At 45.1% G+C, this 71,287-nt stretch overlaps 2 protein-coding genes across 3 annotated transcripts; one reads left to right on the top strand and one right to left on the bottom strand.

Annotated features, from left to right (window-relative positions):
- Window positions 1–2,476: 2,476 nt before the first annotated feature.
- DNAJC25 (DnaJ heat shock protein family (Hsp40) member C25) lies at window positions 2,477–22,965 on the bottom strand. Its single transcript, XM_037035725.1, has 4 exons — window positions 22,541–22,965; window positions 7,850–8,002; window positions 5,394–5,864; window positions 2,477–3,467 (listed from the first exon to the last, which is right to left on the bottom strand). Exons 1-4 carry the CDS (start codon window positions 22,871–22,873, stop codon window positions 3,345–3,347), a joined length of 1,080 nt encoding a protein of 359 aa, XP_036891620.1. The 5' UTR covers window positions 22,874–22,965; the 3' UTR covers window positions 2,477–3,344.
- A 16,905-nt stretch (window positions 22,966–39,870) lies between these two features.
- PTGR1 (prostaglandin reductase 1) lies at window positions 39,871–63,478 on the top strand. Of its 2 annotated transcripts, none has more exons than XM_037035833.1 (10): window positions 39,871–39,976; window positions 42,109–42,224; window positions 43,561–43,606; window positions 45,324–45,380; window positions 48,624–48,791; window positions 52,648–52,765; window positions 54,912–55,067; window positions 56,962–57,070; window positions 60,436–60,554; window positions 63,208–63,478. In XM_037035833.1, the coding sequence occupies exons 2-10, from the start codon at window positions 42,119–42,121 to the stop codon at window positions 63,316–63,318; spliced, it is 990 nt and encodes a 329-aa protein (XP_036891728.1). In that variant the 5' UTR covers window positions 39,871–39,976; window positions 42,109–42,118; the 3' UTR covers window positions 63,319–63,478. The 2 variants fall into 2 exon arrangements, with proteins under 2 accessions (XP_036891728.1, XP_036891729.1); XM_037035834.1 differs by lacking the exon at window positions 39,871–39,976 and adding an exon at window positions 40,854–40,872.
- Window positions 63,479–71,287: the final 7,809 nt, after the last annotated feature.

The following is a 71,287-nucleotide window of genomic DNA, read 5'->3' as shown; positions in this document are numbered from 1 at the left end:
CTTCCATGGGATCTTGCTCCATCTTCCCGAGGTTATACTAGGAGAGACCGTTGAATGAAACTTCTCCCTCCCCTGTGGAAACCGGGGAGGAGTCTGTAAGAAACCTTACGTCACTGACCTGAGACCAAGTGATTCATTCCGCAAACAATTATCAAGGACACTCTGAACCTTTGCAGTACTGAGAAGCTGATTAAAGTTCACCACTGATTATGTAGGCTTTTAAAGTAATTACCTATAACATTTCCCAATTTCAGGCCATCTAATCTACTTCGGACCCTAAACCTATGTGAACTTGCAGACTTACAGAATTTTATATCCTAATTAGCTAAAAAGGTCCTCGAATTTCAGCTGAGGGAACTAGCAAGGGTAATTTGTTTAGCAAATTTTATTTAGTTATTAGGTTCCAGATTTGGCCTTAGCTCATATTCAAATGTGAAGAGTATCATTTTGCCAATAAGATTAATTATATTTCATCCACACACAATAGTTTGTATGAATAACATTTATCTGCCTCAAATGCACAATCATAACCTACCAGAAACCATGTCTGATTTACTATCTTAAAGTAGCTAGATTTACTTATACTAATGTCTAAGAAAAGCTGTATTTCTCCAATTTCCACAGAACTTTCCGTCTGGGTTCGGCAGAGAGGCTCATAACACTAGCTGAGTGTCGGCTTGGCACTGGCTTCCACGTAACCAAAATTAGCACCAGGGTCTGGGGGGGTTCAAGTTTACTGCCTGTCAGTCCAACCAAACCAAACAAAGAACCTCAAAGGAGATGAACTATGATTTTTCTAAACATAAAATCCATGGTACTAAAATATTTAATTCTTCAATTTCAACTGTTTCTTTCCTGTAACATTTCAAAATCATGTATGCCGACTGTAGTGTTTAAGATTCAGGCACAGTACCTAACAGATGTGTAATGAAACAGCACCCTATGATCTGTGGAACCTGGGGATTCATAAAGAAGTACGGCCAGTGAGGAAAGGGTTAGTAGTGAAATCGGGTGCGAAGATGTTAGAGATGAACGTACCCCCGAGTAATCTGAGCCCAGACCCCAGTTACATGAGGTGACAGTAAACACCCATGTGCTAACACTCCTGCGTACCAAGTGCGAAAAGGAAACGGTGACGGCCCTAAAACTTCAGCACAAGAAAAATTTTCCAACTGGAGGGGCTGCAGATCCTCTACCCAGGATTCTTCTCCAGATGTTTCTGAAATGGAGAGGTTTGGGCATTTCGGTGGGTGATGAGCAGAGGGCCCGATGGTACTTGGGCCAACTCATGGCCCTCCCTTCTCGCTTGGATTTTGAAACATGTTTTGTGGAGGGAAGAGGAGAGAAGAACCACAGCCCTTCCCCTAAGGAGAGTCCATTCATCTCGACCCAGGCAATGACCGTGGCTCCAAAAGACTGACCGCATTTTTACCAAGTGAGCAGACTGCTGGGACAATGCCAGAAATGAAACTTCTAGAAAGTCAGGAAGAAATACAACTATCTAGCAGATAAGCAAAATAATATCCAAAGATACATTTTTTTAATATTAGCTAAACCAGATGAAGGCTAACATAGCCAGTTCTCTTATTTTTCCATGTTAGTAGGTAAAAGATGCCTGGAATATCAGAAATCTCCTTAAAATGTTAAGGGGCAAGTACCCATGTTCCTCTCTGGTCCGTGTTACACTCGGCACGTACATCTATTCTTAGATAAACACCACTATGCGCCAGATAATGAATTATACGGGGCCCCTGCTGCCTCTGCAGACCACGGCACCCTGAGAGACGCTTAAAAGCTGCGCATTGGAGGTTTGATGGGCATCCGTCATCCCCCCACCCTCCTACAAAAGAACAGAGGTGTACAACACTTTTACCTAAAACTTATAAAATACAAAATTGTAAATTTTAAATTTTATAAATATTGTACTATTTCAGACTTTTAGCTCTGTAAAAGGGCCCTAATGATAACACTCGCAGGTTTCTAATGAGGCAATCCATGAAAGCGCTCGCAGACCAAACTCCTCACTTCACATCTCTCATCTCCATTGGCAAGGACAGGACTCCGCCCTCCGGCTCCTCTGTGCGGGCCACGTATTTGGGCTCAGCTCCCGAAAGGGCTGGTTTACTTTGGCTAGAAACAGACTCTGCATACCTACTACCTACACTAATCTTTTAAAATTATATAACACAAAAGCAATATGTTAATCTTTGATTTAAAATGTCATACCAACAAACTTGATATATTGCAACCATTTTATTAATATGAAGCAATGGGATAAATCCTTTAACAGGAGTCTAAAAAAAAACCAAACAAAAAACAGGAGTTCCGATTCACTACCATGAATATGTATCGATACTTTGGTGCAGTGTCATACTTGTTTCAAATTACGTGTGAGTTACTTTCACTCCCACACGTATGAGACACTCACATTTCACTGTCTGAACAACAGCACATGGCCAGTCGGTTCTTTTTTCCAGTTTAAATGCATGTAAATGCATTCACATACAACGGAGTTTTCTCACCACTCAAGGACTTCCTAATCTATGAACAGCTTTTCAGTACACTATTTCTGCTTCATCATTTTTTAAAAAAAATTTGAAGTGGTACAAAAGACCTTTCACAAGGTCTCTTCTGGAAGAATGTTTGGGAACAGGTGTAGTCCTAAAATGACTGTCGTCAAGACCGTCCTACAAGGACGTGAGCGCAGATTCACTCTCCTGGAGAGCTTCCATCGGTCGCGTGAAGAACACGGTGACCAGGGAGGAGGCGGCAAAAAGCGTTCTGGCAGGAGACTCTCTTAGAGAGCCATTTTGAATGTATTTCAATCCTAGAATGACTGTGATGAAGATGATGTGATATTGAAATCATCTTGTTGAAGTCTGTGAGTCTGTGTCTAGAAAGACACTCAATACTATGAGTAAATGCTGTTAGAATTTTTTATGTTTTGTGAAAATATCAGAGGCCATGAAAGCAGAAAAATGTAGCCCTATAACAAGGAACAAGGAAACACGTTTGAAGAATAAACATTTAACACGTAAAAATTTTTCAGTGGTATCTAATAAATTTTCATGTCAACTCTTTTAACATATAAAATTCTTATATGGCAACTAATAAATCTTCATGTCAAATCTTTTAACAAAATTCACAAATAGATTGTAAAAAATTGAAGACTCATAAATGTCTCGTGTATAAAGTATTAAGATAAAGTTTAAATTTCTTATTGTTTAATCAAACACTTGAGGAATTTTAGCTCCTGCAGATGAGCAGTTGACACATCTCGAAAATGATCCAGTTGTGACAATAGCATCGTGACTAAGGTGCGGCAGGGCAGCGTCCTGTGGCCTCTAGTCGTCCACGAACGTCAGCCGCCCAGGCCCTTCGTTCTTCATCCACCTCCTGTATCTCTTCCATCTGGGGTCACTGGCCAGTTTCTTCTTTAGTTCTTCTTCCTGTTCCTGTTTGTAGACCTGTGCGTACAAAGGACACTGACTGACTTTGTAATCCAAGGGGAAACATTTGTGATCCGCTTTATAGCAGCATATTTACGTTTTTCAAATACAAGTTTCGGTGAAAGTGACCAGTGAAGGCATCGGTCTGTCGTCTCCAGACCACACACTCGAAACAGTGAGCAATTATGCACCTTCGCATTCGGTATTAAATACGAAAGAACAACCCGAACAAGGAATAGTCATTTTGGTCACCGATTTCTGTGACCTGGGAATACATGCTTTCCCTCACTGAAATCGTACATGAGCTGAGTTTAAAGGGTTTAAATACTTCCTCTCAACAATGAATGTCCAGTATTAAAGAATCACTATTTTTCTTAAATAGTACTCGATAAATTTAAATGGTGGTTTTCAGTATTTGTGGATCCTAACCAAGGAACAAAAAGACCTGATAATACACATTTGTCTCCAAACTGAACTTACGTCTATTTTTATCTTCAAAGATAATTATTGGTTTTTCAAAATATTTTATTAAAGTTACCAAGGGAGGTTAAATAAACCTCATGGTTAAGAACAAAACATATGCATTTCTGGAAATTGTAGTGGATGTCAGCTGAAGCTAAATGGACAAGTTTTCATGACCAGTTTCACAGCCACATCAAATTTTAGAACGAAATTATTTTACTTCCAAATTTTAGGAAGTTGTGACTATGATAACCTTACAGAATAACATAATTCAGCCCAGAATAGTACTCTGTGAAAGAGTTTTGTGGATCAGGCTGCCTAACCTAGTTTTGTTTTTAAATTTTTTATTTTTAGAGAAAGGGGAAGGGAGAGAGAAAGAAAGGGAGAGAAACATCAATGTGTGGTTGTCTCTCACATGTCCTATAGTGGGGACCTGACTGGGAATCCAACTGGTGACCCTTTGGTTTGCAGGGCTGCACTCAGTCCCCTGAGCCACACCCCCCAGGGCTGCTTAACTTACTTTAAAAAGGAAACTTTTCAAATCATTTAGGAGCAAGAGAGTATGTTACAGTTCCATTTTTATCTTACTGATAAGCAGGCTGAATAGATTTACTTCCCAAAACATTCTGGCAGTTCATAGTGAGTGAAGCTACTTAAATATAATTCAAACTGAAAGTGGACTTTCAGTAAAATCTATTTAGGATACTACATATAAAAAGAAATGTGTATGAAGCTAAAAAAAAAAAACAAATGCAGCTCAGTCTTCTTAGGAAGGGTTCGCTGTTCTTTATTCTTACATTTAATATATTAACCAATTAATTTTACCCCAAACCTAAAATAGTGTTATGGTGAGATGACTGGGTCCTTTAGATTTAGCTAGACAGCCAACCACCTCAGAGTAACCATTGTAGCTGACGACTGTAAAATACCGCATTTATTAAACTGCCCAAGTTTAGAGGCATTATAGTAAGTCAATTTAACTCAAAAATAAAAGCAACCTTTCATACATATGTTAGTTACTACACAGAAGATTCTGTGCTCATTTTATTTTGAAATGAAGTTATTCAACAAAATTTCCATCTCTTATTACCTCTGTTTTGTTTTGTTTTTTAATCTCCGTGGCTAAATTTACGTGACGGGAAGGAACTGTGGGAAAGTCCAAATTTTAGTGTGTGCAATTAACAGGAAGCTGTTGGGACCCCCTTGCAAACGCACACTGTCCCTCACTGCACTTCAACACGACAAGTCAGGCCACTCTTAACATTTTCAGCAGCAGGCACTTAAAGTGATTACAACTCGACTTTTAAAAAGACGAATTACAGGTTAAAAACCCGCTGTCCCACTACCAAATACAGCCATACTTGCCAGAAAAGTAAGATCTTTATTCGTTGTTTAGCTCTCGGATTTCAGGAATTTGAGCATGCGCCTCATCTCACCTTGGTCAGGAAGATGACCCCCAGCCATGGCAGACTAATGGCTCACCTCGTAGTTCTCCTTTTTCCAGAGCTCCCGTTTGAGAAAAGCTTCCTTCTGGTGATCTTCCAGACTCTCAAACTGAGACTGCGACATCTTCATAGACTTCCGTATAAGATAGAGTCTTTCTTCTTCCCCGTATTCTTTGCCTTTGATGTTGAAATTATAGACCCACCGGCAATACCAGACTAGGTATGAGCCCAGGTGAACAGGCGCTAAGAGGATCTGAAAGAGAAGAAGATCCCGGATCTGGGGCTTCTGATAGCCTCCCTTTATGTCTATCTTACTTTTGATAATGTTCTTTATAATGTTCTCCTCCTCATCCCGAATTTCCTCTTTGGATTTTTTGTGTCTGCCCTTCTCTTTGGCTTTTCGGAGCAGCCCCTGCTGCTTAGCAATCTCCATGGCTTGGATTCGGTACTTGGGCACTGTGGCCAGGTAGCTGATGGCCTTGTCGTAGCTATTCCACCAGCTGAAAAACTAGAATAGGTAACAGAGAAAAATGGGTCATTTGTACCACCAAAACCCACCTGGGTGAGCACCGCCCCCTCCCAACCCGTTCTCGTTGAAAACAGGAACCTCAGTCATCTCAGTCCATAAAAGACACAACTGAGTGACCTTTGTGTGTACAAGGATGGATAGGTCAGGGGAGCCCTGGGCAGAGCCGAAAAGTGATTAAGTCAAACAGAAGATGCCCAAGATGAGAGGACAGACGGATGGAATCACACCCCAGGGCTTCCACGCCTTTCCTATTTGGCTCTTCCCGAGATCACTATCGAGACATTTCTTTCGCCCTGGCTGGTGTGGCTCGGCTGGAGCGTCACCCCGTAGCCGAAGGGGCCCCTCCGACTCCCACTCGGTGGAGCACATACCTAGGTTTCGGGCTCCATCCCCAGTCGGGGTGCATATGGGAGGCGAACAATGGATGTTTCCCTCCCTCCCTCCCCCTCTCTGAAATCAATAAGCATGTCCTCAGGTGGGGATTAGAAGCAGAAGAGAAGAAACCACAGGATGCAGACTCGGGCAACTACATTCACCCCATCTCTTCCCTAAACTGTCTACGGGCTCCATAGTTAATGTTCATCGTATTCTGTACTGACAGATTCAACTATGTTTAAACTCTTTACTGATTTGGACGGGAAAACATCTAACTTGTTTTATAAATATAGGCAACCACAAAGAGTTTTATTAATTATCAGAAAAAGCCCTATTCTTCACATTTCCACACATTTCATTTGCTGTTTTATTGAATGAAAAGAACAGTTACACCAATACTATGCTGAAATATTTTAGTATCAATCTATTAGGATTGATATATAGTATCAATGTATATATAGTATCTATATATCTATCTATCTATATAGATAGATAGATATATATAACTAGGGGATTGTATTATTTAAAACAGAAAAGCAAAATTATCCCTCTTCTCCCCCCTTTGAAAGAATAAAACTTCTACAGAATGTAATACATTTAAAATATACAATCTATATAAGTTTTCAATAGGAATTCTTTTCTTTTTTTTTTAATAATTTTTCCTTACTTCAAGTACATTTATTTATTTATTTTATTTATTTATTTATCTTTAGAGGGGAAGGAGAGAGGGAGAGAAACATCAATGTATGGTTGCCTTTTGTGCATCCCCTGCTGGTAGTTAGCCTGCAAGGAACCGGCCTGCAACCCAGGCATGTGCCCTGACTGGGAATGGAACCGTGATCGTCTGGTTCGCAGGCCCGAGCTCAATCCACTGAGCTATGCCAGCCAGGAGGAATTCTTTTCGTCGTATAAAGTAAATCTCGTTTCCGGAAATCAAACTCAAGAAGCACCTTTCAAACTAGCAAACTGCTTTACTCTAGTCCCTTGATAGGTCCTGTTCTTCCAAAGGCCTGCATGATGAGTACGGTTAGTTTAAGACCAGTCATAGGGATGACTCATTTCAGGTGGAAGTGAAATTTTGGTGACATTCCAAAAACGACGTGAAGAGTTAAGCTGTTTTGCATGACTGCAGTCGGCCAGGCCAGGCAGGGACATGCCTAGCAGGCGCGTGCACGGCGGGGGCAGCTCTGGCGGCCACGTCAGCGTCAAGCACTACCAGCCCCCGGGGGCCAGGTGCCAGGACCTGTTAGGTCCTGCTCAGCTGCTCAGACTTTTCTCAAGTTTAATGGGAAATTATCGAGCCAGTTGTCCCAGGGAAACTGCGCTGGAGGCAGGCGGCTGTGAGAGGAAGACCCTCTGCTGTGTCCTCTCGGTAATTATGCAGCGACAGTCAGCAGTTTCTTGGATTTCCCAGGGATGGAGATTCCAGTATTATCATTGAAAAAAATGGATATCTTTCTAATGTAAAAATACATCCACTGGATGAAAAATTTCATGAAAAGGTACTTCCAGTTCAGTTTTAACGACTAGCCCCAGGCACTGTAAACCCGAGCACATGCAGGCAGACACACACAGCCGCTAATACACACCTGAAACACGGACACGGCACACACACTGACCAAAACCACAACTCTGACGTCCACTTTAGGGGCCAAGCGCCGGCTGTAGTAGTGGTAGTAATGGCGGTAGTACTCCTCCGGGTGGTCCAGCATGTAGTCATAGTCCTTCCGCGCTTCCTCATCCTGCGGGGCAACAAGACACCCAATTTTGCGGACACTCCCTAAAAAGGCCTCGGTTTATGACCTGCTAAGGCAGAGCTAGGGTTTTATAAGTACGTAAGGTCACTCTGAGTGAGACCGCTGGAACTATGGAAACAAAGAAACTTCCCACCCCTCTTCAGAGGCACACGTTAATTTGTTTCCAGAACGTTAATGTTAGCTATAAAGCATAATAAAAAAAACATGTCCCTGTGTTCTTGAGTACTGCTGGGCCTCCTGGAAAAATAAAAATGCTTTAATAACAATCAGTGATGCCTTTGTAGCCGGTGCTGGGCTAACACACATGCCTTCACGCCCTTATAACGTGGGAGCACGTGGACACCTACACTCAGTGACAGCTGACGGGAGAAAATGTTCATGTCCACTGTACATATTCACAATGACTCTCTGGCCTCAGGTAGACAGTTTTCTGCTGAAAGCAGCAATGAAGACAACAAATTGCCGACAGAGCCAGCCGGGCCCGCAGACGGAGCCGTGCTCACCCCAAAGAGGTGTCCCCGCCGGGCAGTGGTCAGCGGCTGGCTTTGGGACTTTGGGTGAAATGTTTAGCCTCTCTGAGTCTCCCCCCCTTTTTTTTTCTAAAATAGAGATCATAATACCTGCTCTGCTAAGTTTACAGAGTTGTTTGGAGTATCAAATGATATACATTAAACAAAAACATGTTACAAATGCTTGGTACCTTGCTATTAAAATACCTTGTCACAGCCCAATTCATAAATATGGTAACATATAAATCTTTCTCCATCATATAGGCATGTTGAAAAAATCATAACACACAGAAATGCCGCTGTTTACAAATGCTCACAAATAAAACATTCCCTAAAAACTTCTCTGGTTGTAATCCATTTCTAACAGGAATAAATGTCCATCTTTTATTGAGCTCTATGAGCTGAAGAGCTACTACAATAGCTGATGAATTGCTTTTAGTCACACAGGAAACCGATTTTGTCTTTGCACCTCCAAAACCTTAAAGACTAAAAGCACAGCAAATTCTTTCCTCTCTGTGGGAACACAGGAACCACCACGAAAACTAAACTCTTTTCTCACCTGGAGAATGTCTTTTTGTTAGGAAGAATTCCTTAACGTCCACAGAATTGCGGATTCTCGGGCAAAGGCATTTCCACAGGCGAAATCTACAGCCAGAGCTCTGCGGCCACGCACAGCGGTTCTGGGGGCTGTCCGGGACCTCCTCCGGGGTCCCCCAGAAGGCGGTGTGCCGCAGCCTTCAAGTAAGAAGCCTGCTAATGGCGAAAATCTTCCCTGTGCCCATTCAAATCATTACGTGCTTTCTATTAAGAATTCTGAATTTGAGTGAGCACATTTTCAGTGACAAATCTCTTCCATTATGTGAAAGATATTTTTAGCTTCTGACTAGAGCTTGACACTAGATAGGAACTAGTATCCAGCGCAGTTAGATGTGAATACATGCACCCAACTCCCCAGTACGAGAGCTGTCTGTTATATAAGGGCTAAGCTCAGCTGATACTGTTTTCAAATTCACTCCTTGTATGTTCATTTCTGTCAAACAAAAAATGACTTTCTGGTGGCAATTGCCACACTCCCCGGTGTCAATCAATCGTTCCGTCTACAAGCCATTATTATACCGTACAGCTTCTAGCCTAAAGAGGGTGGAACATCAGCGCTCATAGAGATAGCTCTGAAGACTAAAACCCACGTGTCCTGGTGAATTGCATTTTGCGTACTTCAAGACAGCCTTTGAGAATTTGCCCACTATCCCTCCATTTTTTTGCTATTGGGGCTAATTTTACAGAAATGCTCTGCTTTTGGCCAGAAATCCTTGGCTTTTAACTCAGCCCCTGAATGTTGGCAGATGCCTCATTTCTTCACACCCGATTCTTCTTATTGCAACTGGACTGCAGGGCGTTCTGAGCCCTACCGCCGCCCTGGTAGCTGACTCCTCCAACCTGCAGCGCCAATCTTGGGGTGGGGGGGCACCCGTGTGTCGGGGTGGGGTCCACAGCAGGACCTCGGAGGTGACTGAACTCTGCCATGTCAGGGCTGCGCATCCCAGGTCAGCCCTTCCTTCTCTGTTCTCTTGTCTTAGTGAAGGTCCCAGTCCACAGAAGGCAGATACCCCTCCTCAAACACGTCACCCGCTCTTCCCCGGGGGCTACCCTCTTCACACTGGTCCCTGGATTTGTGACATCACCAAGTCCTGTGCTCCTCTAACAGGATGGCCAACTCATGCTCCAGCAACCAGCAACTCCAAAACCTGTACCTCAAGTCTGGCCTCTCCACCGCAACCAGAGCCTAGAGAGTCTGACCAGAGCCCGCTCGCACCCCCCACGCTACCTAATCCCCGCACACAGCTCCAGGGCCGGGTCTGGCTACCCTTGGGACGGTTTTCTTTTCCTTGGAGTCACCATGAATGTACGAACTTGTTCTGGTCGTGATTAGAGCTGAGAAGGCTGGAATCCCGACTCAGTCTACAGCTGCGCCTCCAGAATGAAGGCAGTGATTTTAGGCTGAGGCATGTGCGTAATGGACTTTAGAAGGCGTTCAAGGTTGGCACAAAGTGGAGCGTCAGGAGCTCTCACAATCTAAGTCCAAAGCCTACTCTCTAGTAGCCCACAAGTTTCAGAACCAGCCTAGTAAGAACACAAGGACACCAGGAATATTAGCAGAAGAAGAGAAGACAGAGGCTGGGGCCGGATGAGACAGCTTCAGGTAGATACGTGTTTAGTTGTTTCCTCCTGTGCATCTTGGAACTAAGGTAGTCCGATATTTTTTAATTTTATTTTTTAACCGCCATGGCTAATCAGGTAAGTTAAAATTTCCTCGGCAACCAACAAGGCCTCCGTAACTGGCCTATCTTACCCAGCAACACCTCGTCCCTCCCCCATCTTCTGTCTGCAGCGAACAGTGAGACAGTAGTTTCTAGAACTTTGTGTGTCCTTCCAACACGGCATGCTCTTCCATGCCTATCTTTGACCGAAGAACTCATTCTAACTCAAATGCCACCCCTTTCTTCCAAACTCGAGAGCTCCCATTAAGCCTTTAGGACAAAAGCTACTGCTTCAGACAGAGTTACACTACCCTCTGACACGTGTTACCTGTTTGTTATAGCACTTATCACATGGTAATCACCAGGTTTTTTATTTTTCTGGAATGAGAACGTCTAGAAGACAGGTAGGGTGACTCACGAATCTCTGCAAATCCAAGACCTAGCACAATGCCTGGCACTCCGTGAATGTCACTTTAAAAAGGAGAGAAACGTGGGAAAAGCTCCGCCTCCCTAGAGAGGTCTCTCCAGCCAGCCAATCAGGCCTCGTCCCCCAGGAAGGCTGGGCAGGCGATGATGTCACCGCAACTTGGGTTTAGCGGGCACAGCTGCTTTTGCTGTCCAGTCTATGGACGCGCGCTGCTACTGTGGCTTAAACAGCTGAAACCTGAAAACAGTTTAGTGTCTTACCTTTCAACAAGCAGTACTTTTTTCTTTCAGCAATTTTGTGGATCTTAAAGTCCCAGGGTCAGGAAGATGCCAACTTCTTTTCAAAACCAAAACCTTTATACTTGTTTCTTCCTCCTCTCTGTCCTGAGCCTTGACAAGCTGGGCAATAAGCTCCTTGTCTCTACTCTCTACCGGAAAAAATGGCGCTTCTGCTGGCGTGCACTCCACTGCCACTCCTCTCGGGCATACGCAGCAGGGCTGGGACACAGCCACCATATCTAGATCAAAGGTGAACAAGAGGAAACCCACAGAGACAGCACTGAGTCCTTCCTTTCCCCAGGAGCGTGATCATCCCCCCGCCCCAGAGGCAACGATAGGTTATGTTCTTGCCCTTGAAAAGAACAGTGAATTATTTACTCTTAACAAACATCAATTGCAATAATCTGATATTGCAGCCAGTTTCACAGTAAAAAGTTTCCATTACACAGATAGTGAAAACCATTTTAGGATGGTAAAGGCCAGGAATAGATAATACATGAAAACACAGGGATATTTTGTTTGGTCTTAAAAATATGCATTAATCTTCTTTTTTTTTTTAAAGAAATACACACATACAAATGATCTTTAAAAAAAAAAACCATCTGTTCCCCTGAATTTCCTTCCAGACTACTGCATCCTACTACAGGACAAATGAACCACTATGAGTTCCACAGCCTTTCTTGTTCCCTGCCCACCGGCCACTGGTGTGCAACTAACTACCGTCTCAGACACCTTCTCGGCCTGCAGGGGATCTCGGCAACTCCCGTGACATGCAGTGTCACGTCTACACGAGTGACACTCAGACCTGTTCTTCCTGTGTCCACCTATTTTCAAACATCTCCCCCACGTGTCCTAAAATGTAACAAAAACAGCTCAAGTTCAACACGCTCCAAATCAAAATCCGCTCCTCTGTGTTTCCGTTAACAGGATAATAATATCATCAGCTTGGTTACCTGAGCTTTAAACACCTTATTTTCAACTTGGCAAATAAGCATGCAGGGCCTTAAGTCTTGTGCTGAACTCAAAAGAGGATAAGGAGGAAAATAAGCTAAGGTCCTAGCCTCAGGAACTGGCCCAGCTAGAAGGATCTGGCAAGCCAGAGAAGTGCCATTTGACACACAGAGGAATCCAGGACTGACTCACTCTGCCTGAGACCACTGGTAATGGGATTCACAGGAGAGACGAAATGAGTGCTGGATTTTGAAAAGCAAGTAAGACGTGGAAAAACTTGTTCCAGGCACGAGAATAGCAAGGGTTAGGGTACACGAGAATCCATGAATATAATGGATTCAGGGAAGCTTGAGCACTGGATTTAGAGAGAGGAGCAGTAAAACTGGCCAGGAAGGTGGGTTTGGATGAGAACTGGCAGATCTTACACGCCAGGCCAAAGTGTAGGCTGTTATTGTCTGGACTGGTCAAAAATAGAGAGCAATGGCATTGAGTAGAAGTGTGTATTTTGGAAAAATAATTATGGTAGTACTGTAAAGAATGGAATGAGAAACAGATTTGAGAGACTATGAGGTAGAATGAAGAGGGCTGAGTGATTAAAGTACAAAAATCAATCACGTTGACCATGGCGGTGGAGTTTTAATTACAGTTACTGTGTGGACCGTGTTGCTGTAAGATAAGGCACAGAGGACGAAGATAGCAAATTTGGACAAGATGCAAGGGAAGACTGGAACTTTCTGAAATGGGAGGAAAAAGTAACTACGGGCCTCCGTGGACTATCTGCTCCTGCAGGAGGGATATGCCTCTGTCTTTGGAAAGCCTATTTTACCTTTGTAGAGACGGAAGTAACTTGTAGAAGACTGGAAGTGACACAAATGATTCTTGGTCGCAGAAAGACCAATTGTGTCGTGTAACATAGCTGCTTCTTGCCTTCTCACACTGGCCCATTTACAGGCAGGTCAGCGTTCCTCGTCTGACTATAACTGGGTGGCTTTTTTTCTCTTTTGAACCAGTTTTAATATCTTACTGGTCCCCACATTAATTCATGAGTTAAATAAAATCTCTGATACTTGTTCATTTTGTATTTGTTTGAGAGTCATGATTATATCTGATGTGGACTCCAACCAGTGGTATCCATGGTGTTGTGGATGCGACGAACAAAAAATCACACGCACTGCAGAAGTCCTGTGGAGAAAAGGGACAGCACAGCCACTCTCTGAGTGAGAGCACCCTGACCCTTGCCTGGACAGGCTTTTATTGCTTTTCTGGGAGCATTACCTCAAGGAAGGTCTTCATTCATCATGGTCAGGCAGTAAGGATCAAAGAATGGATAAAATTCAAAGAACTATGAGGGCTTATTCTGAGTCACGGTCAGATAGCTAAAAGGCCTTGAAACTTTGGGAAACAAACTCATTCCATGCTTGGACCCTTATCAGAAAATTGAGGACATTCTTAGCAAAGCAGGTTTCACAGGATTTTATGCATTCTTTTTAAGGCCTGATTGCCCTGGGGAACTCCCCATTCCTGCCCAGGGCCGCACCCACCTCTGGCATTGTTTCAGACTTAAGTCAGGCAGGGGAAGTAAGGGCAGCTAAGAGATTAGGAGACTTCTCACAGGCAGAAAGAGGACTCAGGCTATGTGAAAGCCGAGGGGTGAGGGTCCATCACCCCCTTTTTCTGTAGTCCCCCAAGTCCTTCCCTGAGGGCCCATTGTGACTGTGCCTGTCTTAGGTCGTCCCTCCCTTGAGGAATCTTACCCACCATTGGCTAACTGCCCCAGTCATCTGCCCTGGGGCCAAGCAGGGTGAAGTAAAGGGGACTGAGGCAGCACTCCTGCCAGGGAGATAAGCTTTGTCTCCTTAGTGACTTACGGTCCCAAGGTCTCTTACTCAGCCTTAGCCATGGGCAGCGAGGTTACAGCTTCTGGAACGAGGCAGGGCAGTTCCCAACACCATCTGCTTTTAAAATTTATGCTTTAACAAAGATTCAAGAGATGGTTTCAGACATACTTAATTTTGGGTGCCTGTGCTACAGATGAAAGGCTATTGAAAATATGAACTTAGAGAACACACAGATTTTAGTGTTGTCAAGGATTTAGTTGAGTTTCATCAGGAAAAGCTTAGAAACTAAAAAAACCAACAACAACAACAAAAGAGTACCAAAAGAACAAAACGCTAAGGCAAAGCAATGTTTAAGGTACAGGCACAGGAAAAGAGGACTCTGAAGCCTGAAAAGAAATGACTAGAAAGATAGGAGAAATGGGAAAGAATTACAGCAAGAAGTCAAGGGAGAACATCTTTAAAAACTACATGGTCAACACTATCAAATGCCACACAAAGTTCCAGGAAGAATAATGAAGAGCCCTCAGATCTGAAGCGTAGAATGCCAAGTTCACCTAAGAACAGTCCTGGTATGTGTGCTGATGTCCACACCAGTCTCTGACAGCATGAATGAAAGGGGGATGAAGACAGACAGTCAACGGCAAAAAAAGAGGGATGTTAGAACCACAGCTTTAACAGAAAAAGAAAAATTAATTGAAGGAAACGTGAAACAACCAACCAAGAGATTCTTAAGTTACCAAAGAGGAGTGATGTGATTCCAGAAGACGACGGTGGAGATAAAATCTTTGGTTTAGTTGCCAATACCTTTCTGCCTTCCCCAACCATCCTCAATATTGTTCTAGAATGTTCCTTCTGAATCAAACAGCAGATTTGTGTTACTCCTCTACTTTGAAACCTCTGGTAACTATTCAATACATAAAGTTCATACTCTTGAACGCAGCTTAGAGGGTAGTTCATCAGGGGTTCCCGAACCAAGTTTCAGCCTCCTGAACATTCTCCCTACGAAGCACCAGACGTGGTAGAAGTGGTAGATCCCTAAAGTCCATGAAAAAAGGGTATAGCCTACTCCGAACCCCAAAGAAGAAATAATTATGTCCTCTCCTGCTCTCGCTGCTGCAATATCATCTATACACCTTTTTATTATGCAACTTAAATAAATAACCAAATAATAACTCTCTGTCTCCTTGTTATGTTAAAAGCTTAACAGCAGGAACAGCCCCTTTCACTGCTGTGGTCTCCTCCCCAGCACCCATGTCTCAGTACTGGTTACAGAAAGGGGAAAGAGAACTAAAGAAAAACAAAACACAGGGATGTAAAGGGACAGGCGGTTCCCAATCCCCGCTTCTGCTGAGTTCCTCCTAAGCGCCAGTGCCCTGCCACAGCAGTCAGAGTGACGAAAAGAAACTGAAGGGCTCTTGTGCCGTCCTGCCAAGACCAGGCTGGACGAGCAGAGGCTCTGTCTGCAGGGCGCTGACCGACCAGACGGCCTGCGTGCCAGGCCCCTTTGTATGTTCTTCTCTTGCAGTCTTGCACAACGCAGCCCAATTCTGCTGTCTTCCCATTTTCTACCGATCACGGTGTTTCTAAGTGCACCCTTTCCACCTATTCCCTCCTTGGCTTATTTTTATGCCATCTTTCTTCTTTTATTTATTTTAGCCAATTCTTATCTATATTCAAAAATTAGTGTTCTGACTCTAAAACTTTCAGAACACGGTTTCTCCTTAAAAGTGGAAGTGCATTTTCTTTTTCTTTCATCCAGGAATTCTTCGTCCATACCCAACCAATCAACCTCGTCGGTACCGCTCTTTCAAACTACCATCACTTCGGGGCAAAATGCCGAAGCAAGCTCCCCACCCCACTGTCAACCACTGCAGACATCCACTTCCAGTTTCCAGTCTACCGGCATCTATCTCCAGACATGAGTTTTTCCCTAACGGACACTTGTCATCTGGTGTGCCAGACACTGTGCTAGGTGCCACAGATACACGTGCAAGAGAACTGGGGAGCAAGGCTCGGTGGAGGGGGAGAGGGCCACTCAGTGTTCACAGCGCAGTGTGGTAAGTGCTATATCCAGGTGAAAAGACCCAATGTTGACACAGTGAGCGAGAGTCCACTTACCTAACTTCCAAAGTCCATGATTCCCTAAATCCCCAGGAGTCAAAAACGCTAACTACCTTTTCACTGGCCTCACTCATGTTATGAAGCACATACAAAACGGCGTGTGAAACCCGGAATGGTCTGGAGCCCTGCTGAGATCTGGAACTCTTCAGTTATTTTTTAAAAATTAAATTTATGGGGGTGACAATGGTTAATAAGATTATATAGGTTTCAAGTTGGACAGAGAAAGCTAAGAACCGTATGATTTCACTCATCTGTGGGCTACAAAACTGGAATTTTAAGTTATTTGAGAATATGAACTAGAAACAACCGGGTGCAGGCGCCGGACCGATGCCCTCGCCTTCCAGTACTACCCGCCCTTCTTTTCTCTTGGGGGTGGGGGAGGGGGCATTTCCTCAGCCTCCCTCTGCACAGACAGAATCTCTGTTGCTGAAACAACCATGACTAAGGGTGCACTTTCCCTTTTCACCAAAGGCTGGCCACTCCGTGTCCCCTGCTGGAGCTGAGACAGGACGATGCAGCGCTGGAGAGGTCCTGCGGCCACCAGCCAGAGGGAGCAGAGCGGAGCCGTCGGGTCCGCTGGAGAAGTGGCTGGTGGTTGCTCCAGCCACCCCCCCGCCCCCCCTGCCCCCCCCCCCCGGGGCCGGTGCTGTGTCACAATTAAGCCACCTGCACTGCTTTCCTTCTTCACTGCGGCCCAAATTGGGGGGTTCTCACCGTTTAATGTTCTTTTTCTCAATTGCTTTCTTCTCTTCTCATTTAATTTTTTTCTTTGTTTGTTCTTCTCCCCATTTTTTTCTTTAGAATTTTTTGTAGTTAACGTGGGTATAATTAGCATCATTTATTAGTACCGTTAGTTAGCATTGTTAGTACAGTTAATACAGTTAATATTAGCAGGGTTGCTATAGTTAGCATTGTTTATTAGCAGAGTTAGCTCTGTTAGTATGTTACCGTAGAATAGTTAGTACTGTTTGTTAGCATAGTTAGTAAGCATGGCTGGCAAGTCGCCATGTCTAATGACCTTGCAGCCATCCCTGCCAACAAAGAGCCCCATATTGGCCTTTATGAGCTCCTGAAAACTACTGGCCAGGGAACCTTTGTCAATGCAAGGTTGGCCCAGCACATTCCGATGGGGACAGAGGTGGCTGTCAAAGTCATTAATTGGTGGGGCTCCCCTATACTTTTTCAAGAAGCCCACTATATGAAGGGCTTGAATCACTGGTAACAGTTATTTGAGGAGACTGCCCCTGGGAAACATTACTCTTCTCTGTGATGCATATGAGCGGAGGACACTGGCTTGGTTGTCTGGAGGGCCGCGTGACTGAGGGGCAGGCCTGAGTCACGTTCTGGCAGCTTGTGTCAGTGGTACAGCACTGCCACCTGAGGGACACCATCCACAGGGGCCTGAAGCCAGAGAACATCCTTAGAAATGCTGAGCCGACTGGCCGACTGGCCGCCTTCAGCCTCAGTAGTGAATTCACTGGCCATGAGCCGTTCTGTGGCAACCTCTCTTATGTCGCCCCGGAGCCCTTCTGGTGCGAAACTTACGGTAGCCCTGGGGTTGATGTATGGAGCCTGGGGGTAGTTCTGTACAGGGACCCTGCTGTTTGGGGGGGGGGCTTTTGAGAACTGAAGCATCAGATGCGGAGTGGACACTTCCACGTACCTATAGTTTATGTCTACAGAACGTCAAAAAGCTTTTTAAAAATTAATGACCCTTGGAACCCAGCAGTAGAACAACACTAGAATATGTTACGAAGGACCCGCAGCTCAACACAGGCCAGGGGGAGGCGCTTAGGCCTTACAGGGAGCCCCCAGGACAATATGGATCCCCAGGTGACAAAGATAATAAAGAACCTGGGGTTTGAATGAGACAAGATCCAGGAATAGGTAACAGAAAGTACAACAAAGTGATGGGTACATGCTTGATCCTAAATCCCTGAAAACCAAGGTGAAGGGCACACCATCAGAGTAATGGTGTGCCCCAATCCTGACCCCAAGACCTCAAGTCTTTCCCCAGCCTGAGAGGTTCTGCCCTGATGGTAGAAGACCAAAGAGCCTGCTATTCCCCCGGCCAACTTGGAGTCGAGGCCCTCCATCCCCAACCCAGCCCTGCAGTGAGGCCCGGTGGGCTGCCCCCACCTACCCACAGCAGCAGCGGTGGCCCTCCAGAGGGAACCAACAACAAAAACTCCTTTCATGCTGGGCAGCCTGATGGTGGGACCCCAGCCTCTCCCTCTGGCCACAGGCATGGCCAGCAGGGGGCGGTAACTAGGAGGTTCTTCCGTTTCCCATTCAGACACACATGCTGTAGGCTGTCCACTAACAGAAGCACAAGTCAAGCCAATATAATTTTTAAAACTGTGGACAACCAAGGCAGGACCATAGTCCACACTCTGGCTCAAGACACACTCTTCACATTTTACACCCAACTAAAAGGTGCTGCGCACGAGGGCAGCCAGCCACGGGGTGCAGGGGGTCAGCCAGAGGCTGGGTGCAAGCAGCTGCAGGGGACAGTGGCACCGGCCATGCACACCTCTCAGGGGGAGGACTCTATCCAGGGGACAATGGACAGGTCAAACCACTTAGCTCTGAGGGTGGACTGTAGCACCCCCGGGTGGCGGGGGTGTGCAGCTAAGGTCACTGCAGGTCCACCCCTCAGCCCCACTTGAATGAAACTTCAGAGACTGAACTGTTTTTCCTGGGGGCCCCTCCTCCCCACCCTGCTCTTCTTTTCTCACATGTTTGTGGGGGTTCTTATTAAAGTATTTGGTTCTTCCGAATCTTATAATAAATTTGAAGCTCCAGGGAAAAAACGCTAAGTGTGATATCTCCTTGTCTTAAAAAACGTATTGAAATCACATTAGTGTACTTATTTTTAACAGCCACCATCTAAAAAAATCTCAAAGAGGTATTTATTTGGCCAAGACTATCTTAGAATCATAAACTCACTAAATCTTACACAAATATATTCCCACTTGGTGATGTATCCATCAACATTCAGAGATCTTTGGTTACCAGAAGCTTTGATGTGACACCTCTGCTAGGTTATAATGAGTCTATAACCTCTTATATATTAAAAATACGAAGAGACTCAGTTGAACCATTATGCAATACACCTGAAACTAATACAGAATAAAACTGCAAAACTGCATAACTGTTATAACCCATAACTGACAAATTAAATTATAATAATAAAAGAAACTGAAACAGACCAATAAGAAGAGAAATGAAGGTTATGAGAAAATTGCAGGGGCGGGGGAAAGATTCCCAGCTCCATTGGCGTTGCAGCTAAATTATTTCAGACTTCATGAGAGAAACAACTACTGTTAGGTTCCCTGTCCCAGAGGTGAAATTTACCTGTGCCCACTACAAAGCAAATATAAAATCTACTTTTTCCTCCATATATATTCCAGCAATGACTAACTGGGGTTGCAAAGGACGGTATTCCCAGCTCCCTCCCCTCCTTTCTGACTGGCTGGGAGATAAGAATACCTCTCACAGGGTTTACTGTTATTCCTTATGGGGAGAGAGACAGAGTCTAACAAAAATAGCAAACAGATGGAATGTGGTCCCAGGTACACAGCTGCTGCCTCCGGGAGACGATATGTGCAATTCTAGATATGTGGAACTTCTGCAACTTGCCTTTTTTCAGAGCCACTGGAAGGTACCTTCTCTCACTCTCCTATCTGACCTGCTCTTAACAAAGGCCCTGTGGCCCTCGTAGCCCTCACAAGCTCTGTTCCCAGCCTGCCCATAGAATCCACGCAAAACAGTTCTGGCCCCACTATCTTTAGGGAGGAATGTGGCAGGCTGAGGCCATCCAAACTGAATGACCCCTGTTCACTGGGCCTTTGCATTACCCAGAGAGGATACTCTGGCAACATTCTCACAATTTTCCATTATGACAAACAAATATCAGACCACCCTGTTTATTTTTAATAACTTCTTCAACACACAGCAAGTCAAAGTCCTTTTCCTTGTTCCAGGAGACGGCATCTGCACCAAAGTTTTTGTTTGTTGGTTTTTGTTTGGGGTTTTCTGTTTTGTTTTTAAGTTTCCCTGAGCTGTTCCAACTGGAAATGGAATCCATGTCCATTTCTATACATTTAAAATGGGTCTTTTCACTGGGCTCAGCTGAGCCTGATACTCAAGGGTCCGACTAGCCCAACACACCCTTTTCTCCCACAGATAATTTCCATTCTCTCACAGTAATACAGAGTGAGGCTGGGAAACCAGAGGACACGCCAGCACTCCCTCCTCCCCCAGGGCAGATCCAAGTCCAGTGTCCTGTTCGGAGGTACCACAAAACTCCTGTGGGAATCGGGAGTAAAAGTGTTACTTTCTGCAGACCTACCAGTGTTTAACAGCCCCGGAAGTCCTTGTTCTTGACTGGACATTAGGAAGGCATTGTATGTTCCCATCATTTTAACATACTTTTTATTAGGTGACAATTTGGTGCTAAACTTTAGGGGTAGAAACTTTTAGAAGCAACTATTTTAGATCCACTAGATCAGTGTCTAAATTTGTCTCCTCAAGAAAATGGCAAGTATATTTAGAGTTTTGAGGTTCCTTCCACCAAGAATTTCTCTACTGCCCCTATTGGTACTTCTTTTACTGACATGCTCACCATTCTCATGCCAAGCCTCCCACTGTCCGACCACAGCAGAGGGCACAGGCGATGGTGCTTCTGCTGCCTTCTCTGGAAGCTCTCCACCTGCCCAGTGCTTTCTCACGCCACCAGGGCTTCGGAGGACCAGCAGCAGCCTTCCCAGTTGCTGGTTTGGACCACTACCCTTCCCCACTGCAGAAAAACACAGACTGGGGCTTCCGATGATGGTGGCTCTGGATGGAGTTCTTTCCCACGATTCCGAAGTCTTTCTTCAATTACTCTTTCTCCTAAATAATAGGCAAACTCAGCCCTCTGGCCTCAGCACTGCCCCCAGCACCCCCCCTCCCCGCACTCCTCAGTTAATTGCCAACAAAAATTACAACCCCACCCATGCTAGTGAAAGTTCACCAAACTAGGCACGCTCATCTTATGGCCCCACACTATCCAGACCACTGTGGGAAGCATGAATGATGAGCCTTTAACTCCTGGATTCAGTATTTTCAGCTCTAGTAAGCAAATCTGGAAAAGGAACCCACGGTGAAATTATAGCATACCCACTCAAAGCAGTCATTAAAAGCAGGCTATATAGCAACATGAAAAACGGGCAAGAAAGAAAGAAAAGGAAGACCATACAACCACAACTGCTGTCACATTAGCACGATGGGGCCTTTGAAGCAGAAACACTTCCATCGGATATGATTTATACTTTGTGTGTGATATCTTACATGGTTTGATTTCCGTAGTGGCAGAAGAAAGCAGGATTGGGCTAAATCTCACCATCTCCACAGGGCTCAATAAAACCTTTGTCAAATGACTGCAAATATGCAAAATATTTCCTACTGTAAAATCTCCGGGGCTTGAACCCCAAGTCATTAAGCACCTATTTATTTACAGGCCCTGTGCAGCGGGGTTCTCACACTTATTTAACCTTCATAAAAACCCTGTAAGGAGGTATCACGGCCTTAATTTTACACACGAAGAAACAACTCATCCAGCATAGTTAGGCACTATCCAAGGTCATGTACGGCGTCCGATCCAAGAGTTAAACATGGTCTTCTCAGTGGTGTTCATTGCTCTTCTCAGATTTCTCTAGATCCTTAAACCCAAGCTAAATGTCACAATTAATAGCATCCCCACAAACTAAGTTCCTCTCAGGCCAACTGGCGCTATCACACTATCAGTCAATATTAAAGACCGTTCCTGTGTTTCTATCACAGATTCTGGTAATAATATAATGATCACGCTGCTTTCCTAGTGGGAGCTGCACATTATTAAACTACTTTCACTAAACCGCAAGATGCCCAACCTATGTTATGTCTTCCATGCATTGCAAAGACTGTCACCAAGGGGCGGGGGCTGGCTGTCCCACTAAGACCAGAGGGGGTTTCTATCTTTGTCAATGGGCCTTGTGGGCTCTTACACAGGCCCAGTGGGAAAGTGCGAGCCTCCGACAGCACGTGGTGGTGTCCCTACGGGGGCCCGCGCGCTTCCCCAAAGAGACCCCACAGCCCAACGGTGACTCCAGGCCTCACCTTGAGAGTCTCGTAGGCTGTCGCCACTAGCAGGAAGGCCTCCTCGGCGCTCTGCAGCGTTCGCCCGGGACCCTCGTCGCCGGGATCGGGCCGGTAGCGGTCAGGGTGGTAGCGCCGGGCCAGCTGGCGGTAGGCCCGCGCGATATCTGCCTTGCTGGCCGTGCGGCTCACGCCCAGCACCTCGTAGCAGTCTCGGGTGCCGCAGTAGAGCCCCTCCACCAGGGCCCACGCCGGCCGTGCCAGCAGCAGCGCTAGCAGCAGCTGCGGCAGCAGCACCCCCCGGAGCCGGTCTGCATTCCCGGCTTTCCCGCACGCCACAAGCCACACCGCCATTCCGGCCCCGGGGCCGATCCGCCGCCCTAGCGCCTGGCTGCAAGCCGCCGCGCTCCCGGCTCTTCCGTGGCGTCCAGCTCCCAGCCGCAGGACGCCTCCGCGCAGGCGCAGCTGCGCCAGCCAATTTCACCACTGTTGCTAGGGCGCGGGACGCGTGAGCCACCTTGCAGCTTCCGCTATGTCACCCAACGTCTTCCTAATCCCAGGGACCAGAGGGATTGTCTTTATTGGATTTAAAGGCACAGGTAACCAGGGCGTGCAGAGCGCTCTACCATCCGCAGTGCCTTCTGACACACACGATCTTCTCGACAGTGCGATTTCACCTGCTGCAATGGGTAGTCTAGCTCCTTGCCCTCCGGTTCTCAGCGTCAGGAAGGGTGCACAGGGTTTTAAAGCCCGCTCTCCAGCCCCGGAAACCTTCCTCTCACTAGCTCCATGCTGCCTTTCCAAAAGGAAGAAGAATTTAGAGATTCTAGGCGCCCAGAGACCCTTGAAGTTTATCCATGGCCATCTAGGTCAGGCTTTCTCTGCTTCCACACTGTTGACATGTTGGACCCCGTAATTCTTAACCTTGTAGGGACTGTCCTATGCTGTATAAAATGTTTAGCAGCACCCCTGTCCTCTACACCCCCCTCCAGCCAGGTGTGACAATCAAAAACCTCTCTGGATACTGCCAAGTGTGTTCTGAGGGTAGAGTTGCCAGGAAAAAAAGAAGGAAAATCAGATCGCTCGGTTACACTTGAATTTCAGATAAAAAGAAAAATATTAGTAAAATTATGTTCCAAATATTACTATACAGCAACATGAAGATCTTTGCCTCAAAAAATTGTTTCTATCATTTTTCAGTAAATATTTTTGAGTCTTTACTATGAGCTAGGCACTGTTTAGGCACTGGGGGCACAGAGAAAAGCAAGACACAAGGTTCTTGACCTCAGAGAGCATATATTCCAGTGAAGGATGACATAATCAGCCAACTTTAAGATATAGTAAGTTCTTTTTAAAAAATTACAACTGGCTACACTTTAATAAATAAAGACATTGTAAAGGTTTACATTTACGGACTGAAAAGTGAATACATAGCATTTCAAATTCAGTTTTGGAAGTACTAATAAGTACTGGCCCACAACAATAAACTCTACCTACCTTTTCAACTGTCCATTGTTAGCACCGATAAAGATTCAACAAAATTACCTTTATTCCCACATTTCAAAACAGTTCTGCCAATTCTTTATCAAGTGTAAGTATAGCCACAGACCTTAAATATTAATTTCAAGAAAATGAAACGAGGTAAAGATATATGTATGATTATACAGCACATGCTATACGCTATATACTATCATATACATAATATATACACACTCACACAAAAGAGATATAGAATTAATGAAAACACATAGAAGAGTCACCTAATCTGAAATGATTAAAGTCAAGGTCAATCATGAAGGTCAGTTCCGGGAGGAATTAACATCTAAGCTGACTTGGAAAGACAAATAGAAGATGAATTGAAGGGTGGGAGTGAGGGAGGAATTTGGGGGTAAGGGAGCTGTAAAATAAGTACCAAGAAGAAAAAAGAAACCTGGGCAAGAAAAAAATGAAGCTTTCCAAGAAGTGAAAGGCAGTTCAAAGGAGTGGAGGTGGAAAAAGCCCTGCTGTGAGGGATCGTTTTATTTCACCTTGACGAAGTTGCTCTTTCTCCTAAGAGCAATGAAAGCCAGTGTGGAATTTTTAAGTGGTCAAGTGACACCTTCGGATGTGCCTTTCAGAATAATTACTCGGAGAAAATGAGTTTGGAGATATCAGGAAGACCCTTATGAGACACTTCTAAGAATCCAAAAAAGAGACGCTACAGGCCCGCTTCAATGGCGCGCTGAGAACGGAGAAAGAACAGGGAGAAGGTGAGGCCACTTGTGAAGCGGAACGGGCGGTCCTTCGCCACCGGTTGTGGAGGAGTGGAGAAGAAGAAGGAGTCGTGACCGTGGCTCTGGCTTCTGGATTGGGCAGCCAGCTGCTATCCCCAAAATAAGGAACACAGACAAGAAGCGGCCTCTCGGTGTGGGAGGGTGCGCCCACTGGAGACCTGCCCTGTTTGAGATGCCCGCTGTCGCCTCACTGGATCATGTCAGTTCCATATGTGATAAATGTGATAATTGCCATCCGACCTTGCCTCCCGCGAGGCTCTTCGGTTATGCAGGTTACCCCGTCCACTTCCTCCGCACCAGCTCCTTCCCAAAGAGAAGACGGTTCCCGTGCGGACTGGAGAAAAAGGAAATTTTCTACATTACAAATTTAGTCAGGTTACTCTTTCTCAACTTCTCCCTCAAATACCTTGACATGGATTTCAGAATTCCGCGACGACCTAGTGTCTCACAGGCTCTGCTTTTGGTCATTCTGGTCCCTCTGCCTAAGAAGTTTCATCTCTGCGAGGCCCTCCAGCCCCCTCTACCCTGCAAGACTAGGCCTCAGGCCTCAGTGTCTGCTCTATTTGGACTCTTCCCACGTCACAGTCCCACAGCTGATTTAGAGCTTCGTAATCAAGGGCAAACTATTACAGGATAGGCTGTCTTCAAAGCAGACAGAACTTGGGTCTGCAGCTGTGATTGATTTATTGCCTCTGAGCTGCAAACACGCATTCCTCGCTGTGCTCCGCAAACTGCATTTCCCCACTTTGCCAACAGAGGGCGCTTGAGGCACACTGTCTGGCTGGAAAAGAAAGAGGTGGTTCCTCCCACCCCGCCCCAAGGAAATAGATCAAGGTTCAGAGTGCTCTGTCCAGTGTCACTGTCTTTGCTGGTGGTGGCTCCTGCTGTGGGTTGAATTATGAAGATATGTTCAAGTCCTAACCTCCAGGACTTGTGAGTGCACCCTTATTTGGAAACAGGGTCCTTGCGGGTGTAATTGATTAAAATAAAGTCGCACTAGAGAAGAGTGGGTCCTGGTCCGACGGCTCGTGTCTGTGTAAGGATCCCCGCACCGGGGAAACTATGCCGTGAAGACAGGGCAGCAATGGGAGGTACGCTACCCCAAGCCTGGGAACACCGGGGATTGCCTGTCACGTCTGGAAGTTAGGAGAGAAGCCTGGAACAAATTCAGAGTCCCCAGAAGGGACCAGCCCGGTGGACACCTTGATTTCAGACTTGAACCTCCTGGACCGTGAGAGAATACAGTTCTGTGGTTGTAAGTCACCCGGTTTGCCGTCATGTGCGATGGCGCCCCCAGGCGACTAATACAGCTCCCATCAGTGTCCTCCTTGGCAGCAGCTGTTAGTCCTCAGCAGAGGACAGTTTGTCACCACAGCAGCAGGCACGGGCTCTTGTGAGCAAAAGAAACAGTAAATGGATGCTTAATGGCTACAGGAGTTGCTTTGGGGCGATGGAAAGTTCTGGAACTAGATTGAAGCGATGGTCACACAACATTGTGAAGGGACTTAACGCCACTGACTTGTGCGCTTTAAAATGACTCCGACGGTAAATTTTATGTTTATCACAATAAAAAATAAATGCAAAAGATGCTACTAGCCCTGGGGCTGAGGGAAAAGTAAACAGATCAAGAAAAAACGCAGAGGACTCTCTTGCCTCAAGTCTGAGACTAGTTGGTTTTTTTGTGTGTGGTAAAATGCACATAAAATACACCCAAACCAGAAAAGAGTAAGAGCTAATGGGATCCAACAGTGGTTGTAAACAGCCCTCCTACTCGACCCAGCAGGAATGGAAGCACTACTCTCTGCAGCTGCAGGGCCACCCCATTCACGAAGCTTCTCCACAATCCCCGCCCCCGGGGCGGAGCTTCTCTCTGCAGTCCCAGCGCTGCTTTGGAAGAAGCCTAAGGCATGGTCTTTGGCCTCCCTGCCAGAACCCAGGCCAGGAGTAGAATGGGGTTGTTATCACCGGTGTTCAGTAAGTCAGAACAGTCTTCTGGGTGGGCTGTGTTGACCAGTATAAATTATTTGCATATAATAACATCTTAAACCAAAACATCCTTATTACCTAAATTCTGGCCTTTGCCTCCATTTCTTTTAGTCCAGAGTTCAGGATTGAATGATCACAGATGGAATTTTGAGGTGCAGTCTAATCTACTTGTACTTTGAGTTTCTTTGTAAGGTATGCATAAGGAGAAATAATCAGCATAGTAAACAGTGATTCCTTTACAGATAACCTTTAGTCAAAGGACTTCAATTAGTGAGCTGTCTTAAACTAATTGAGTTTAGCAATTAGCAACTTGGTCACAGCTGTGTTTAGGATTCTGGTCATTGGGATTGATCTCTACAGCATTTCTAAGTTTTGATAAACAGTATTGGAAAGTCATATGGAACACAATTTTCTAGAATCGACATAGACGAAACTTTCACAAACTTCCCTTCATGTGACATTGACTTGTCACAGACCAAGCATGCGTACTTCTATTCCAAGGTGGAAGTCTCTATTAATAATATTTGCAAATTTGCAAGTACACTCACAATTCACACAAATTGCAAGAAGTCTCAAGATTAAAATCTTTCCCTTCAAAGTAGAGAAAGAAATGCTTTAAAGGACATACATTAAAAAAATAAAATTGCAGTTTAAAAAAGTAACCTCGACTATGGCAGTGGCTTTAAAGAGGCAACACCAAAGGCACGATCCACAAAGGAAATGATCGACAGGCTAGACTCCATTAAAATTTAAAAAACTCCAGCTCTGCAAAAGACAACATGAAGAGAAGGAGAAGACAAGCCATGAACTGGAAGGAAGAAAATCTTTGCAAAAGACACGTCTATCTGATAAAGGACAGTTATCCAAAGTGTACAAAGAACCCTTCAAACTCAATAATGAGAAAACAAGTAACTAGATTAAAAGGTGAGTCAAAGACCCTAAGAGATGCCTCACCAAAGAGGATACACCGCGTACAGAAAGCAGATAAGCATATGAAAAGTTGTTCTAGATTATGTGTCATCAGGGAAATGTCATTAAGAGAACAATGAGACACAACTACAAACCTATTCGAATGGTCGAGATCCAGAACCCTGACAACACCAAGCGCTGGAGAGGATATGGAGCAAGAGGAACTCTCAGTCATGGTTGGTGGGAAGACACTTTGGCATTTCCTTTCTATTGAATTTATGGGGGTGGCATTGGTTAATAAAATCATGTAGGTTTCAGGTGTACACTTCCATAATATAACACCTGTACATCGTGTTGTGTGTTTACCACCTAGAGTCAACTCTCCTTGATGTATCCCTCCAGCTTGGCATTTTCTTATAAAACTAAACATACTCTTACCATCGCACTCCTTGGTATTTACCCATATACCCTTGGTATGTCCGCCCATAACCTGCCCAGGAATACACGTGTGTCTAGCAGCTTTATTCAGAACTGCCAAATCTTGGAAGCACCAAGTTATCCTTCAGTAGGTGAGTGGATTAACTGTGGCATGGGCAGACAGTGGGATATTATTTGGCACTAAAAGGAAGTAAGTTATCAAGCCATGAAAAGACATGAAGGAATACTAAAGGATATTACTGAGTGAAAAAAGGTAATTTGAAAAGGCTACATGCTGTGTGATTCCATCTGTATGACATTCTAGAAAAGGCAAAACGATAGGGACAGTGCAAAGATCAGTGGCTGTCCCGGGGAGGGATGGACAGGCAGAGCACAGAGCATGTTAGGGAGGCAAAAATACTCCACATGACACTATAACAATGGACACATGTCATCATACATTTATTCGAGCAGGTAGAGAGTTGCAACACCAAGAATGAACCATGATGTGCACTATGGACTTCGGGTGATCGGGACGTGTCAAAGTAGGTTCATCAATTGTCCCAAATGTCCTACTCTGGTGGCAATGTTGATAACGGGGAAGGTTGTGCACGTGGTGGGGGAGGGGCGTCTGGGAAATCGCTGCACCTTCCCCTCAATTCCACTGTGAACTTAAAACTGCTCTAAAAAAAAATCTGTAAAAAGAAATTAAGGCCATGCCTTGTAATTCTTTGTGTCCCCATAATGCCTTGTACGTAATTAGCATTTCATAGATATTTTCTGACTGATGAATAAGTTGACTAATTTACTAGGTGAATAATCTGGGTAAACTAATTTGGAGTTCATTGGCTTTGTCTATGTATCCAATGGCAAAACAGTAAAGACAAGAAAGTGCTTAACCGAATGGGTTTGCACTGTAAGCTGCAGGGCTGTCATAACCCGGGCCCCCAGAGAGCTGGCATTTGTGTTGCTATGACGATGACCACTGCTTGGTCCGCTCAAAAGTCATGGACCAGTGGAGATGCATCTGCAATCTCCATTTATCTATAATGAGAGACGACTTCTCATTATAATTTCTGAATACAAGACTTTTAAAAAGATCTCTCCATTCAAATTCAGTATACTTTCTTCATCTTTTATCAACTTGCTTGGCCTAAAACTTAATCTGTATAAGTGAGCAAAAAAGTTACACCAACACATTCATAAATCAGTACCTGAAAAACAGCCGTTCCATATGAGGGAGGACCTCCTCGCAAACCAGAGTTATCTCAGGGAGGGCTGTACAGGCTTCCCCCACTACGTGCGTGTTCTAGGAACCCACCTGTGTCAGTGCACCAGCTGGTGTTTGCTGCCAGAGGCTGTGCTCGGCTTCAGTGAGTTTTTTGAAGACTCTTTCAACGCATTTGCTCATTTCATGATGAGTAATTTACCAGTGCACCTGTCACAGGCACTGAGTGTTCAGAGTTTTTGACCAAAAACGGCATGACCCTCATGCCTCACCCTCCCTACGCACCCCATCTCCCCCCGGGGATTGTGGGGAAGCTTCGAGAATGGGGTGGCCCTGCGGCTGCAGAGAGTAGTGCGTCCATTCCTGCTGGGTCGAGTTGGAGGGCTGTTTACAACCACTGTTGGATCCCATTAGCTCTTATTCTTTTCTGGTTTGGGTGTATTTTATGTGTATTTAAAAAAATACTTTTTTTAAAAAAACTTTTTTTTGTTTATTTCTCCGCATGAAAAAAGCCCGAAGTCTTTTTGATACGTTTTGCTGATGTTGAAGAGGTGAAACAAAAAACGACGGAAGCACTGAAAGGTATCAAAATCGATGAGTTCAAGAACTGTTCCGAGCAGTGGAAAAATGTCTCAGTAGGTGCGGTACATAAAATGGAGAGAACGTTGAAGGTGACTGAAGTTTAAACACATAGGAACAAATACACAACTTTTTCATTAAAAATTCCGATTATTTGGGGTCCCCACTTGTATGTGACTTTGGGATATCACAGTATTTTACAGTTCTGTATACTTATAAGGCAAAGGATTGGTACTGCAAGTTCTTTTTTAACAATTAAACGGGCCTGTGAATCACACAATCGCAGTTTGATTCCCAGTCAGGGCACATGCCTGGGTTGCAGGCCAGTTCCCAGCAGGGGACTCATGAGAGGCAACCGTACATTGATATTTCTCTCCTTCCCTTCCTCTCTAAAGATAAATAAATAAAATCTTTAAAAAAAATAAAAGTAAGTTAGATGTGAAAAAATAAGAAATTAAACAAAACTTTATAAAACAAAAAAAATTAAAGAATATTATAAAACAGGGAAAGGGGGAAATAACTCAAAACCAGCATCGCTGAAAATTTCCTTTTGGTGATATCTGCTAGCCCAGAGGTCTGCTAGGTGAGTGACTTTATGTAATTGGAATATTACAAATTTTATTGTCAATCCCGTTTTTAAATTTTGTCAGACTTGTGTGAATAGAACTCTTCTTACTCTCTTGACACATTTCTACTTAAAAAAAGAGTTAATATCTGTTTCTTCTTTATCTCTTCTATCAGAATCCACTCGAGGAACAGGTAGGGTGGAAAGTTCTTCCAGTTTTTTTTTTCATACACACTTACTCTTCAGCCCACTAGTTACTTCTGTGGAAAAACTCAGTTCACAATTCTCCCTCTCCTGTGGCATTCTTACTTACGGCAAGCAGAAAAATCACACAACTCACGCTGGCCACTCCAAGTGCGTTTATATCCTGGTTCCCTAGGTCATCAAGGAGACAGAAGCCAGCTGCTCACTGCTGACCACCAGAGAGACGCAGATAAAAATCTTGCTGAGCACAGATTCTGGAGAGAAGTCATCCAGGCATCCTAACTGCAACTGGAACTGTGAACCCAACTGAAACTATGCCAGTACCTACGTCTTCCACCAGAGAGCGCGACCCATTCCTTCACAGTCTGTTATAATAGCTAAATACACTATTTAAAATGATTTCCATTTTTTTAGCCTTTCCTCCGAATTCATGAATGAAGCACTTTTTAAACAAGCCAAGTATTTAAGAAGGAAAAAATAAGTCTATCCGAATGGCTTTATAGATGAAAGGGAAAGCTATACATAGCTCCAATGCCCACTGCCCTGACTTGGTTCATAACAGGATGGTGGTTAAGAGGATTTTGAGCCAAACGTATGGTGTAAACACTGGCATTTGGGTTCGTTTTTACAGGGAGGAAAAACACTCTCCAAGATGCAGGCTGACTCCTATTTACTTTTCAGCTAAATAATCTACGAAGTTAGATCAAGAGTCATTTCAGAAATATTCTCCATGGGGAGATTTTACATGGGAGGCTTGAGGACATGTGAATCTACTAATCACCTTGGTACCAAATGTATATCTCTGCTCATGCTCAAATGAGCAGAGATATAAACTTGGGAGCCTTTGGTCTACACATGATTTTTGTCTTTTTATTTGCAATGGAAAGCATTCTAGGCAATACAGAAGAGGCTGGTTATTCGGAAGAAGATAAGTAACCCGAGTAGCCTGGGAGGGCTGGCAGAGATTCGACCAAAGCATCACATTAGCCTTTGGTGGAAGGAGAGCTGCATCCCCCATCATCGCAGGAAGGGGAGAGAAAATTGGTGCAGGTGAGGAGGTTTGCAACCTCGGCCGCAAAAAGGCAGGGTCTCTGGTCGAGTGGCTTCTATTTCTCAATAAGGGAAGATCGTCTCTCTAGGGCTGATGTTGGAGGACAGAAGGGAAGGTATAAAAGTATTATCGCATGCCCTGAGAGCAAATACGCGGGAGAATTTCTGGGGTTGCTGGCAGCATTGAGTATGCAGATGTGATGGTTTGTGACAACATACGACTATTCCATCTGGTCGTGTGATTTTCTCCAGGAACGCTCACGGGAAAGCATGACAAAGGCAATAGTTGGTTTTATTTAGTGTTGCATGCTGTGCCAAAGTAACTGATGGAGGAAGGGAGAAGCAAGGAAGCTGGAGACATTGGCCATGGGGCAATAGTAATGAAGCACCTGGGAATCTTTTCTGAAACTCACTTGGACTAAAATTCAAACCCACAATTATTGTTATGGCACTAAAAGGCCAGCACCTCTAAGCCACGGCAAGAAGAGCACATAAATGAAGACCCGCAAGGGCATTAGAATTGAGCTTTATGCTCTGCCACCTCCTCATTCCTTGTTCCTTTCTCTTTTTTTCTGTGCTTATTTTTTAACTATGTATTTTTGCTCCTACCTGCCGCCTTGTCCCTTTCGTGAGGAGAGGCTTTCACGAAGCCTGCCCAGAGCGGCGAAGGCGTCGGCAAACATCAGCATCGCATTTCAGCCTCTCCCAGCACAAGCCCCGACAGAACCCTCTGCCCCTCTGTGTCTGGGCAGAACCCTCAGTCTCTGCTGTGGGGACCCAACCAAGAGATGTTTCTTCAACCAAGTCTTCCAGAAAGAGCAAAGGTTATAAACCGCTTTCTTGCTGACTCACGTCTCCTGGCCAAATGCTTCTAACTGGGCACGTAGCCCTGGATCCAGCAGCAGGACATGGGTGCTTGTTGTCAAACCCTGCTCCCCAACGAGCGGGATTCCGGAGGCCACTGTGGGGCTCGTGGGGCACTGGTGGAAGGAGGCTGTGCCATGGCTGTGTGGCAGTGACGAGACGCAGAGGTAGGATCACGTGGAGCAGAATTCACGCTTCAGGGAGACAACAGCCTGGCATAATAAGGTAACGAGACAGCAGCAAGCAGAGACTCCAGAACAAACCGGGGCTTCAGGAGCTGGGATGATGTCCTGAGATGATGGAGTGTCGCCCACAGTGATGTGTGAAGGGGAGAGTATTAGGGGCCACAAGGTCATTTAGATTACACGTGTGTGCACACACTTACCCCTGCATGCCCAGAGGACCACTAACAAGGCAGGACTAGTATTTTTCCAGGTTCCCTGCATAGAAAACTTTACCACAGTACTTCTCAGACTATAATAATTGTGCATCAGAATCTCCTGGGGATCTTGTTAAAAGGTGGTTTGTGAACCAGGAGGTCTGAAGTGGGCCCTAGGCTCTGCATTTCCATTTCTAACAAGCTCGCAGCTGGGGCTGCTGTCGCTGCTGGTCCGGGCGCCACACCTGGAGGAAGAAGACTCTAATACACTTAACGGTGACCCGTTCACACAGGGCAGCCATTCCTCTGGGTACTGAGGCTGGCCTGCCGTGGGGCCAACTTCTGAACAACACCCTCTTGTTATCTAGTCTGTGCTCTCCTTGAACTTGGCAGGGCAAAGAATGGTAAAGGACAGAGTAGGTATCCCACCCCCAACCACTTGAGTCAGAAGGGATCAGGGGAGGGAGGTGTGCCCAGGGGCAGCCTGCAGGTGCTGTGGCTTTTGTTAGTAGGACACAGCCACCCCCAAGTAACCTACAGGGAGAATCATCACCAGACCCACCCAAAGCAATCAGAAGCTGGAGGGAAGGGGGGGCCAACTGGTGAAGAGCAGGTTGGGGAATGGATCTAGAGGGCCAACGCAGGAAATCAAAAAAGTCAGCAGATCCTGTCTCTCCATGAAAATGCGTTTTTGATTGCCTATTCCTATGACAGAGCACACTGGTCCCTGTGTTCATCACTATACACCCTTACTGGTGTCGCCCTGGGAGGCTGAGAATTGTTTTCGTGTGCACTATATCGTGACTTCATCAGGTGCATGGGTTGTTCAGTGACACAGGCGAAGCATTGGCCCCTGAAAACATGTGAGTCACCCGAAGGTGCCAAGCTGGTGAGAGGCCAGGCCAGCATTCTGATCCGGTTCTCCTGGCCATCCCGCCTCCTGCAAATACCTGTCGGCCTTTCTGCACAGTCTTGAATGGGGAAGGTAAATGTTCTTCTTATCACTCACTGATGAGAATAAACAAATGAAGAAGGCAGGGTACTTTAAAACTTACCTTTGGTTAATGAATTTCAGAGCCACTCCCTACAGAAATTGCCTTCATAGAAAATTGCCAAGTCATCGGCAGATTCGGAGACCTTTCCCTGAACTTGGCCAGACCTGCAGGCTCCCAATTTCAATTTACCTTTCTTTATGTCAGCAAACACCTTATCACAACACTGTACCTACTTGTATTATTTTATTATTTTTAATGTTTTAATGAGAAAAACACACGGTTACTGTTCAATTTATGAGTTTTATATCACAATTAACTTCAACCTAAATAACAAGAGCATTTGAAACACAATTTGCCTTCACCTGAAATTCTTTTGTTATAAAATGAATAATTTGATGTAAGAAGCTCCGGGACAGATTTCATTCCATAATAATGAGAAGCTGGGGCAGACTAAAATGTCTCAGAATCCTGCCTCATTGCCTCCCAAAATTTGGAGTTATTTCTTCTTTTTTTTTTTCTTTCCTCTGTTTGACTCCTTTTCTCCTCCCTCCTTCCTTTCTTATACCAACTCCAGGGACCCAAGTTTTCCTATGAACCAAGTGCATACATCAAAGATTCCCATTGATGTATATAGTGAGCTATATAATAGGAATAATCTGCAATAAGTATTTTCTAGTTATTTGAATGGACAAAACAAGGGAACATCATTCACCCTTTATCAAAAAAAGGAAATCCTGTCACATGCTACAACATAGATGACACTTGAGAACATGCTAACTGAAATAAACTTGTCACCAAAAAAGACAAATACTGTACAATTCCACTTCTGTAAGGCACTGGAAGGAGTTGGGCCTACAGACACAGGAGTAACACTGTGGTTGTGGGTGGGGTGGGGGTGAGAAACGAGAGTGGGGCATTGTAGTGCGGTGGGTTCAGAGTTTTAGTCTTACAGGGTGAAAAGTTCCAGAGATCTGTTAAACAATTATGTGACAATAGTTAATACTTTAGCTACACAGTCTAAAGTGGTTAAGGTGGTAAATTTGATGTTAGCTGTTTTTCACCATAATTTTCCAAAAATGTAAACACCATTTAGCTTTCAGGCTATACAGAAATAGACAGTAGGCTAGATTTGACCAGAGGGCCACATGTAGCTCAAAGACTTGTAACCAGAAAAGACACTGGTGTTCGGGCTGCCTGTCACTGCCAAACCCAATAAGCAATGACAGCGACTGAATCTTTATGGGTGCTTTGTTTAGATGGCCAGTGATCTGAGAAGATGGTGGGTTCACACCCTAACAGACCATCTTGTCTTTTCTGTTTAGGCCAGACCTTTTATAAGGGAAGGAGAGGAAGGATAAAAAAGGTGCAGTAAGGGCCTTGAGATTCAGAGCTGCAACATTCCTGTTCTGGGCAGTTGGCTGTTCCCAGGGCTGGGTGGTCATCTGTCCCTCCCTGGAACACAAAGGCCCAGATGCCTCCAACTTGTCCCCAGGCAGTAATCTCTAACAGTGTACCAGGAGGTCAGCCATTTTCCCAGGAGCCAGAATGGGACTTACCTGTAGTTTCTGAAACAAAAGCTTTAACGTACACATTACTTGCTAGACTTACAACTTTTTTACTTAAGCTAAAATTTTCCAGGTCTTGAGTTCCCTCTCAAACTCCTGATCAAATTTAGGGTCCACCTTACAACTCTCCAGATGTCTATCCTCTCTACCTCGGTCCAGTCCGGATCCATGAACCCCATTTAGCTTCCTGTCTCTTCAGTCTCCTTTAATCTGGAACAGTCCCTCAGGCTTCCCTTGTTACATGACCTGGACACTTTTGCAGTGGGGAAGAATAACGTGTGCCAGGTGAGCTTTGGAAATTTTCACCCCCAGGCTAAGAGCTGAGGTGAGTGGCATCTTGACCAATTGTCCTAATGGTCCTTCCTTCACCCAAAAGACAGTTGGACTTGGTAACTTCTCACCAGGAAGGCTGCCAGGGCTTAGCCTATTCCATTCCCAGGAGATGAGAGCTGTTTTCAGTGGTTTCAGAAACCAAACCAAGGGCTACGGAGGTGGTTATGACAACTGCGGAGGAGGAAATGATGGAAGTGGAAATTGTAAGGATCTGGGAAACGATAACCAGCAACCTTCTGACTACGGCCCAATGGAGAGTGGCAATTTTAGTGGCTGCAGGAACATGGGGGACCCTGTGGTGGAGGAAACTATGGTCCTGGAGGAAGTGGAGAGAGAAGCTTCTTCCTGCTTGCCACGGGCTTCACTGTACAAATGGGAGAGGCTGAGAGGCCGGAGGTGACAGAACACCTTTGGTTATTGAATAGCACAGTTAAGGAAAATCTTATCTCAGTTGTGCGTGAGTTCGCAGGGATGTGGCAGCAGACACTGGAGCAGAGGTGGAGAGCCGTTTTTCGAGCGGACTGGGTTATTTAATAATGTCACCTTGCTGTGGTGGAAGGACTGGGGAAAAAAAGGCCTTGGAGACAGTTTCTTAGCTTTTTAATTGTTTATTTCTAGTGGTCTTCGTAAGAGTGTAGAAGCATTCCTTCTTTGATAATGTTGAATCTGTAAGTTCCAGGTGACATGAGAAACCCTTTTCTCAAAGTTTTGAAAAGCTGCTTTCCAGGATCGTGGTGTAATAAGGCATAACGTTTTTCCTTTAAAAAAACATTAAGTGCCTGTGTAGAGTTAAGAAGCTATTGGACATGCATGCTTTAATAAAATAATTCTAAAGGAAATAAAAAAGAAAGAAACAAAAACCACAATGGCTTACAAAACACTTCCCCCCACCCCCCAACCCACTTAACAAGGAGTCCTAAGTAGGGAGTTGGGCTCCAGAAACCAGATTCCTGTCTTCTGCTCTACCGTCATCTGTCATGAGGAGCTTTCTTCTCCACGGTCACAAAATGTTTGTTGCATGGAGAAGCACTCTACACTCCAGGCAGGAAGGACAAAGGACAAGAGACACATGTCTGTTGAGTTTGTTACTTTTGATTTTAATCGGGAAGCCAATAACTTTCCTAAAAGTCCTACCCATTAGATTTCTGTTCACACATCTCATTGAGCAGAACTGTGTCAAAACCCCAGCTACAAAGGAGCCTGGCAAGGGGCGTCCTTTGACTGAACACACTGCTACCCTGAACAGAATCGGGGAAGGACCAAGGGGAGGCTGCGTTTGGGTCAGGGAGCAGCATGGTGTTCCTTCCCCTGGATCTACTGAGCTTGAGACGCTTTTTTGAAGTCTTTGTATTTGGTTCTCTGCCATTAATTATATATGCTTTTTATTTTGGTTGCTTTGCAATATTTCGGTTAGAGAATGGAGAAACTATAGGCTCTCTGACCCCAGATGGGAAAGGACATGTTGTCACCACTTGGACTAAACATGGAGACATGTTTAGGCACACCAGGGATGTGCCTGCACAGACAAATGTCCGTGTGAAGACAAAGAAGGAGGGAGGCCACCAGCAAGCCAAAGAGCGAGGGCTTAGCAGAACCCAAACCTGCTAGCACTTTGACCTTGGACTTCCAGCCTCCATAACCCCGGGGGAAATCAATTTCAGTTGTGTAAACCTATGGTGTGTGTTACGGCAGCCCTAGCAATGCAACATGTACTCTCTCAGAGACACCAGGTTTCTTTCAACAATTTTGTTGAAAGCTTTTGACGCCAACAAACCTTTTGTGTGAGACTGGCAATACTGTACAGCTAATATTTCAAGATAATTCACCTTACCTTCAAGAGCAAACTGAGAAGCCTTTTTCCTAGAGTTCTGAATCTTCCACTTAGTGCCTTGTTCACCGAAAGCCTGACGAAGAGCAAAAAGGAATCCTATTCCCGAGGACACATGATTGGTTTAGGTAACCAAGACCTAAGCTTTTCAGTTGTTCATTGGCCAGAGGTGGGTTTAAAGACAGTCCAAACAAGGAGAGGTAGGAGAGCTTTGCTAGGAATTTGGGGACATGGGTAGTTTTCTGTCTTGTAGGTCACAGAGCTCCTGCAGTCATTCTGTCACCATGAGAAAGCAAGTTTTGGGATTATGCTGTCGTCATGCAAAGCAGTGTGTCAGCATGAAATGTGGCAGGTCGTGAGTCACACCAAGCCTGAAGCCCATCCTCCCTCTGGACTTGTCAGTCACGTGAGCCACAGCCTTGCCTCATTTGTTTAACCCCGAATGAGCGTTGTGTAACTTGTAAGAAAAACAGTATCTTTATGATACAGGTGGGTGCAGGGGCACAGATATAAGTGTCAGATCTGAGTTCACAGTCTCAGCAAGGATGGAGAGCATGAGTTCATTTGCACCTGTCAGACTGGCAAACTGAGTGCAACGACAACCTCGGTCCTGGTGGCGTCCGTCCATGGGGAACAGAGTCCTACAGTGATGGCGGCAGTGTGAACGGCTGCAATGTTCTGGGAAAGTCACCTGACAATATGTCAGGGTTAGCCTTACAAAACTGTGTTTGCTTGAGGGCAAAGTGGTTAAATGTCAACCCTTTCATAGGATTCGACCTAATTCAGTGAAAATACACATTCTTGGTCCTGACAACCTCACGTTGGGGAATCCAGCGTATAAGAATAAAAGCATTAGAGTGCAAAGTGCTTCCAGCAGGAACATTGGTCATGGTCCTGTTGGTAATGGCAAAGCAAAACAAGACTAGGAACAGCCTCACCTTTGGGGAATAAGTGATCCCACACCCAAATTATGGAATATTACCCATGAACTTGGTAAGGAACAAGTTATAGCTGTGTCTGTTTACCTGCAGAGATGTCTGTGATGTTAACTCAGAAAAAAGAAAGGTTCAGAGTACCATCTTTAGAATGACCCCCTTTTGTAAAGATGGGGAAACAACCTTCCACATGTATTTGAATGGTTACGGAGAAGGGACTGGAAGGGTAAATGCCACCCTGGTGACATTGGTTACCTTGCAGAGAGGGGGATGGAGGAAATTCAGGGTAAGTCTTTACACTCTTGTGCCACTTAGGGACATGTGCGAGATCGTGGCCACTTAATTTGGAGGTTCAGAGTCACAGACAATAAAAACCCCAAGTGAAAGGTGGATAGCCAAGCACTTAATTAAGGGAGAGCAAACGGAGAGCAAGAATCACGATCATTCATCACCAGACAGGAGTTCACCGACACCCACTTCGGTGTTCCCCGCAACAAAGATTATTGGTGGGAGCAAGTGTTTATTGAGCTTACCACCTACCTGTGCTAGAGTAAGCGCGTGATATTCATTAAAAAGACATGCAATTTTCACAAAGCGCTATTCATACCCCCATCTTGCAGATGGGGGAACTCAGGCTGGACGAGGTTAAGTAACTTGCTCAAAGCTACACCACTGGGGAGTGGTGGCAGCTGGCTTCCAATCAGAGCAGTGCAAAAAAAAATCGAGGGCTTCACATTGCACACACCCCCTCCCTTAGAACTGATCTGGGAGTCTGGGAGAGTCCAGTCAAGGGCTGGGTGTTGCAGGGCTGGGGTGGGTCCCCAGTGGCAGGAGCATTCACTCCTACCTGGGAGAGTCTGTGAAGGACTCATCCAGGAGGTGACCCTCGAATTGGCTCATCAAAGGTGTGTTCATCAGGCAGAATAGGGACCAGAGGGCAAGGGACCTACGCATGCCCTGGGGTGAACGGGTTGGTGGCTGACTAGCTGCTGAGTGGCGGAGGAGGTTGGGGGCAGTTGGCCCAGAGCCAGCATTGGGCCAGACCCTGGGACCCTGCCGTCGCACCTCCCAGCCTGAGGCCACCTCTTTTCCCATGCATCATCGTTCTGCCAGGTCCAGTTAGGACACTTGGTGTAGGTCCAATACCACCTGGGCACAGCTCCAGTCGGCGGTGCGCGCGCGCGCGCGCGCGCGCACACACACGCACACACACACGCACACACCCAGCTCTTCTCTGGGAGAAGCCCCACCCTCTCTGGGACCTAACGTAAATCCCGGCCCCGGGTGCTCTGCTGCGCAATCTCAACCGCCTTCTCCAGGCATTGGAACCCTCGGACGCGGACGACTGTAAGTAAAGCACCCGACCCCCGACCCCACTTCTTCCTCCTGCTGAGCTGCTAAACGCGTTTTGCAGCGTGTTTGCGCGTTGCTTTCCGTCTCCTTTGGCTGAATAAACTCCGTTCGGAGGACGCCGAGCCCTGAAACTTCTTGAAGAGCCCGGGAACTGGTGCTGGAGGCAGGAGCGTGGCCTGGCCGGGATTTCGGCCGCCAGGCTCAGCTGCCTGCGCCAGGAAGGGGGACTGGCCGAGGCACAGGACTGCAGAACTGGGACCAGCGTGGGAGGAGAAGGACGGGGGCCGGGGCTCCGCTGGTGCACGCAGGGGTGCTCGGGGCGCCGGGGTAGCAGCCTGAGGCAAGAGTGCCCGCCGGGCGCGGGTCCGCACCCGGCTCCCCGGGCTCGGTGGGGCGGGACGCTCCCTGTACCTCGCCCGCCTCGGCGGGCAGGCCCCTTTCCTAGAGGATCTTTGGACTTTGGCGAATTCAGAATTCTCAGCGGCTTCCATTTTGGGAAAAGAAACCCGAAGAAAGAGCGGGGCTGGGGACTGGGCCGCTGCAATGGCAACTCGGCAGTGTCCCCTCCAGGCCACTGAAGCTCCCCACTAATGCTGGGGGCTGAGTGGAACCGCCCGCAACTGCGGCCTCACTGGTGGGGAAGGCACCGTTCCCGGTGATGCCGGCGGTCGGGGCCTCGCCAAGGACCTCCTCCCGGTTTCCGGCAGGTTTCCCCCTTCGGTGCCAAAGACAACTCCTTCCTGAAAATGGGCTGGAGCAGCAGCGCCACTCGGTGGTGTTCAGTTGTCCTGAGACTATCTTAGACCCCGTGGCGCGATCCCAGAGATATTTCAGCGGGTGCGGTGTGCCACCAGAAGTTTTAAACATACAACACCTGACTGTTTAGCCAGGTAGTGACCTCTCTTCCCGTAGATTGTTAAATTAAAAAATGGCAATAGCAACATAACAGTTGCCATCCGGTGTGAATGAATCAAAATTACCGTACTTGCTGTGTATAATATGCACTTACATTTTTTAGCCCAGACTTTAAGGGGAAAAATCATTCATTTTAAATTTTGAATCCAATTATTTATTTATATTTAGAAACAAAGTTGATGATCATATTCCAGGGTATTATTTTGCATATGGACATCATTGCTTTCCAAAGTTACACTTAAAAAAAGATTTTATTTATTTTTAGGCGGAAGGGAAGGGTGGGAGAGAGTGAGAGAAACATCAACATGTGGTTGACTTTGGCGCGCCCCCTGCTGGGGACCTGGCCAGCAACCCAGGCCTGTGCCCTGACTGGGAATCAGCCCACACTCTGGTTTGCAGGCCAGCGCTCAATACATGGAGCCACACCAGCCAGGGCTCTAGAGTTATACTTTCAAAGCATAAGCATAAATGAAATAATTAAACACACTTATATAGATACAGAATTAGTACTACCCATGCATAATGCACATCCTTATTTTTCCCTCAAAAATTTCTGCAAAAAAACATTGTGCATTATACATGGCAAAATACAGTATACTTTTTTATGGCAAATCAGCAAAAACATATTTTCTGGAATATGCTATATTTTCTAGTGTACCTCAGAAATTGAGTAATTAGTTTATGTGTGCCATGAGATGAAAAACGTTGAAGATCACTGCTCTATCCATTTGAAAGATGTGCATAGATTTCCAACCGGTTCTTTGGATTTGACACTGTTGCTTCTCTTTGGATTTGACACTGTTTCTTAGGCTTCACTTGGTGTGCAATGAGAAATGGAGAAGTTGCACACCAGGTAGCTGTTCGGTACCCTAGCACTGGCTGGGGAGAATTTCTGTGTGGGTTGACATTTTCCTGGCCTTGAAGATTTCCGAGGGAGCCTCCGTTTTCTCTCCTGCACACTGTACGCTGGCAATGATAATAATGCCTATCATATGGGGAAGTTTACGAGGATAAAATGCAATGATGCACGTGAAGTGCTTAGCATGGCACCAAAAACAGTGACTACTAAACAAATGTGACTGATGCTGAATGATAATAATGAGAAGCAGATGGTGGGTAGACCCGGCTGTCTGGCCTCAGTGCCATGGCTAAGGGAGCCGTAATAATCCAGTCACTTCATGACGTTTGACTACGTGTTTGCTATGTTCCAGGAGCATCAGGATGGTTCGTGCTAAGAATTGGACCTTGAAGAAGCACTTTGAAGGCTACCCTACAAATGATAACTTTGAGATGAAGACAGTGGAACTCCCACCCTTAAAAAATGGAGGTAAGGCATAATCATATGATTTGAGTTGAAAGAGCTGGTTGTATCAACCAGCCTTTGCTGCATGTCAAACTTCCCCAAAACTTAGCAACTTCAAACAACAATCATTTATTGGTAAACAATTCTGTGGCCTCAGTTCATGCCTCATTTCTCCTCTGTGTTGCCTTATCAGCACACCAGTTTGAGCTCCTTATTTTCACAATGGTCACCTGACTCCAGAGCAGCAACTCCAGTTGCCAAACTCCAATGTGCAGGTGCTTTTCAGACCTCTGCCTGGGTCATGTTCACTAGTAAACTTGTCAAAGCCAGTCACGCAGCCCAGCCCAGACAGGAAAGGGAAGTACACTTCTTGTTGGGAGACTTCTTGTTGGGAGGAACCTCACAGAGGTGAGAGCTTTTCGTGGCCATTTTGCAATAGGCCGTGGAGACTTTTTTTCAAAGTTCTCCGTGTGAAACCTTGAGTTCCTGGTGGAGGATCCCTCTTCTTTCTTGGTCATTGAAACTCATGCTTGGGTGCATTCATCTGCATGACTTTGACCTGACCTCGGGAGGATTTCCTCTCCGCCCTGGTGAGTTCGATGAGGGCTGTGGGGTAGAGACAGACAGTCTGTGAGCGGAGTTGAGACGCCCTCTGTGAGGAGACAAGGAGGGAAAAACCCTCACCCTGCACTGAGGGGCCTTCTGTCCACTTGGGGGAAGGGCCTGTTCAAGTCAGACGTAAAGAAATCGAAGGGAGAGAAATGGCAACATACTTCATAACATGTTTGAAGTGAGCTTTGTAGAGCAGACTCCAAGAAGTGTCTGTAAGGGATGTGGACGCGGAGGGTTAGCTTTGCAAAAAAAGCATGCAATCAAGTAGCACGGCGAAGTGCTCGCTCCAGCTAAATTGGGAAAGCCGGGACTCAACTTCAAAATTCCCGAGAATGTGTACAGAAGGTCCAGCCACATGCGTAGTCTTTAGTAGTAACTGGAACTGGTAATGGAACCCTCTGTGAGCACGATAACAGAGTGGTTATAAACACGGCCCTGGGAAAGTTACTGAACCTAAGCTTAAATAAAATGAAAACAATAGTTGTTGAAAACATCAGATGAAATAGTCCACGAAAAGCATGGAGTGCTGAGTAAAGATGATGACGGCGACAACGATGGTGAGAAGGATAATGATGAGCAACAACTGGCCGGGCAGGGCCAGACGGGAGAGTCCTTGCCTCTTCAACAGGAGGCACGGAGGAGAAGGCAGCCCTGAGGCCGAAAGATTATGTGTGTTTGTTTAGAATGTCAGGGGCTACGAATCAGGCCCCGAGTCTCTAATCGGTTGTGGCACGCTTTCTCTTTGTAGAGGTCCTGCTGGAAGCTCTGTTCCTCACTGTGGATCCTTATATGAGGTATTATTTCCCCCCTAAAAACTCTCATATTGTGTGTTAGACCCTCTTTTCATCTTTGAAAATATCCAACTGATACAAAACAGTCATTTCTGCCTGATTCCCCCAGCACAGTGTCAGTGGTGGGGTTTGTGGGTGCTCACCTTTTTCAGGCCAAGTTCAGAGAAGCTTGGTGAGGGGTTACCCTGGCCCCTTCATTTCACAGTCGGCTATCTTAATGTCCACAGTTGGCCTCTCATTGCCCACCAGAATTGCTTCCGGAAAAATTGGAAGGAAAAAGAAACCGATCTCCAGGTTGCCCACCTCACTACTGGCAAATAACTTGAGTAGAGGAAGATGCTAAGACGGAAGTTAGATTTTCTTGCCTCCTGTCGCGCTGTATTGTTTTCACCTGGGTAATCTGCAGCTGACTTGAACTGTGTACTCAGTAAATACTCTGGGAGGGGAGAGAATAAAAGCTTTCGTGGGCCGCAAACTCCTCAGCAACTTTTTGCCTAGGTAATTTTGCTGTGTATAATGCACATCCTTATTTTTCCCTCAGAAATTTGAGCAAAAGAGTGCAAATTATACACAGCAAAATACAGTATTAAAGTCATCTTTCCTGTACGTAATTTTTTAAAAATAATTGACTGACAGTGAAAGCTTGGACACCCCCTGAGTGCCTGCAATTGAACTCACTTCTGACACTGCCTACCTCGAGATAGTAGTCGAGCCCGCAGACTGAAGGTTCAGTCCCACGGGAGGGTTCACCCCCCCCCCCCCCCCCCCCCCCCCCCCCACCCCCCCCCCCCCCCCCGACCAAGTCCAGGTTGTTTCCTGTGCTTCTGACCAACCGCTACAGGCAGAGGTTCTAAACCACAACCTCCTTGGGTTTGATGAATTGGCTAGAGCAGCTCAGAACTCTGGAAGCCAGTTTACCCACAGAGTCGCTGGTTTGTTATAAAAGAAGGTAACTCAGGGACTCACTCAGGGGCAGCCGGAGGAAAGAGATGCATAGAGCATGGTGTGGGGGCAGGGCTCGGAGCTTTCCAGCGGCACTGCATTGCCCACGAATCCATGCGCTCACCAGCCCAGTCTCGGAACGTCATCCTTATTGAGGATTTTTAATAGAGGCCTCATTACGCAGACAATTGATTAAATTATCGGCCGTTAGTTACTGACTCGAACCTCAGCTCCTCCCATTCAGGCAAAGGGTGTGGGTGGGAAGAAAAGTTCTAACCCTCAGTCATGATTCTCTGGTGGATTGTCTTTCCCACCGTCGCCTCATTCACATAACAGAGACCTTGAAGGCTCCCACCACTTAGGAAATTCCGAGAATTTTAGGAGCTCTGTGCTAGCAAGGAGGACACAGACGAAATAATAGATTTTTTTTATTATAAATCACAGCATCACAGCTAGTGTTTGGGATAGCATGTACCCAGGGGTACCTGAGTTCCCGTATGTTTTTTAAGCCATTGGTAGAAACTCACCCACCATGGAGCATCATGGTAAGAATCTCGTGTTCATTTCATGGAAAACTATCACCAGAATGCTCCCTGGGGTCCCAGCACTGAGCTACCCCTCACACCTCCCCTCCCACACGTCACCCAGCTGGGCTGCCCTCACGCATCTGAGTTTCCTTTCTGTACACACTTCCCTAGCGGTTAAACATTGGGCGTGAAACTCAGGACCCTGTTTCCCAGATGTTCGTATTTATTAAGCATGGAATTTTTTTTTCCAGATTGGCTGCCAAAAGATTGAAGGAGGGTGATACAATGATGGGGGAGCAAGTGGCCAGGTAGTTATTTCTGTTTGTCCCAGTGTTTGGAAAATTTGTCTCCCCTTTACCTTCTGCGGGACCCTGTCTCTGTCCGTTGCTCTCACAATTCTTTCAGCATTTGTAGTCCACTCATTGTTGGAACTTCGAAGCAACTTGGGAATTCTGCCCCTTTCCTGACCAGTGGGAAGGGAGAAAGGGCTGTGAAATTGTCATCATTTCAACTTCATTTTTCTATCCTTACTTTTAATTACTAAAAAAAAGTATTTGTCCAGTTCATAATTATTTTATTTTGTAAAAAATCAAAACAAAAAATTTGTGTCTTGGAAACTGGAAGTTCCCACATCATCTCAACCTTAGAGATGACTGTTGTTAGTGCATTATTATTTCAAAAAAATTTCAGTGCACACTAACATTTGTAATTTTTAAAAATGGGATTAAAGCCTCTTCAGCAAATTGCTTTTTCTCAATATGTTATGGATATCCTTTGTTGATAATATATAATTATACTACCTATCTTCTTTTTTTAAAAAAAGATTTTATTTATTTATTTTTAGAGAGGGTAAGGGAGGAAGAAAGAGAGGGAGAGAAATATCAACGTGTGGTTGTCTCTTGAGCACCCCCTACTGGGGACCTGGCCTGCAATCAAGGCATGTGTTCTGACTGGGAATTGAACCAGGGACACTTTGGTTTGCAGGCCGTCACTCAATACACGGAGCCATACCAGCAAGGGCACTTCCTATCTTCTCATGGCTACAAGTTATGCCATTGTTATCTGCCATTTAACTAATCCACTACTGATACCTGTTTCTAATTTTTTTTCTACAAATAGTTCTGTAAGGAACATGTATGCAATTATATGTGCGTATCTGTATATTCTTTCACCACTTGGATGAATATTGTTTTACATTTAATTTCCAGAAGTATAAATTCTAGGTCAAAGGAGATGCACATTTTTATTTATTTTTAAGATTTTATTCATTTATCTTTACAGGGGAAGGGAAGGAGAGGGAGAGAAATATCAATGTATGGTTGCCTCTTGTGCATCCCCTGGTGGGAACTGGCCTGCAACCCAGGCATGTGCCCTGACTGGGAATCGAACCATGATCCTTTGGTTCGCAGGCCAGCGCTCAGTCCACTGAGCTACACCAGCTAGGGCCATATTTTTAATTTTAAGAGTTGGTGATAAATTGGTCTTTGAAGTGATTGTGTGAGTTTCCACTCCCAGGAATAACATGTTGAAGACACTGTGTCCCACGCACCTATATCCCCACTGTTCGCCATTGATCTTGGCAATGTGAGAGGACTATGTCGATACTTCATGCTCAGTTTACTTTGCATTTCTTTCATGATTAGCAATGTTGACATTCTTTTTGTAAATTAATAATCAATTTCTTCTGTGAATCATTTGTTTATGTCCTTTGCCCTTTTCCTTTAGGTCTTTTCATTTTTTTATATTGATTTGTAAAAGCTTCTCATCTGTTAGGAATATTACTTCTGCAAGTGGTTGGGTCTTTGTTTATCTTTATCTTTATCCTGTGTCCAATCATAGTTTGAACATTTTATGAGATTACATTATTAATACTTGTAATTATGACTTCTTGGTTTCATTGCACAATGATAAAGGTATTTTCCCCCCCAAAATGGCTAAAATATTTATTTTCTTCTAGTATTTTTATTTACATTTTTCACATTTTAAATTTTAATTTTTCACATTTAAATCTTTGAGTCATTTCATTTTTATTTTTGAATAAGGACTGAAGTGTTTACTTGATGTCCAAATGACTAGTCAGTTATACCATTTATTAAAATCTTACCTGGATTTTTATTGCAACTTCAGTGACTTTATAGAGTCATTTAGAGAAAACAGCTATCTCTCCAGTATTTCTAAATATAAATTATAGCTCTCCATTTATCCGTTTTTGTGTGATGGCCTGTCTAACAGTTTTCTTCATATAGGTCTTACACATTTCTTGCTAATAATCAGAGAAATGAACATGTATTTGCATTTGTTGAATTGGCAAAGTTTTTTTTCCTAATAATCAATAACAGAAATGTGATGGCACTCATACATTGCATGTAGAAGCAAAAGGTGGCATAACCTTCTAGAAAGGAATATACAGCAACAGTTACAAATATTTTAATACTCTTTAGCCTAGTAATTTCATTTAGAGGAATACTGCCTAAGAAAATAACACATTCTTTTTTATGAATATAAATTGAAGTGTGATTTACACTAGGAAAAATATTGGAAGTAGTATAAATGCATAATAATGGAGAAATAATTAAATTCATTATAGTTTTTGAAGGATCTTACTAACATGAGAAAAAGTACAACTTATATGACTAGTACAGTGTTGAGAAAGAAAAATTAGGTTACAAAACATAACATTACTTCCACTATGTAAATAAATGTACACACATTTAAAAATAAATTCTTAAGATGGCTCCCAAATACACCAAAATATTACGAGTTATCTTTGTTTCATAGGATTAGAACTAATATGTTTATTTTATGTGTTTTAAATGTTCTAAAATAGATGTATGTTACATATTAATAAATTGATGATCTGGGTGGGGGGAAATAGTAAAAAATGGTAAGAATGGGAGACAATGGAAGAAAGGGGACAGATAAGCAAATGAGACAGAAAAAGGGAGCAGCTTAGAGGGAGAGGGAAAAACCAGTGGGGAAGAGGTTGGGTGACCCAGGGTGTCGGATACAATGGAGAGGTCAACTCGGATAATGAGTGAAGAGTGTCCACTGGATTTTGCTATGGGGGGGGGGGCAGTTGTGACCTTAGTGGAGTAGTAGGGGTGTTACATTGGAGGTAAGGAGGGAGGAAACGGGATTGTAAAATGGGGGAGTTGAGCATACTTATATACTAAGGGAAGGGGACAGTAGAGAGGAAAACGATGATTCAGGAGGGAGGAAGGGCTAAGGAATGGAGGGTGAGCCCCGAAGAACATAAGCACCTGGTGCCCAGGGCACACTGAGACAGAGGACGGGCACCTCTTTCTTACAGAGAGAAGTGGATTAGGACAGGGACAGATGCTGGACCAGTGGGGGGAGTTCCTCTCTGATGGCCCATATATTTTCTTGGGAAGAAGGAGAGACCAGTGGCTGAGAGTGAGATGGGGCAATGTGGGTGGGGTATTCATTCCTGGACTGTCAACCTCAGTGCTCCTCGGGTACGCTAACCACACAGCATTCTGACTCCGCAGAGGCAAGAGGTTTCACGTGTCTCAATGTGCTTTATCTTTCAGAGTTGTGGAAAGTAAAAACTCAGCCTTCCCAACAGGAACTATTGTTTCAGCCCCTTCGGGCTGGACAACACACTCCATTTCTGATGGAAAACAACTGGAGACGCTGCCTGAGGAGTGGCCAGACACGTTACCTCTGTCTTTGAGGTTGGGGACAGTTGGCATGACAGGGTGAGTTTGGTGGGTAACTGAGATGTTAACTGAGATGAATCGTAAGTATGGGTTGCTCAGTCTCTCATCTTGGCACAGATGTCATTTGTTTGAATGTCTGACACTCTGAATTTCCAAAATGGTTTGTCCAAAATGTGGTCAGATGAGGAGACAAGACATTTTACCCTAGCTAGTGTAGCTCAGTGGATTGAGTGCCAGCCTGTGAAACAAAGGATTGCTGGTTCAATTCCTAGTCAGGGCACACGCCTGGGTTGCTGGGCAGGACCCCAGATGGGGGCGTGTGAGAGGCAACCACACATTGAACCTTCTCTCCCTCTCTTTCTTCCCCCTTCTCCTCTCTCTAAAAATAAATAAACCTTAAAAAAAAGACATTCTATGTTCAGGGGCTGGTTAGGGAAGATGGCGGGACTAAGAGGGGAGGAAGGGCTAAGCTAGAGTTAGCCTCAAGATGGAAGGAAAGAGAGAGAAAATCAGATCAGAGACACTCAGGTACAAGGAGGAAGAAGGAGTGAGAAGCAACGTGGGGCTTGATCCTGATGCCCCTCAAGTGGCTGGCAAATGGTCACTAAAAGGCACCACCTCCTCTTGACCCTGGGATGCTCTCATCTTCACTCATCACTCATCTCTGCCTCCCTTTCATAAGTTAAAAAGGGAAGGAGTTCAATCTACCTTGACTTTTCAGTATCTGTATTCTTCCTTCCTTTTCTGTATATACTTCTGAGTCTTGAGGGGCAAGCGGACCTGAACTTTAATTACCGTAGTTTGCTGTGTATAGTATGCACCTACAGTTTAGTGCTACCCGTGTGCAATGTGCATCCTTCACGCTATCCATGTATACTTCACGTCATTATTTTTCCTTCAAAATTTTGGCCAAAAAAGTGCACATTATACACAACAAAATATGTTAACTGAGATGAATCATAAGTATGGGTTGCTCAGTCTCTCATCTTGGCACAGATTTAAAATACTCAAGTGTCTCCGGGCCTCAGGAAGTTAGTTCTTCTTACCCCTCAGGAAGGCTCCTAGTCAATTCTCCCTGTGTCTCCTCCCCGGGTCCCAGCTTTGCTTTGGACCTTGTGTTTCCTTTTATGCCTGGGGAAAGTAAGGCCGATTGGATTCCTGTCTCTTGTAGTCCCCCAAACTTTTCTAGTCTGGAATTCATTTATCTCCATTCTTTCACAGTGTTGTGTGGTCTTTCCCCTCCCCCCCTTCCTTTTTCCCGCCTGCCCTCCCTCTTTCTTTTTCATACTTTAAAGGACTTTTAAAAATTAAAAAAATGAAATGGAAATATATGCCCTCACGATCAGCCTTTGACAAAAACCGCTCCCATATACCCCAAGATGGTATTCCACTCTGTGTGAATGTACTGTCCAGAGTTGCCACAGCCCAGAGACAGCATTGGGAAACTGGGGGATGCTTCACACCGTGTCACAGTTCGTGGGCACGGTACAGAACTACAGCACTTCCTCGTTGTCCCTGCTGGTCCTGTCCCCCTACGGTGAGAGCTCTTCCTCCCACCTCTATCCCACGCATCGTTCTCCCGAAATTGTGAGCCGGGTGTCGGAGCACAAGGGCTAAGGTCGGCGTGAGGAGACCTAAGAGAAAGCCTCTTGTGACTGAGTTGGGGAGAAAGTAACTTGAAAACATTAGGAGATCTTTGTTCCTTTGTGTGTGTTTCTTACTCACCTGTTCCAGGTCCTTAAGGAGTGCGTTTCTACTCTAATCGATTTTATCTCAGCTGTTCTCGGGGATGGACAGGGAGGAGTGATGCCATGCCTGTCTGTCGCCTCCTCTAGTGACAGGACCACCTGTTCTTCGAGGATTCCTGCCATTATGAGCTTGCCAATGGGAGAGGTCACCCCTTCAAGAATATCGGCACTTCTGCCATGGACTATAAAAGAAGTTCAGCTTTGAAATCTAGGGTGTCTTTCAGTTACTCAAGCTCTGCAGATTTAACGTCCCCCCAAAGCATCACATTATTGCCTTCAATAGGACCTTTCTCTTTTCTCAGTTGAGTTGGAAGAATTCACGTGTTTTGCTGCCCAGCCGGTTGATTCTGTCCTGCTTAAAGTGTCTTGAATTTCCCTCCAGAATGTCTTTACTGTTGGCTTCTCCATGCAATCTTCAGTTTATTTTTAAAAACTGGTGATGTTTGGAAAAGGCCTTGGGGATCATAGATCAAGAGATTGAAAAGAAAGCTGACTGTGGAGCCCCGACTGCTGTGGCTCAGTTGGTTGGGCTTCGTCTCAAAAAGCAAAGGGTCACCCGTTCAATTCCCAATCAGCACACATACCTGGATTGGGGGTTTGGTCCCCGGAGTACGAGAGGCAACCAATCGATGTTTCTCCTCTCTCCTTCCCTCCCCCTCACTCTAAACAGAAAGCTGACTATGGAAATGCCTATAGGGTAGGTTGCGAGAAGGGGGATTCTTGTTGTCATGGATGGAATGACACAAAGAAAAAGGCACCCTCTGCTTCTCTTTGGGCTTAGGCCCACTTGGTCAGCACGCTCTGGGGTCAGCATTCATCCAGGTGGCGGTTCCTAGTTGCTAGCATTTGTAAGAATCACCTGGGGTCTTATTAAAATTCAGATTTCCACACCCCAGAATTTCCAAATCAGTGGGTCTGGGGTGGGGCCCAGGAATCTGAATTTCTAATAGACACTCCAGGCAATTCTGAGGCCGGTGGTGCTCCATTCATCTTTCGAAAGACACTGGGTTAAGGAATTATTAGATATCTGGATCCTTGGAAAAAGCGCTGCCTATGCCTTCCATTGCCTTTCCCTCCAGTGCTTGACTCTCGAGGACCCTCAGATACAGTCAGAGGCTGAGGAAGCTGAAGTTACACCAGTGTGTAGGGTCTGTTTACATAGAAATAACATTACGTGAATTTGTCTGAAATTTCAAAAGTGGCTTAATGATCACCATAATGGGTATGGATTTCATTGGCTCAGACTCAGGGTTGCACATAAAACCTAAAATCTTTCTATCGCACTGTATCTCTATTTCAAGCCCTCATTTTGGCTGGTGTAGTAAAATAAAAACTCAGTTCAATTCAGTGGTTTCTCACATCATACCAGGTTTCAAGCTCAGAATTTCCTTTCTCTTTTCCCTAGGGTTTGACACAAGCTCTGAGAGCTAGTGCAAGCTCAGTATAGGTAGAAAGGGGACAACTTCTTGAACTTGATCTTAGTTTTAGTTTGGTCTCCCGCTGGAGGTGTAACTTTTCCCGTTGTGTCTTCAGCTATGCCTTCTTCCGAGCTGGCATTCCACCCAGTCTCTTCACCTGGTCTCTTCTCGCTCCCCATCATTACTGTGTGAGCTGTAGCTTTGTGGGCCTAGTGGTGCTTTCCCTGTGAGCTAACTTCGACATCCCATCACCGCGAGAGGAGGAAGTTGCAGGAGTTTTTCCGTACTGCTCTGGAGCCATGGGAGGCTCAAGATGTTTCTCTCTGACCCTCTGTGGTGATGCAGGATGACACAGGGGCTTTCCCCATGAAGCCTGTCATGTCCCTAGGGCTTACATGGGAATGAGGCACGAGCTCTCTGTTCTTAGATGCCCAGAGTTCAAGGGAGGCCTATCTTCTTTCACCCCCGACACTTGACCTGGTGATAGACAGGATTCAGCCCCCTTCCAGCCACTTCCTGCAGCAGTCCCTTCATCTTTATTTCTGTTTGTGGGAGGGAGGGGGCGGGGAGGAGGTGGGCCATTAGCAGCTGGTAATGTTTATTTCCTCTTGTTTTCTTTTACCTGGATCCGTGGCAGTTGGCTGCTGAGAAGGTCTTTGGGGTGTATCTGAATGAGTTACAAGGCAAAGCAACATATTCATCCACACATTCTTAATTTTCTTTCCTCAGCCTGACAGCCTACTTTGGCCTGCTCGACATCTGCGGAGCGAAGGCTGGAGACACAGTTCTGGTGAATGCAGCCGCAGGGGCTGTGGGCTCTGTTGTGGGGCAGATAGCTAAGCTCAAGGTAAGTGCCCTTCCCTGGGAGCAAACATTTACTCTGCAGCCACCGTGAGCACTGGAGACACAACAGCAGGCACAGCAGACACCCGCAGTCTCGGAGTTCAGTCTCATGGCTCTTGTTCAGAAATTGAAGATTGAGAATGATTAAGAAGTGGAGGGAGTGAGGCAAAGGGTGTAGCCAAGAAGACCTGAGCGTTATTTTCAGTATTGTGGCTATCAAATCATAAATGGCCTCTGTCTAGCATAGCGAGTTTGTAAGCAGTAACTGCTTTCATAGTTTTTCCCAAACATTTTTTGCTACAGCTTTATCTCCTCTCTTCATGATTTCCCCCAACAACAGAGGAAGGGGCTTGAGATCAGCCAACCGAGTCATCACCCACATGGTCCCATCGCAAAGGCTACCACAGTCAGCCCAGAGCAGTGGGGCCGTGGCTTGGGAACTCCCTCCTGGGAGGTACCGACTGGCTGTGATTTGGGCAGGTGTCTGTGTTCAAGAGATCTGATGTGAGGGTGGGGGTACAGGAAGTAGGTGGCTCAGACACAGTCCAAATGTGTCCCACAGTGGGAGTGTTCCAAGGTGATCTGGCTTAGCTGGTCCTTTGTCAGAGGCTGGGATAGAGAATTCAGGACCTAGGTCCTAGGGAAAGAGTTAGGTAGAATACCAATGAATACAGGGCTACAGCCAATAGCCACGGATTCAGGCTGGTCTCCAGTACTAATGGGAGCTTGGAATACAAATAAAAGATGAGACTACCATGGAGGTTGCAGGAAGAATTTATTTATAAGTGAGTAACTAAACAGGAATAGGTATTGTGTTTTAGCAAATGTCGTTTCAGCATGTACAAGGTAAACTTTGCAGGTAATGACATGGGGATCCTTAAAGGGGAGACATGATTAGTTCTGCATTTTAGAGAAGTTACTTGGCCTTGGTTCCCAGTTCACAGGGACAAAGCATTAGAGACGAGGAGTTCGATTAGGAGCCTCTTACAATAATTCAGACGAAAATTGTGATGCACTGACAGAAGAGATTGGAGGTCAAGACAAGATTTTAAGGGTGTTTGGTAAAAAGCAAACAAGCAAAAGTAATACCTCGTGATTGGATGTGGATAGGAAGGGAACGGAACACATCTCCCGCGATGCGCATGTCTCAGGTGTGGATAACGGAGCGGTACCATCACTTCAGGAGCGAGGAGCAGCGGCACACAGAGAAGGGAAGAAGACATTCCGTTTTGGACGCGTTGAATAGGGGATCCCTCCAGGCTGCCCGTGGGACGGTTGTTGGAAGTACTGATTTGGAAGTCACTCAGAGACACGGGCTGGAGTTAGTAGATGAGGGAATCGTCCACGTGAAGGCGGCACTGAGGTCATAGGAGAAAACGGGATCATCCTGTGAGTGTGTCAGGCTGGAAGGCAAAAGTACAAAGGATGCCACTTTTGTAAAAGAGTTTTTTGCTTGAGTTATGAAGGAGTGGAGATAGTATATCACGACCATTGCTGGTGTGGATCCAGGTAGGACCCCAGAGGCCTTTCCCTAACTGAAACTGCACAACGGCTCACTTTCCGGTCTTCATGGTACGGTCAGAACATGAGAGAGCTTTCTGAAGAGCTGCTTTCTATGTGCCAACATAATCTCTGGTCTCATTCTGAAGGTGCTTTTCAGAATGTTCCCCAGTTCCTCTGTGATTAAGCAGCATCAAGTTCCACGCTTTGGGCCAAATCAGACAATACACAGGCTGTTACCAGGAGGGTTGTCTATGAAATGAGAGTCCCAGATCTGAGCCATAATAACAGTCTAATGGACATCGACACCAAGAGATAGCACGGGAGTCAGTGCAAGGGGAGAGAAGCCCCAAAATAAACAAGAGGCAAGTGAATATGTTGTCAACACAGCAGATCGAAATGAACTGCAAACCACATAAACAGAAAGGGGGTGCTGGGTAGTCGGAGGCAAGCTGAAGTTATTCTTGGGGTGTAGGCTGGTTCAGGGACTAATTTCACTCATGGGGCCTTTGACCCATTGTGGTGTCCTCATACCTGTGTGGCTCAGCTCCTCGGAGGGTGTTCTAGGGGGGCCAGACCATATTAGGCCAGGAGGGTGGAGTTGGTCTGTGCTTGTGGCTTATACATGGTTTTCACTTTTCCCCACTTAGGGTTGCAAAGTTGTTGGAGCGGCAGGATCTGATGATAAGGTTGCCTACCTTAAAAAGCTTGGATTTGACGTTGCCTTTAACTATAAGACGATAGAGTCTCTGAAAGAAACTTTGAAAAAAGCTTCTCCTGATGGTTATGATTGTTATTTTGATAATGTAAGTATAAATCAAACTTAAAGTATGATTTATTAACAAAGTAACTATGCAAGGAAGTATACTTCTGGAGTTTCCATCTAAAATCTATAAAGAGCTCTGGCTGGTGTGGCTCAGTGGATTGAGTGCCGGGCTGTGAACCAAAAGGTCGCCGGTTCGATTTCCAGTCAGAGCACATGCCTGGGTTGTGGGCCAGGTCCCCAGTGGGGGCCACATGGAGGGCCACCACACATTGATGTTTCTCTCCCTCTCTTTCTTCCTCCCTTTCCCTCTCTCTAAAAATAAATAAATAAAACCATAAAAAATCTATACAGGAAGTACATATGCCTTTTAAAAAGCTTTATTGTGATAATGTCACCATTTAAAATATAGAACTCAGTAGTTTTTAGTATAGTCACAGAATCGCACAATTGTCACCACATTAAATTTTAGAGCATTTTTGTCATACTAAAGAGAAATGCTGTGCTTACGAGCATTCACTACCCACCTTTCCCGAGAGTGGTCTTTTGTGACTGGATTCTTACGCTGAGCATGTTTTCCAGGTTCATCCATGTTGTAGCATGCACCAGTGATTCATTCCTTATTGTGTGGCCAAATAATATTCCACTGTATTGATATATCACCTTTTATTTATCCATTCATCAGTTGATGGGCATTTGAGTTACTTATGCCTTCTGGCTCTTCTATAACGCTGCTATGAACATTCTTGTACAAGTTTTTGTTTTCATTTTTCTTGGGTATACCCCTACGAGTGCACTTTCTGGGTCCTATGGTCACTTCATGGTTAACATTTTTAGGTGCTGCCAAACATTTGGCAAAATGGCTGCACTATTTTACATTCTTGTTAGCCACAGGTGAGGGTTCCAGTATCCCTACATCCTCACCGACACTTGTGATCTCTCCTCTTTGTTATGGCTGTCCTCATGGGTTTGATGTGATCATTTCATTGTGATTTGTTTTGCATTTCTTTAGTGCCTAATGATATTGACCATCTCTTAATATGTTTATTGGCCATTGACATATCTTCTTGAGAGACGTATTTGTTCACATCCTTTGCCCGGGTTATTCGGTTGGGTTGTTCATCGAGTTGGGTTATTCATTGGGTTGTAAGGCTTCTTTATGCATTCTGGATTCAAGTTCCATATCAGACACAATCAGTTCTTGGTATTCCTGGTAGTTATGTTCTATAAAGTCACTGAGCCATTTATTGCTCTTAGAAAAAGGATGTATGTACACACATTTTACACAGGTTACAATCTTAAATCCCCAAACAGTTCTTCTTTATTTTACAAAAGAGAATATGAGGTTCAGTGACATGTTAAGTGACTTGCCTGAGGCTGCCCCATGAACTAACCCTTCCGAAGCTGGGGTTCATACTCCATCCAAATGGCTCCAGAGCTGGGACCTCTTGAACTAGAGGCACTGCCCCCTCCTGTCCTCACTCTCTGGTAAACCTCCCTGAGAGAGCTGAAAACAGAAGGCAGAGCCATAGCCTCGTTTGACCTTGGCTGGGAACTCTGCATCTCTACCTGCTCTGCACGTGTCTGCAACTAACCCAGGAAAGCTCTGTGAGCACTGATTTGCGGGTTATACGTAAAATTTAGCAAGCAGTCCAATTCACAAATATGGAATCCAATAATAATGAGGATTCACTGTATGTGGTTTGCAAATATTTTCTCCTGTTCTTTTTGTAAGTTGCCTTTCACTCTCTTGATGGTGCCCTTTAAAGCACAGACATTTTCAATTTTGTCGGTCCAGTTTAATTTTTCTTTTCTTACTTGGTCTTTTGCTGCTAAGGCAAGTAATGTGAAATGATGATTGTGAATGAATAATTTTTTAAAATATTCTAGTGTTTAGATTACTTAAGGGGTTGCTCTTTTTTTTTTGTCCTGTTTAGGTAGGTGGAGAATTTTCAAATGTTGTTATCCCCCAGATGAAGAAGTTTGGAAGAGTTGCTATATGCGGTGCCATCTCCACGTATAACCTCACTCGTCCACTTCCCCCAGGTGATGAGCTCATGCCTGTGGTCACAGGTGTAGGGAGACTGGACAAGGAGAAGATTCACACATATGGCATGAGAGCATTAGAAAGATTTTAGTGACTATCAAAATACTCAAAAGACTTCCTGGCATTCTTGATGAAATGGTGTTTATCAGCTTATGTATTTATGGGAAGAAATAACAGGATCTGAAAATATGGAACAAACACATACTAAAAGTTTTAGTTTTTACCTACCTCCTGAAAAATTGTACAAAGACAGCCATGATTTGATTTTGCAACTGCACACCTTGACCTGGCTGGTAAAATATTAGGGCCCTTCAGGACATTCGGGATCTTGCTGGTGTGAGTATGAGCAGAAGGTGACTTCAGGTGGGTGACAACGGGGACAGCAGGTTGCCCTTTCCTGCGGGCAGCGGTGGGCAGTGCTTTCCCAGGACACCCCAGCCTCCCCAACTGACAGTTTCCACTCCAAGGGAAAGGAACACGCATTTCCGCCACCCCCACATTCTGTGATTGTCCCTGTTTTGCTTTTCCTGAGCCCCTCCATGCCCTCTACTCCCCCACCCCCCACATCCCTGCCCTCTTCACTCCCTTATGCTGAGACCGCCCCCCCCACCCACCTCCATCCCTATAAAGACCTAAAAGCAGTGTCAGCTGGAAAACTGAGTTCATTAGCTCCCATCTCTGAGACAGGCTGTCTAGGCCTCCTGTTTCACAGAATGGGGCAGTGAATGGCTGTGCAGACCAGAGACTTCAAATCCTGTTAGTGACAGACTCAAAACAAAGGCAAGTCTTCTGAACAGCTCACACAGAGTCCTTTTCTGCTACAGTATTCTGTGCTGGTGGTGAGGTAACAGATTTACTGTGGTCCAAAGAAGGGGCAAAGAACAAAAAAGAATCTTCCAGACTATTATCAGGATCTAGGCAACCATAAATAGACTGGTGTTTCATTCTGGGATGGGCTCAACTCATGAATGAAACCTCATGCATGTCCCTGCTAGTTAATAACACATAATTTACACCCTCACTTCAGAATGAAAGGGGCCAAGGAAGGACAGACAACCTGTAGATTCCCTCTTGAGCTGTGACAAATCAAAGACGTGACCCTCTCCAAGAAGGAAACTCCAGGTTCACTTGGCAATCTCACTGTTTGGGACCTTTTTCCCTGAGATTTTTCTAATGGATGCTAAGCTAGAATCATGAGAAATCTGCCCGTCAGCTGGGCAAAGCTCCAGGATACATTTTCCTGACCACAGTTCAATGAGGTACAGCCAAATATTTTGGAGACAGTAACTTGATCTAGTTTTTTTAGCAATTAGTCTTTGGAAGTTCAGCTGCTCAGATAGGTCTTTGAGATGTCAGCTGGCCTTGTCCATTCCACTTTAAACCGAGAGGATGCTATCCTGTCTCTGATCTCCAGCAAGTCCTAATGTACTTCACTGTTGGGATAGCTCAGAGGCGAGTAATTATGCCTCCTGACACTCTCAGAGGCGAGTAATTATGCCACGTGTTTTTTTTTGGTTCTCATTAAAGAAACCCACATGTCTATCAGAGTGGACAAGCCCAGAAACAGAATTTCACCTTCTTCCAAGATGAGGAAATGAGGGTTCCACCCCGTTATCCAAAAAAGAAATGTGGGCCTTCTAAAGCTGCACTCTTTCCACAAGACCCCTCTAGAGTTTGGGTGTGTCCTCCCGTGTCCCTCTCATGGCTCACTTGTCTTGCATCGATTTCTTTTAGCTCGGGCTGAAGCCCCACTCTTCTGACCACTAAGGTTACTTTCTTCAAAGCAGCAAGTGGGGACTCGAGGCTTAAGCGATGGCCGTTATCAAAGATTCTGAAAATAGACTCTGCCACTCATCTCGTCCCTTCTGTCCTGACTGAACCTGACTTCCTGGCACTTGCTCAGATGTCATCCCCTCAGTCTCTGGTCACTTGAGAGCCTTGAGAGAAGAAACCGGGCCACCTTGCCACCTTCTCTTTCTCATGCAGAACAGTGCTCCCTCACAGGCTGCAGGGTCGCCTGGAGGAGCTTTTTCTGGGATGGTGGTTCGCAAAGCGTGAGCCCGGGACCAGCAACGTCACCATCTCCTAACCATCTAACAAGGGGACTTGTTAGAAACACATATTCTTGGGGCCTGCTCCGTAGCCACAGTCAGAAATAGGGGGAGGGGCCCAGCACTTCCTTTTGACAAGCCCTTGCACACGATGCTGGTGCACACTTGAGTGTGACACCCCGTGTGCAGGCCAACTCTTGGGATTCTGAAATGGTGAGAACAGCGGTGGGTGTGGGAGTTGTGAGCCTCTCAATGTCTTCTCTCTGATTGGCTCTCGGTCCAGGGATAGACACTGGTTGTTTTGCATGTCTTCTGAGTACAGAACAGGAGATGGGTTTATGCCATGGAATGACTGCATTAAGGCATCAAGAAGAACATGCTGAGTATTGGGAATGTGAGGGTGTTCATTCTTGGGCAGTGTAGAAATATTTTCATGTTGTCCCCAGGCCCTCTTGCTGTTCCATAGACCTGTTTGGGAAGGGCAGTGGGCTTTGCCTCTGGTGCATCCGGGATGACCGTCCCCGGGCTGTCTGGCCTGTGTGAGGACCCCCGGGTGGCTGCTGTAACAAGTCACTGCAGACTCAGCAGCTCGAAACAGCACAAATGGATTGTCTTACAGTTCTGGAGGTCAGAAGTCTCCAAGGAGTCAGCACAGCTGTGTTCCCTCTCAAGGCTCCAGAAGAGTCTGTTCTCTTTCCTTTTCTAGCTCTAGAGGCCTTGAAAGTCTGCATTTCCCAGCTCATGGCCCCTTCCTTTGTCTTGGAAGCCAGCAGCATAAGGTCCTCAAATCTCTCTCTCCTTCTGATCTCTGCTTCCATCATCGTGTATTTTTTTCCTGGCTCTGACTCTGCTGCATCCTTCTCTCCATTACTAGTACCCTTGTGATGATATTGGGCCCATGTATATGCTATGGGATAATCTCCCCACCTCAAGTCCTTAAGTGTATCTGCAAAGTGCCTTTTGCCATGGGAGGTACCATCTACACAGGTTCTGGGCATTAGTTCATGGACATCTTAGGGGCCATCATTCTGTCCACCACAGAGGGCATGTTGATGTGTGGGCAGCCCTGTGGGTCAAAAAAGAGTGGAGGAAACGGAAGGGGAGGCAGTAAGAGGACAGTGATGGGACTTGCCTGGTGGTTTTCACCAACGCCACCTCCGCTGCGCCCCCCCCCCCCCCCCCCCCCCCCCCCCCCCCCCCCCCCCCCCCCCCCCCCNGTGGTTTTCACCAACGCCACCTCCGCTGCGCCCCCCCCCCCCCCGCCCCCGCCACCACCCCAGGCCCTGTTGCCAGACGTGTCCTCCTCTTCGCAGGCCCACCCCCAGAGGCTGTTATCTATCAGCAGCTCCGCATAGAAGGGTTCATCTTCCACCGCTGGCAAGGAGAGGTCCGCCAGAAAGCTCTGAAAGACTTGCTGAAGTGGGTCACCGAGGTAAGGGCCTCCAGAGCCCGATTTCAAATGTCCGCTGCAAGTACACTCCACGGCTCCCTGTTGTATAGCAAAATACCTGGAAGTGTTGTCTACACTCTCTTTCCATTCTTTCCGGAGTCCACACCTCAGGCTTTTGCACTGATCGCTGGGCCTCTTTTCTTCTCTGTCCAGACTCCACCCACCCCTGAGTCAGCCCATCCAGCCTCAGGGCTGTGAGTGCTGGTAAGCTGACAGCCCCTAATCCCCTCTCCTGCCTATACCTTCCCGCTGACCCTAACCGCTCAACACCTCCTCTTGGAGGTGTGATATACATCTTCCACTTACCGTCTCGGACACGAAGCATGTTCTGGTCCTTCCTGCCAAACTTGCTCCATAGATACATCGCGCCATCTCAGTCAGGGCTGTCCTACCCTTCTAGTGGCTCACTGTGAAAACCTTAAAGTTACCTTTGATTGCTTCCTTTCCCTCATCCCCATGCCTAATCTGTTGGGAAATTCTGGTGGCTCGAGCTCCTAATTACATAATCGGACCACGCCTCCCGCTCCGTTGCTACCACCCTGGTCCAGGCCACCACTTGTCTCCGATGCTGTGTTTGCCCCCATCTGGTCTCCACCTTTGTGCTCTTACAGACAATTCCCAGTGCAGCGGCCAGAGTGGTCTTTGAGAGCACTCATCCAACCATGTCATTCTTCAGCTCAAAACCCTGCAAAACTTCCCATTTCACTTAGAATAAAACTTACAAGGCTGCCTGCGGTCTATCGCCCACTACTTCCCTCATTTCCTTCCTTAGAATGTACTCACTTTGCTCACTCACCCAGTCCCTCCGCTCCTCTCGCCACCCCTCGTCTCTCCTTCATTCTCTCTCCTCCTTCATCTCTGGGCTGAAACCTGCCTTCTGAATGAATGACCCCATTGTAAACGCTGGATCCTCCTTATCTTTGATCTGTAGCTATTGTCCTCTTTTAATATCCTATATACTACCACCCACTTCTGCATTCATGTATTGCCTGTCTCCCGTCCACGAGAATGTAACCTCTGTGCATTCGTGCATTTCGTTTTCTGATGTATCCTCAGCGTCTAGAATAGTGTCTGAAGCAATGCAGGCATTCGATGAATCTTGTCGAATAGACGAGGGGCACGTGTGTGCGCCGTGGCTCTTCTATGTCCCGTGTGGGAGCTTCCGAAGGCCGTGTCTGAGACCCAGAGGAAGCAGCCGGTCCCTTTGCCCTGTGCTGTGATCATTTTCCCACTGAGCCCGTGTTAAGTATTAGTCAATAGGAAGCTGAGTAACCGAGGTGCCTTATTTTAGTTTTTGCAGGGGGAACGTGGTATCACACTTCCTAATTGCGGGCTTTATGATCACTTCTCAATTCAAAGAAAGAGATTGCTCCTCTGGGGACCACAGGAGGTTGGCGTTTTTCCCAGTCTAACAAACAGAGTCCTGAGCTGGGCTCCTTCCAGGAAGCCAGGAAGGGTTGAATTATTTTTAAGTTCCCAGCATGTGGCCTCTGTGTCGCTGTTGGTGAAACCGAATCTAGCGCTTCCATGGCCACCGCTGACAACAAGACCTCACCATGCTGGTGTCCCTAATGTGTCCCTCTAACAAAGTGAGACTAATTATAGTTTTGTTTTAAGTAGTGAATTGGCCTCATCCACTTACTTTTTCTCATTTCTTACCTTCTACAAATACACTTTTTATTTTAGAATAGTTTTAGATTTACAGAAAAATCACAAAGTACAGAGAGTTCCCATGTACCCTGTATCCTATACCCTAAGGTCCCATATTTTAACATTTAATATTGGTATTCATCCTCTACCTTTAACCCTTAAACTGGATTATAGCTTTCAACCCTTGCCAGGTTCTTTGCCTCTTTAAGAGCAGGAATAAACTTGGACTTTTTAGTCAGCGGTTCAAATACCGGCTTCCCTACTGGCTAGCTGAGCAACCTCAAGAAAATGGTCCCTTCGTAAGTCCATGAAGGGCACCCAATCATCACTGGAATGCATTAGTGGAAAAAATGGCATCGGTAACGCAGGTCTCCATGTAAGACCCCTTTGAAGAGACTTGCAAATGTGAATCAGTTCCACTCAGTAGACTGTGCCTTGGAGTAGCACGAGAATGAAGAACCTTCCTCGCTGCATGAAACCTTCCCTCCCAAACTCCTAAATGAATATTAAACACACTTTAAAAGAATCGTAGCTTGAAGGGAAGACAGATTAGGACGGTGCCATGGTATTTAACATTTCCTGAACAAGGCTCCGCCTCCGCAGGGGTCAGATAGGGGCAATGAAGCTACAGTCCCAGGAAGGATGAACGCAGATGACTCCCTAAGGGGTCGCTCCTTTCTCTTCGGAGTTCACGACATTATTAAATTTTCCATGTAATTTACTTAGGAATGACTTAATCACTTCCTTGTGACATTTCTCCTATTGTCATGCTGTGATCTGACAGCATTAAATTCTTACGTGTCCTTTGTCATCTATTACATATGGTGTGTATGTGCTCAGGCCCCCAAATGACTCGACGGTCACGGGGTGTCCAGCTGACAGTTCCAGATTTCCCGTGTTGTCCCTATACATTCTTTGCTGCAATGAGAAGAGTATATTGTTTAGAATATGATACTGATGTTATGTTTTTTGTTGTTTCGTACAGGGTAAAATCCAGTACCATGAACACGTCACCGAAGGGTTTGAGAACATGCCAGCTGCATTTATGGGAATGCTGAAAGGAGCCAATTTGGGGAAAACGATAGTGAAAGCATGAAAAAAAAAGACACATAGAATTTAGAAATCACTTGCATGATTACTTAATTTCTTTTGAACCATTTAGTAAAAATGTATACTGCCTTCATTCTATAAGAATAGTGGTTGTAATGAGTTTCAATCATCTAATAAAGTACATTTCAATAATATGTAATTAGCAATAGAGAATGAATATTTCCTTGTGAACAGCAGCCAGTCACCTCACTGCCTCCTACAGCTCCTTCTGGGATATGGTAGAAAAAGAATGGCTTTGGAGTCCAAAAGGCTAGTGCCTCTGTGACCTTGAACTTCTGATTTTTTTTCATCTGTGAAGTAAGAATAGTACCATGTACTTCACACTCGTATTATACATTTTAAACACCAGCATAATGCCTGGCGTATGTGTGTATCAGGTACCCATAACTGTTCACTACGTCCCTGCAGAAATGAAAATCCTAAAATAACCCCCGTGCTGCTCATATTACACAAGAAAGACTCATTGCTGATGTGCAGGGCTCTCTGCGTGAGTCTCATAACAAGACAGACCGAGGAAGGAAATCTGTCGTTCACAACAGTTACAAAGATAACACAGGGGAATATACATAAAGCCTACAGAAATGCGTGAGATTTATAGGAAGAAAGCTTTTAGACATCACCGAGGAACACAAACGACTTCAACGTGAAAAGGGACCATGTTCTTGGGCATAAGGATGTCAATTCTGTTGATGAATGCTGCCCCGGGTAGAGGAGGGGTTAAATTACAGTACAGTGAAAAAGTGGGAGAGAAAAGTGGGTGTGTGTCTGTGCGTGCGAAACCTCTGCAAAGGTGTAACAAACTACTGCTGATGTGGTTTGTCTCCACTGTTACAAGTAACAGTGAAAAAGTCAAAGTTCCGGCCCTTTTGTGCCCCGCTCCCCATGGGGGGGGGTATAAAACATGCATGAGACTCAATGCAGGGAAGAGTGGGGGCACCCGTGAGGTCGAACACCCCCGGGGTTCTCAGCTCTCAAACCGGTCCTCCCAGAGTCTCCAGCCACTCACTGCTGCGGTTTCCGCTTCCCTAGCCTGGGCCAGGTTCACATGGGGGCTCCCACTCTTGGGCTGCTACCCCTGTAACCAGTGACTCTGTGTATCCATCCGCCTGTCTGATGTGCCAACTATGCAGGCAGCCTTTTGCCCTGTGACCTCAGTTCGTTAGATCGATTGTAAAAAGAATTGGTGATGTTTTAAATTTTTTTTCTTGTTAGGACAGAGTATTGACTGCCAGTGCCACGCATGCCAGACCAGAAGTCAAGAGCATGTATTTTTAATTTTGATAACATTTACCTTTTTTTTTGCCCTCTGATGGTTTGTGCTTTCAAGTTTCCTGCTGAAGAAATCATTGCCTAGCTCAAGGTCATAAAATCTATCACCCATATTTAAGCTGTAAATTTTACAGCTTAAATTTTGTTAGCTCTGTGATAAACCAGGGAATAGGAGATTGGGAGTGACTGTAAAGGGGTGAGAATTTGGGGGTGATTTCGGTATTCTTTGGGGTAAGGATTACATATGGTGGGCAATTGTCAAAACTCATAAAATGGTACCTTTAAATGTGTGCTTCTCATTGTTTGTAAATTATACCTCAATAAGTTAATTAAAAAAGAAAAAAAATATGTCCAGGACAGAATGTTGGCCACTGATGAGCGTTTGCTGGCTACCAGATTGCCAGGCACTGGCAACTTGCTGGCTTACTTGGAAGGAGAAATACATACAAGGAATAGTCGAGGGAGGCCGAAGCGTGTGAGATCCGTGAGCACAAGGTTCGTACTTCGCGGGACACACTCCCACATGCGCATTAATGTATTTTTTCAATGTACGAGGAGCACAGGTCTTCATGTTTCCTCCACTCCCGTCTGCCTCTCCTTCTGGAACTTCCTGTGGTCCCAGTAGTAAGATAGGTATCCATCTTTATTCTTGCCAAGTTACGAGCAGTTTTTCCCACACCACTTTTGGGATAATCCATCTTTCCCCCCCCTTGATTTGAAATGCATCTTTTAATATGTGTTCTATTCAGAGATACTTGGTTGCATATCTAGACTTACCTGGTCAGCTGATCTTTGTTTTGTTATTCTGCCACTCACCTAAATAGGATTTTTTGCTGCTACATTTTTGACTGGTTATTGTTGGAATTTTGGAAAGGTCTCAAGTACACCTGACAATCTGTGCACAATTAATTTTTGGAATGAAGTATTAAGACAGTGCTGTTGTTAATACAGTAGTATCCTGCATATGATGGAATATTGCTCAGCCTTAGGAGGTCCTGTCATTTGTGACCATACGGATGAGCCTCGAAGGCATCATGCTAAGTGAAATAAGCTGCACAGAGGGACAAGTACTGCATGGGGTCCTTTCTAGGTGAAATCTATAGAAACAGAGTAGGAAAGTGATTGCCAGGGCTTGAGGGTGGGGAACTAGGGAGAGGTTGGTACGGGGCCCGTCCAGCTACATGATGAATGAGGTCCGAGGATCTAACGTATAACATGGTAAGTACGGTTGGTAACACTTTGTTATATATCTACTGAGAGCAAACGTGTGAGTTGATGGATGTGTGAACCTGGTGCAGAGACCCATTTAACAAGGTATATGTATGTAAAATCATGTATACTTTAAATATCTTAAAATGTTATCAATTATACCTCAGGAAAGCTGAAATAGAGGTAAATTTTGTATGTGAACTATATAGCTCAATAAAATTGATAGAAAAAACTGAGACACGTTAACCCCAAACAGTATGAAGATACACATTATTTAGAGGAATCTTTATTGACTTCACACAGGAGGACACGGCACAACTGCCTTCTAAAGGGGACGGATGAAAGCCAGAAAGATCTGGGCGGTGTAGGTACTCTGGAAGAGCTGGGGGTGGGGGTGGGGATCAGGGGCTGGAAAGAAAGACTGTACGTGACAATGTGCATAAAGATCAGGTCAAGTCCAAATGCCTACCTTGCCTGCTCAGGTGCTTATCCATCCCTCCCTAAACCCAACAGGAAATGAAGGTGTCATCTTTCAGCAAACATAACCTGAAAGTTTTTACTTGGGTTCCGTGGCCCTGGAGGAGGGTGGAAATGAGATGTGAGGCAGAACACAGATTAAGGGGAAGTGTGTAAGAAGGGGGGTGAACTCCAACTCCCATCCTACCGCGCAGCTTTCTGCCTTCCCCACAATGGCCAGGCCTGCAGCCTCTGCAGACCAGATCTTTCTGGAGAAACTGCACTGCTCCCAGAGTGGCTTTTGACAGCCACCGACATTCAGTCCCAAAGGCAAACACTAAGTGAACACCCAATCCCCCTTCTGGGAAGCCCACAAAATGACCTGCTGCTCCCACATACTCAAGCCTCTAACACAGAGACTGTGGACTTTGAGTTGGGAACACTAACCAAGTCAGACTTTGGACTGACCCCCTTGGGGGTAGCAAGTATGCTCTACACACGGGGTGAAGGAAAGCATGTGGTGACTGGAAAGGCAGGCTGTGCCAGACTCGATCTGCCTTCTCACAACGGGGGAGGACTGCACTGAGGGTCAAACAGGGGCACGTGACTGATTTATGGCTAATGGGAGAGTAGCTGGTTTCTAAGTCAGCAGTCCCCAAACTCTCTTGGTTATAGCATCCTCAGTTCCACAATCATTTCTTCGCCGTGCTGTTGGGCCAAAAGAAGTACCTGAGAGTTCCATTGCCAAATACATCCAAACAGCGTAATAGCAGTTGGTGCCATGCCCAGTAATTATGTACGTTTCCCTAAACTTTTAAAAACCCTGGGGAGCCCCTGTGAGTTTGTTACAGTGCCCTGGGACAACCTGCCACCCCGCAGGGATCCGTGGTTCCAAGCTGTTTCTAGGCCAAGGTTTTAAAACATTGTATGACGCTCTAGTTCTTGCTCCCCCTGCCTCTAGGGGCGTGGAGATGATGTGTTCCAGGTGGCACAGCAATGAATGTTGGAAAGCGTAAGTGCTGGATGGCTGCCGGGGAAATGAACTTTTATTGAATTAAAGCCACTTTGATTTGGGGCATTCTCTGTAGCTGGCACTGCTTACCCTGACTCTGGAGTGTCCCACATGGTAGTCCTTTAAGGCTACTGAGAATGGGAAAAGATTTTTTAAAAAATGAAGCACAGTAAATCTTTTTTTCATTAAACACAACTTTATTGTTTTGGTAGAACTACAATTCACTTCAACTGTTGTTATCGCATAGGGCGTTGCTGTTTTAATACTTGTACGGGAACGTGCATTATTTCTAGTACAACGGACAAACACTTCACCAATCTCGTCAGCACCAACACACTGATTCAGTTCAGAGGACTGTTTTTTACGCACTGAAGTAACATCGCAGTGTGTTTACTTGGGTATTTTACGTACGTGGCACAAGTTCAAGTACGCCTAAGCGGACGGCACAAGTGACAGCAAATACCGACAGAAGTCATAGATCGAGATCCTTACTACTTGAATTATCATATAAACTATCTTCAAGTTAAAAATACAGACAAATATTTGAATAAATATTTAAATATTTAAATTTGCAGTGAAGGCATATGACTGAGGCAGAATTCAGTGCAATGCAGAAGCTAGTACTGGGACTAGTACAGCGAGGAGAAAGAGCAGCAGAGAGCACAGGGCACACCCGACGGGAGGGACCACTGCGGTTTACTGCAGGCACAGCAAAACGGAAAAGCTACTCGTGTACACCAGAGTGTCAACGATACCACACTGGACAATGTTTAAGACAACACCTAATATTTAGTCATTTTTCGCCAACGATCTAGTGAATTCAATTAAGTCTTCTCCTAATAGTAAAAAAAAAAAATCCAAGAAATCAGTCATATGAGATGAGAACCAAATTTCCAACAAAAAATTTAAACATTTTAACAGGATTTGAGTGTGTAAACTTGGCCAGCTATAAAGTAGTTTGAATTCTCATATACACGTAAACTGAAAGAATCTTAGATGGTGAGATGATAAAAACAAATTATTTTAGTTATAAACTTGTAAGGAAAAGACTTAAAAAGATATTTACAAAAATTGAAAATTTCAATGAATCCTCTTAAGTAATTTTGTGCATAGAATATAAAAATTTCTAATAATATCACAGATTGATTCAAAATTTGAAAAATTACAAGTATTTATCTTCAGCTTTGGGTGAGCTGTGAGCCCAGTGAAAACTTTGGGTATATTCTGTCTCAAAGAACATCCAAATTTACAAAGAAATGTCAATTCACTGCTTTTGTCAGTTTCTATCTGTCAAAAAAGAATTTCAGCTCTGAGACAGAAAAATTTGTTTCCATTGTAAGAACGGAATCTACCCGTGTAAAGTCAAAAGACCAGACGTACTAAAATTTTAAAGCAAGAGAATGATGTTCCCCTCATTGCTTTGTTTCACTGTCTGATACTGAAAATATTTGTGCTCGGTTTTCCGAAGCAGACTCCAAACACAGAGTCATGGATAGATGGTCCAATTCTGCAGTAGATGGGTGGAACTGCTATAAAAGAATAATTGCCAGTGTATGAAACTGTTGAAGATGTTCTGCAGTTGAGTCATAAGTTTACAGTGGTTTCTTATGCTAGGAATTCCGATTTACAATTTTCTTGAAACAAAACAAAAAATAACTGCCAAATATTTAACAATCAAAACCAAATAGGGGCAGTGTGATTCACATTTCTCCCTAGTATCACACCGCATATGAATGAGCTAAAATTCGAAGCTTCTTGGAATGGGGAAAACCTGTGACCTAGTTACAAAAACAACAACAAAAAAGAAACCAAACAACAAAACCCAAATGTGAGGAATGGTTTGCTGATATTGATAAATGTAGTTTTGTTTCCATTCACACAAACTTGCCAAATTTGATTTAATACTGAATTGACAAAGTTGGTGAATTTACTTATAGTTTTGAAATACGATTTTGCTTCAAAGTAAATTCAATTCTTCTAATGAAAAGGATGAACAGTTTTGTCAATGGAGATGTCATTTTAGAGGGAAATCATTTTTTGATACTTGATCCAGTTATTAGAAAACTTTATATATATTCAGAATAACAATCAAGTGTGTTTAGAAGAAGTTTATCAATCCACTTTTCAACTCTTAAGTTTTCTACATCTACATAATGGATGGAGTATTTGAAATGAAAATTTCGTGTGTGAATCAAGATGTGCTGTGATGATAAAATGCTGGGTTTTGGACAGTGCAACACATGCTATAAAATACCTCAGCAATAACTTTTACGGATTACACGTTGAAATAATATTATGGCCATACTGGGTGAAATAGAATATGTCATTAACGTTGCCTGTTTTTACTTTTTAAAAGTAGCTACTAGAAAATCTGAAGTCACACATGTGGCTCATATTACATTCCTGCTGGACTGTGCTTCAGTAACTGAACACCTTCCAACCAGCTTTTCAGAGCCCTCTTCAAGGTGAACAGACAAGGATTTCCAGAAGTTTGAGGGAAGCCTCTAACGTGAAAGGCAGAATACAAGTAAAAACGACTCAGAAGACAGACAGGCAATGCAGGAAGCAGAGGAGCATTGAAAGATGCCATATTAGAATCCTCAAAGAAAAGAAAATGCTACCCACGAAACCAAACCGTACTATTATAAAAAAGGAACAATCAGGGGACCAGAAAATGAATCTGAAAATCTAAGCATAACAATAGAAATAAAACGTTCAGAACATTTAGTAGTAGAGTTGGAAGATCAAGTTGAAGGTATCTCTTCCAGAAAGGACAGAAATCAGAGTGTTGGCAAAGATGGCAGAGTAGGAAGTGGCAGGAATCCATCTCTCCCCCTAGACAACAACTGTACTGGCAGAAAGTATTTAAAGTGATCCTTTTGAAACACGGGAGTCTATTTTAAAACTTGTAGCTCCCCAATGGAAACCTTGACTGGTAAGCTACAGTTCATGGTGGTGAGTTTCAACCTTCAGGCTGAAACAGCGAGACCTGCGGCAGGAGGCTGTGGAGGTGGAACCCACATTTCCAGTTCAGCTTGCTGGAGCCAAAGTGAGCAAGAAAGACCTTTTCCTCCAAATACCAGGGTTCTGACTTTGGATGGCTGCTTCTGATCAGGGCAGAAGAGCAGGCACAAAGGCAAGCTACCCTTCTTCCATCCCTCACTAGCTAAAGTGGCTTCCAGGGGATTTAAACAGGAACAGCACTTGCTTTTCTTCGGGGGCAAGCACTGCAAAAACGCATACATGGAGTGTTTAGAAAGCAACTACCTCGGCCCAGGGGAAGACTGGCTCCGGAAAGACCTGAGTGAACTTTGAGCATTCACCAAAGCCTGATCCCCAGAAGAGAGACACCCTAAAGTTAAAAAAAATACCCACCAAACTTTGGGAAAAGGGGGGATCCAATTACCAGAGCCACCCCACTATAAGGTTCAAATGTCCAGTTTCAACAATAAAAATCAAATTCATGCTAAGGAGCAGGAAAGTACAGCTCATTCAAAGGAATAACATAAATCAAGAGAAAATGTATCTGAGAAAGTCCAGAGGTCAGCATTCCTAGACAAAGACTCTAAAGCAACTGTCTTAAAGATGCTCAGAAAACCAAAGGAAGGCTTTGATCGTGTTGGGAGATCAAGAGGGAAAAATGAGGAGTCTTCATGGCAGACAGGAGGGAACAGGTTATTTATTCCTTGTGGCTTTAGAAGAGAATGCTCTCCTTAGTCCCCCTTTACAGAAAGACTATACGCATTGTGAATATCAATAGGGAAGAAACCCCAGAAAAGTTACAGATTTAGCAAAGCTTGCAGATTATCGGAGCCATTCTATGGGGAGAGATACCAGAGGTCTCCAACCTGGAAGAATCTCTCACCCTTAGAACACGTCAAAAGAAAAAAGCATCCATGTGTACACGGCCAAATGATCTTCAACAAGAATGCACACTACACAGTGTGGAAAGACAGTCTCTTCAACAAATCATGTTGGGAAACCTGGATATCCACTGACAATAAAATGA

Source organism: Sturnira hondurensis, unplaced genomic scaffold (genome assembly GCF_014824575.4).
Source record: "Sturnira hondurensis isolate 20B ecotype Veracruz unplaced genomic scaffold, ASM1482457v3 Scaffold0022566, whole genome shotgun sequence".
Lineage (NCBI taxonomy): Eukaryota > Metazoa > Chordata > Mammalia > Chiroptera > Phyllostomidae > Sturnira > Sturnira hondurensis.
Note: the sequence above shows the minus strand (reverse complement) of the source record. Positions and strands in the feature narration are given on the sequence as shown.

What these genes read in the sequence shown, in the direction of transcription:
- DNAJC25 (XM_037035725.1), bottom strand. Translation starts at nt 22,873, where the DNA reads ATGGCGGTGTGGCTTGTGGCGTGCGGGAAAGCCGGGAATGCAGACCGG. An exon ending in GTGCCGTGTCCGTGTTTCAG is followed by an intron (nt 5,865 to 7,849) that starts GTGTGTATTAGC and finishes TACCTATTCTAG; the next exon opens with TTTTTCAGCTGGTGGAATAG. An exon ending in GGAAAAAGGAGAACTACGAG is followed by an intron (nt 3,468 to 5,393) that starts GTGAGCCATTAG and finishes TTGTACGCACAG; the next exon opens with GTCTACAAACAGGAACAGGA.
- PTGR1 (XM_037035833.1), top strand. Translation starts at nt 42,119, where the DNA reads ATGGTTCGTGCTAAGAATTGGACCTTGAAGAAGCACTTTGAAGGCTAC. An exon ending in CCCACCCTTAAAAAATGGAG is followed by an intron (nt 42,225 to 43,560) that starts GTAAGGCATAAT and finishes TTCTCTTTGTAG; the next exon opens with AGGTCCTGCTGGAAGCTCTG. An exon ending in GGCAGATAGCTAAGCTCAAG is followed by an intron (nt 52,766 to 54,911) that starts GTAAGTGCCCTT and finishes TTCCCCACTTAG; the next exon opens with GGTTGCAAAGTTGTTGGAGC.